The 72,089-nt window shown below is 39.3% G+C and overlaps 1 protein-coding gene and 1 pseudogene across 7 annotated transcripts; one reads left to right on the top strand and one right to left on the bottom strand.

Annotated features, from left to right (window-relative positions):
* Positions 1-17,002: 17,002 nt before the first annotated feature.
* On the bottom strand, positions 17,003-58,224 carry Mysm1 (Myb like, SWIRM and MPN domains 1). 7 transcript variants are annotated; one of them, XM_052715263.1, is made up of 21 exons: positions 58,111-58,224; positions 53,589-53,664; positions 52,168-52,247; positions 51,992-52,062; positions 49,358-49,435; positions 47,326-47,404; positions 45,089-45,187; positions 42,007-42,773; positions 38,458-38,588; positions 37,054-37,157; positions 35,743-35,820; positions 34,063-34,151; positions 30,477-30,531; positions 30,094-30,144; positions 29,064-29,138; positions 28,388-28,576; positions 26,506-26,638; positions 23,317-23,422; positions 23,084-23,141; positions 21,889-22,057; positions 17,003-20,775 (listed from the first exon to the last, which is right to left on the bottom strand). In XM_052715263.1, exons 2-20 carry the CDS (start codon positions 53,611-53,613, stop codon positions 21,899-21,901), a joined length of 2,427 nt encoding a protein of 808 aa, XP_052571223.1. In that variant the 5' UTR covers positions 53,614-53,664; positions 58,111-58,224; the 3' UTR covers positions 17,003-20,775; positions 21,889-21,898. The 7 variants fall into 7 exon arrangements, with proteins under 7 accessions (XP_052571223.1, XP_052571224.1, XP_052571219.1 ...); XM_052715264.1 differs by lacking the exon at positions 58,111-58,224 and adding an exon at positions 57,542-58,075; XM_052715259.1 differs by lacking the exon at positions 52,168-52,247 and having other exon boundaries at positions 58,111-58,221.
* On the top strand, positions 58,171-65,012 carry LOC128096993 (TIP41-like protein; annotated as a pseudogene).
* Positions 65,013-72,089: the final 7,077 nt, after the last annotated feature.

Raw genomic sequence — 72,089 nt, 5'->3', positions numbered from 1 at the left:
CTATCTATCTATCTATCTATCTATCTATCTATCTATCTATCTATCTACCTACCTACCTATCATCTATCTACCTACCTATCATTTATCAATCTATCTATCTATCTACAGTTTTTTTTTCTTGTATTAGAAAGGAACTCACTATGTAGTCCCGGCTGGCCTGTAACTTGCTATGTAGAACAGGCTGGCCTAAGCTCACAGAGACCTGCCTGCTTCCAGTAATGCTGAATTCAAAAGTGTATACTCCCACATTCATGCTGAGTCAGCACCCTAGCTACTCCCTGAACCACGTTCTCTGGGACCCCAGAACAAGTGTTGTGGGACTATATGCTGGGGCTTGAGCAGCAGAGAACCTCCTGACTGTGAGAAAACTAAACCCTGAATTATCTAGTGAGTTGAAAACTGGTAAGAATCAGCATCTATGTGGCAACGAACACAAGTTCAAGGTGTGCGCACCTGATACTAAGACGGAACACCCAGTGGCATGGTCAGCATTCACATATGACCTATGAAGGAGCATCCAGAGGTATGACCAGCATTTGTGACCGGACTGACCCATGAAGGCTGTGTTTCCAAAGTCTGTTCCATTGAACTCTAGTACAGTGAAGTAGCCTACAGAAATTTCGCTTGCATAATCAACTGGTTTGGAAAACACGTGCTGTAATGCCTTCCTTTAGACAGCCGTGGCAATGTTAGTCTAAAGGCTCAAAACAAACTCCAGCAAGAAACCCTTTAAGACATTTCCATTTCAAATGTTAACCAGCTTTTTTTTTTCACAACAAACCAGTGCAATAAGAACATTCGCAAGTAGACCACCATGTTGACTAAGAGCGCTCAGCAAGAATAGAGATGAATATGTTGACTTTGTCAGGTTGACTTTCCAGTGGGTTTTTAAAAACTTGTGTGTGCACATGTGCATGTGGTGTGCATGCATCTCTGTGCACAAGCATGTTCTCTCTCCTCCTTCATCACAATCTCTTCTTCTCTCTTCCTTCCTTCCCCTCTATGCCTCCTTTCTCTCCACTCTCTCTTACTTTCTCTTCTTTCCCCCTCTCCCCATCTTTCTTTCCCCTCTTCCCTCCCTCCTCCTCCTCTCATGCATCTCTCCTCTCTCTTCCCTCTCTCCCTCTCCATCCTCCCCTCCCACCATCACTTTCTCTCCTTTATCTCACATCTTCCTCTCTCTCCTCTCTAACTCTTCACTCTCCCCTACCTCTCCCCTCTCTTCCGCTCTCATGTTTTCACCTCACTCCTCACTTTCTGTCCCTCTGTACTCCCTTTTCTTTCCCCTCTCTCACACACACTCCTACCTCTCCTCAGTCCTCCCTTTCCCCCTTTCCCTCCCACTCTCTTCTCCAGCCTCTCACTCCTCTTCAGCTCTCACTGTGTTCTCTATTATCTTCCTATACCCTTGTCCTCACCCCCTCTCTCTCTTCTCCCTCTCCTTTCTGTTTCAGCTCTCTCACTTAGATCTTACTCTTCCATTTCTCTTCTCCTGTTTGTCTCCTCTCCTTTCTTTCCTGTCCTCCCTTTCTCCCCTCTCTCTTTCTGTCTCCTACATCTCTCTCTCTCTTGTTTCTCCTCGCTCACTGCTATCTCTTCTCTCTCTTCTCTCCTTCATTTGTCACTCTTTCTCTCTCCCCCTCTCTCTAACGTGCATTAGCAACATAGCAGGAGGATGTACTTGCACAGGTCTGCAAATACCTGAAGTAGAACAGCAGGTCACGTTTATAGAATAGTGCAGTTCCTTGTGATACACAAATACACAATGCAAATAGATGTTATGGTACAGCAGCAATAATGAGAAAGAAAGAGAGAAGGGAGAGAGGAAAGAGAGAACACGAGTATGAAGAAGGTCACGGAGGAGAGAGAAAAAGAGAAAGGGAACACAGAGAGGGGATCATGAGAGGAGAGTAATGTGGGAGTGTGGGATAGAGACAGGAGGTGGGGAGAGAGGTGTAAATGGATTTTTCTTTGGGCCACCAGCTCACAAGAAATGACACGGAGACTTATTATTAATTATGAAAGCTCTACCTATAGCTTAGGCTTGTCCTATTGGCTCTTATAACTTAAAATAATCCATTTCTAGTCATCTACATGTTGCCACATGACTCATGGCTTTTACTTCTCCTCCTGCCTGTCTTCTCCCTCTGCCTCCACTGGTGACTCCTCCTTTCTTCTCCTCCATGCGCTCTGTCCCCAGAAGTCCCGCCTAACCTCTTCCTGCCTAGTTAATGGCCATTCCGCTCTTTATTAAACCAATCACAGTGACACATCTTCACACAGTGTAAAGGAATATTCCACAACAGAGAGGAGTGAAAGAGAGGAGATGGAGGAGAGGGGAAAGAAAGAAGGGGAGAGAGACAAATGAGACAGAGAAGAGACAGGGAGAGAAAGAGAGGAAAGAGGGAGGAGAGATGAAGTCAAGAAAGAGAAGAGAGGAGTGAGGAAGAAGAGGAAGGAGGCAAAGAGACAAGAGAGATGAGACAGAGGGAGAGGAGTGAGAGAGGAAAGAGAGGAGAGACTAACGAGGGGTGAGGGGGCATGTTGAGGGAGGTGAGACAGAGGGGGAGAAAGTGGAGAGGAGAGACATCAGGGAGAAAGAGACAGATGAGAGGGGGAGGGATAGACAGTTATGAGAGAGATGATGGGGAGAAGTGAGAGAGATGAGGGAAGAGAGGGAGGGAGATGAAGGAGAGAAAGAGATGATAGAGGTAAGTGTGGGGGGAGAGGAGAGAAAGAAAGGATAGAGGGCAAAGACCTAGAGGAGAGAGGGTAGAGCTAGAAGAGAAAGATGGAGAGAGGTGCTTCCAGCGTTCTAAACTGTAGGGGCACAGAATCTGGGTACAGAACTCTGTAGGTACACAGAATCTACTCTAAGTAGAATGAGTAAGAGTCCTGCTGTGTAGCTGGAGTTTTCTCCAGTCCTGCCCAGCACCACGGACCCCACAACCACTTATAAAATAATCACTCAGAAACTTACATTAATTAAACTGCTGGGCCATTAGTTCAGGCCTACCACTGACTAGCTCTTATATTTAAACTCAGCCCATTTCTGTTAATCTATATGTCACCACATGTTCCATGGCTTTACCTGTTGTCTTTACATGTTGCTCCCCGGATGGCAGGCTGGAGTCTCCCCTTGGCTTCTACCTCTCAGCCTCTCTTCTCTGTTTGTCCTGCCTATCCTATACTTACTGCCTGGCTATTGGCCAATTAGTGTTTTATTTATCAATCAATCATAGCAACATATATTCACAACATACAGGACATCCCACAGCACTGCTACAGTATCACATGTATGTTCAGACCTGTACAAGTGCAGCCATCTACTTTTTTGTTAGTGCACATCACTTTGTTCTGCAGTAGTAAGTGTATTTTTTAGCAGAGATTCCATTCTGTAGTGCTTTTCTCACAGGGCAATGTATGGTGCTCACCCAGGACATGAATGTGTGGTGATACAGTAGGATGTCCTTGTGTGCTCCTGTCTAGGACTTCCATGAGTCCTGATGTACTACGTCTGTGAATTTCTGCTGTATTCTTACATTCGTGTACTTTTCTCTAATACCCCTGTGTGTGGTATGATGCATTAGTGTACAGATGCTCTTGTTGCTGTACTGTTACTTCCATTGTGTCATGTACTCCTCTATCCCCATGCATCACTCTACTCCTAAAAATGTGTGTGCTGCTCTTCAGGCATGTTCTGGGCTCTGTAAGTATATCCCAACTTTTTTGTTGTTAAAGCACACCTGTATATAGCTAAAGCAGTAGTACATCAGTGTTTGGAAAGATGCCATTGTGTAGTGCATTAGAATTGGATGTTTATGCAGTGACCTACAAGCACATTTATGTGCAGTGATGTGCAAGATGTCCTTGTGTGCTCTTGTCTAGTGGTTCCATGAGTACTGATATAGTCATCAATGAATCTTGTTGTAGTATTATATTCATGTGCATTTATGTTACAGTATATTTGTGTGCAACCGTACTAAGACATCTATGTGTGTGAGTTTACAAGAAAAAGCATTATCAGTTCTGTACTATTCAACCCATGTGTGTTACTTTACATGTATTTCCATGTGTGCAGCTGTACTGGGAGACATAAATAGGTCACTTGTTCACAGACATTCATGTGTTCATGCACTAGTAAATACGTGGACACACCAATCTAGAACATCAGTGTCCATGGCTCTTCTGCACTAATACTTCAATGTTCATGTGAACCTCTATAATGATATTATCATGTGCACTGCCTTCTAGTAAGTCTATGATCATGTTAGTTGCAACTGATCTGTGTGTGGTACATTAGTAGTACAACTGTTTTGCTGCTGCATCATTACTTCTATTTGCGCTATGCCCATTCTGGTACTGTACTCCTGAAAACAGATGTGCTGCTGTCCTACTTAAGGCATGCTCTGGGCTTCACAAGTACATCCATCTGCTTTGCAGTAAATGCACATCAGTTTACATTGCAGTCGCAGTACACAAATTTGGGCAAAGGTTCCATTGTGTGGTGCTTTAGCATTAGGTGTGTGTGGACTACTCTACTTGTACGTTCATGTCCGTGATTCATTAATATCATGTGCTCCTGTCTAGTACTTCCTTGAGTACCGATGTACTAATCCACGAATCCTGCTGTAGTATTGTATTCTTATGTGTGAATTCAGACATCCATGTGTGCTTCTTTGCAAGAACATGTGTGATCAGTGAATCCATGTGCAAGCCTTGGCTTGTATTTCCATGTGTGCTGCTGTACTAATATAGGCACATGGATAGCAGTTCACAGACATCCATGTGTTCTGATGTGCCAGTAAAGACATGCACATACTGATACTGGGCCATCAGTGTGCACTAGCACTCCAATGTCCAGGTAAACTGTGATAATAATATCCTCATGTGCACTGCTTTCTATTAAATCTGTGATCACTACTGCCACAGAAACCCTCTCTGCGGTGCATTAGTGGTACAACCGTTCCTGCTGTTGCACTGTTGCTTCCATTTGCATGCCCCCCCATCTCTCTCTCTCCTTCTTTCTCCCCCCTCTAGGTTCTCTACAATTCTCTCCTCCTCTCTCTACTTTCTCTCTCTTCTGTCTCTATTCTCTCACTTCTCTCTCTCTGTCTCTTCTTTTTCTCTTGCTCTCTCTCCACCATTCTTTCCCTGACCCAACTCTTTGCCTTTCAATCAGTTCAAATACCACGCAGACCAAATGTATCATAAATAAGCCTCGTCTGAGGGGCACCGGCCAGAGCTTTCCCCTGGAGTGTTGGCAAAGGCCCGCTAGTCATCGGCCTGCAGTGGGAAGTTGCAGTTCTGCACAGAGTCATCCTAGGTGGTCCTTCTGGGGGACTTCAGGTGCTTCTCTGTTGCATATTTGTTGGGGTTCACTCTGGAAGCTGCTTTTTTTTTCCAGATCTTCTATTATTTGATGCTTTTCTGATTCAGTATTTAAAATAAAAGTGAGGTAAGATATTCATTTTAAAATAAACAAACAATGCTGCATTAAAGTACTAGACAATTTGGTGAAGTTTGAAAGAAAGGCAAAATTAGGAATGTATATCTTCAACTTTTATGGTTAAAAGTCACTTTATAAAAGAGAATAAAAAGAAAAAAATTTCCTGTCAAATACAGACCATCTGTTTTTCAAAATAAAGAGTGCCACCCTGAGCAGGTCAGGAAAACTGAAGAGAAGGTATGGGCTGGTGAACCGCTAGACAGACGCACAGGCACACACGGGACGTTATCTGAGAGGCAAAGCTTAACTCTTCACTTTATTTTTTCTCTCTGCTCCTACTCAGTTCTTTCTCTGTTCTGTTCTTCTACCCTGTTGTTTTCCTTCTCCTCCTCCTCCTCCTCCTCCTCCTCCTCCTCCCCCAGTTGTCCTTCTTCTGTCTCTTCCTTGACGTTTTCCTTCTACTTCTCTTATTTTTATCTTATCCCTTTTATACTTCCTAAGACAAAAACAATCTGCACAAGAAAAGATTACCTCACAACCATAAGTTACATATTTTCCAAAAACAAATTAAAATCTGTAAACAGGAAAAACCACATTATGATCACAGTTTACATGTTTTTCTTAGAAATCCACAAGTAGTTAAGCATTTTTTCTTTGTATTGATTTTCCCACCATAACATCTTCACCCCAAAGCAATGATTCTTTTATAACTCATTAACAAAATTTTAAGCAAGCCAAATATATCTCAGTCAGTTTCTTTTGTACTGGCAAGCAGCTGTTTGCGGTTACAAAGAAAGGATCAATCACTTTATTATTTATCACAAAAAGTAATCTTATAAAAGATCTTAAATGAATCACACTCTAAACTTTTATATATATAAAACAGTCATTTCTACTTTAAGTCCTCAGAGTACACACCCACTCATCAACAATTTTTCATTAAATCATACCAGGAAGCTGAGGGCAAAATGGATACAAGAAATTAATCATTGCCTTTGATCACCAACCCATCTTTAGCAAGAAAGGTGTTGCAGGATATTTGATCACATTGTCAACCCCGAGACTGTGTTATTTACTGGAAAAAAAACCTGTTTCTAGTTGTGCTGTGGTTCAGCCCTAGCATACACCTTTAATCTAAGAGATTTCTGCTTGAATATTGTAAATCAATTAAATAAAGTCAACCATACGTTAGGCAGAACAAGCAACCAGTTGACAGGAAGTTGCTGTGGGATGGTCTGTATGTCAAATGTGTTGCTGATTGGTCAATGAATAAATCACTGATTGGCAGTGGCCAGGCAGGAAGTATAGGCGGGACTAACAGAGGAAAATTGAGAGAACAGGAAGCTGGAAAGAGAGACACTGCCAGCCGCCACGATGACAAACAGCATGTGAAGATGCCGGTAAGCCACGAGCCATGTGGCAAGGTATAGATTTATGGAAATGGATTAATTTAAGCTGTAAGAAGAGTTAGCAAGAAGCCTGCCATGGCCATACAGTTTGAAACCAATATAAGTCTCTGTGTTTACTTGGTCGGGTTTGAGTGGCTGTGGGACTGGCGGGTGTCAGAGATTTGTCTGGACTGTGGGCCAGGCAGGAAAACTCTAGCTACAGGAAGTGAACATAAAAAAACCATAGAGAGTAAGGGGAAGTCAGAAGAATGGATAGAGAGATTCACTGGAAGTAGGAGGGAGGGACATTCAGTTTTAGGAGCTTTGTTTGAGATAGCTTAAGAAAAAGCTCTTTCTGGGATGTCGGCAGAGGAGGAAGATGAGCTGGGTGCTTTCTCTGCCTCTCTGAGCTAGCATGTTTTTACCATAGCATCTGGCTCCTGAGTCTTTATTGATAAAAACTGAACAATTGGAATTTAGTTAAAAAGAACAAAAAGCATGTCAGCTAGTAATAGCCAGGCTGACATTATTCTTGTTCCTTGGCCTCAATGAGTAACCTTAGCTCAAGTAACAAAAGTGTGACTTTCTAAACTTTAAATTGTTCCCCAAGACTTTCTACAACAAAGCCTTTAACAAAAACATCTTAACCCAACTTTACTAAACCTGAGCCTGGATCCACAGGACATCTGGAAAGAGCTGCATGTTGCAGCACTCATCTGTAGTTAGTGCCAGGGAAGCAAAGACAGCTGCATCCCTGGGGCTTGATGACCAGTCAGTCTAGCTGAATTGGCAAGTGCCAGGTTCAGAGATTCTATCTCAGAAAAAAAAAAAAAGGTGATGAGTAACTGAGGAAGACATTTAATTTGACCTCTGATCTACATACACTCATGCACACGCACACACACTTCCATGATTCCATTACCATTTTGTTACTTCAGCATGTGTTTCCAATATCATTTCTATATTAACATACTAGATTTCAGATCTGAGATAATTCATTTTATCTTTCTTTGGTCTTATAAGATGTATTTATTGTATATGCTTGCAAATGATTGCTGTGGAATATTATTTTAACTGGGTAAAGGTGTAAAGGTGTGCTTCATTTGTTTCTGCTGCCTTTGTTAATGATGAAAAGAGTTGTTACATTTGTTTGATTAAATTCACCTGGGATCAGGAGGCTGACTCAGCAACTAGCTGACAGGAAGTGGTAGGGAAGAATTAAGTGTATCAAGCGTTCTTTATTGGGGGCTGAGAAGAAGGACAACCCTTTTTCGGGGGGGATTCAAGCAAGGAGAGAAAAGTTAGCTTCTTGCTATTCAGTCTCTCTGAGCTAGCAGGATTTCACCTCAACCTTTGAATCCTGAGTTCCATATAAGGTTAGAGATTTAGATAAAGTTTCCTTTAGCAGTCGTGGTAGAGCTGGTGCCTGAGGGAACAGAATTCCCGCCTGGCTGTGCCTGTGCAGTCATACCACTGCTGGTACCTGCAGAGTTGCAACTGCCAGCTGGGACAGCAGTTGCCTAATGTGCAGCCACTGTATTGAATGCAAAACATTTGGTGTTCCAACATATGGTGTGACCACATGGAAGGAGGGGTCGTGCCAGTGGTTCTGCTGCATTTGCTATCTGGGCCTCTCCACATGAGCAGTTGACTACCACTTGCCTGGAGAAGTCAACAGAACTGGTGAGAATCCTGGGTAATCCTTTAGGGGAGTAGGAGAGAATTAAATAATATTGAGAAGAATTTTTTTTTCTCCACATTAAGAATGGGAAACATAACAGTGCAGGGTGCTAGAACCCTATATACTGCTACTTTAGAAGGATTGAAGTTATAAGCAGAATATGGAAAGATAAATGATTTAGCTGACACCAATATAATGCTGATAATAAGTACTATCAGTATGGTAATTAATATCTTATCAATAATAGTCATTGTGGGTTTTTTTGTGCTAAATATGACAAGTTGTTTAGTGGGATGCAGGCCTTGGAAAGATATACTAATGAAAAAAAGAAAAATGCTCAGACACAGAGGAATTTAGAGCAGAACTTACCACACCATTGCATTGTGAAACTGGAGAGGAATGGCCTAAGATTATTATAATACCAACTTTAATACATCCAGTTACTGTTCAACAATGACCACCAGATGATATGTATCCCCAATGCTATGTAGAAGTTAATTGGAATCCTCTAGATATGTTACACTTAAAGATTTAAGGAAGCAGTCATTTCATATGGCATGCATTCACCATTTGTAAAACAGATAGGAAATTCATGGGCAACTAGGAACAAACTATTCCACAAGCCTGGGAGGATTAAAGTACAGCAGTATTGGAAACTGGTCCTCAGTTACAATGGAGAATCAGGTGGAGTGAGGAACATCGGGCCCTGGAACAACGAGGTAGGGCTAGAGATCATGAGATTTCCCAAAACCAAATTATTGGCAAGGGTCAGTATGCTGATTTATAAAGACAGTTGGATGATAACACCCTGACTCTATGCCATATAGCAGCTTTGAATGCTTGGGAGAGGGTTAAAGGATCAGAAAAGAGGACTGAGTCATTTACTTAAATTATACCTGAAAGAAGCCTTCACTGATTTTTTTTTTTTACAAAGATTGACTACAGTTGTAAATAGAATGATATCAGATCCAGAAGTTAGACAAATATTAATTGAATCTTTGGATTCTGAAAATGCTAATTTAGAATGCAAAAAGGAGATTAGCCTTTAAAGGCAAGATCAGCATCCATAAGACCTAACCCTTCTAATGATACTTGGATAGGAGCATTGATTTCTGAAAATATGACGAAAAATGAAAACGTTAGGTGTTTTAATTATGGAAGATAGGGGCATCTAAAAAGGTGTTCTTAGAAGCAATGCTTATTCTAGAAATAATCCAAACAGAAGGCTTCTGGAGTATGTAGAAGGTGTGGCAAAGGCCAGCATTGGAGTAATGAATGCAGATCAACAAGGGACAGGCAAGGTAACCCTCTGTCATTGAGAAAAGGCCTGCAGGGCCTCCCGCATGTCCCATTATCAAATTTGGTTCAACCATTCCCCACCAGCATTGGAAAAAACACTCCACAAAACAATTAAAAGATTTAATGCCTGTTGTTAAAACCATACTGCTCTGGATGACAGAACAGCTTTAAAAGATAAAAAAAAATTTTCGGGAGAAACCATAAATCATTATTTTGGCAAACTTCTGTAAATGATCAAAGACCAAAGCTAAAAATATGAATAAATGGCATAGAAATTGAGGGTTTGGTAGACACAGGTACAGATGTAACAATAATTGCATCAAAATCATGGCATCCAGGTTGGCCTCTTCAGGTCAATGTTCAGCTTCTAGAGATTGGCAGTTTGTCTTAAGTAAAACAAAGTGCAAGGTGGGTTGAGTGTATAGAACCAGAAGGACACATAGGAAAATTAAAACTATACGTGACTAACATAACAATGACATTATGGGGACATGATTTGTTGCAGCAATGGAAAACACAGACTAACATTCCTCCAATCTCAGAAACAAACTATAAAATAAGGAATGCTTCTGAGAGAAATGTTAAATAATATTGTCAAAGATGGTCACAGACTGTTCAAGTTGTACATAAGCAGGGCACAACAGCTGTTGGTCTTTCAAAGGTACCAACATCCCTAACTTTAAAATGGTTAACTGGCAAACCTGTGTGGGTGGAACAATGGCATTTGACATCAGAAAAATTACAAGCACTAGAACAGCTGGTACATGAGCAGTTGAAGAATTGACCAGTCCTTGGAATTCTCCTATTTTTGTCATTAAAAAACAAATCAGGAAAATGGAGAATGTTAACAGATTTAAGAGCCATAAATAAAGTGATTCAGCCAATGGGCTGTCTACAGTCTGGAATTCCCCTGTCTTCTTTATTAATTAATGGATGGTCTATTATAGTGATTGATTTAAAAGATTGCTTTTTCACTATACCTATACAAAAACAAGATAGAGAAAATTTTCCCTTCACAGTGTCTACTTATAATCCCCAGGCTGTTAAAAGTTGCCACTGGAAGATTCTTCCACAAGGAATGTTAAACAGCTGAATCTCATCAAGGCATTTCCTCCACTGAGGCTCCTTCCTCTGTGACTCTAGCTTGTGTCAAGTTGACACACAAAATCATCCAGTGTGGACTTTGGATTAGGAAAGCATTTTGAATGCTTTTTAAGTGGGGCTTAAAGGGCCATACCAGGAGAAGCATGGGAGACAATGGTGCTGAGTGTGATTTAAACTGTGGGGGCCTGGCTCAAGAGGTTTCAGAGAAAAAAATTAGTATGTGGCCTGGAGACCATTCTTGTGATATTTTGTTGAAGAATGTGGCTGCTTTCTGCCCTTGTTCAGAAAATCTGCCTAAGACTAAATTCTTTTGAAGAGTTAACAGCTTTGGCAGAGATTTCCAGACAGCCTAGTATTGACTATGCTGCTTGGTTATTAGTGGTCATGCTTATGTAGACTTATAATGTGAAGGAGCAAGCTGAGCAAGGAAAAATACAAAATGTTTGAGGAAAAAAGGAGTACCAGGAAGTGTAATGGAGCTAAGAATAGTGCTCAAGGAAATAAAAAGTTTAAATTAAAAACCTGCTGAGAAATGGCATAAAGGGAGTGGTGACCTCAGGGCAAGATCCCACCCAGTTAAGCCTCCAAGTTGTGAAAAGGAACTAAAGAAAAGTTTAGGGCCAGGTGTGGTGGTTCATACCTTTAGTCCACGCACTTGGAAGGCAGAGGCAAGTGGATCTCTGAGTTGGAGGCCAGGCTGGTCAACAAAGTCAGTTCTAGGACAGCCAAGGTTAGGCAGTAAAGGAAATCATCAACAGGGGCCCATATTTCAGCGCCAGCAATCAACAGAACTTGGCAGCTTTGGCTATGTGGCTCTAGCTTTAGAGTCAAGGATACAAAAAAGGGAATCTCCCTTATGGAATCACCCTCCCCAGATAAGCTGTGAAGGTGAAGCCTGGATTTTATTCGAGGCCACAAGATGTTGGAGATGCCAGAGCTGTAAGATACCAGCCAAAGAGAGCTGAAGACTGGATGTAGAACCAGTCCAAGAGAAAGAAGTATATTGCAGTCAACAAAGTTGAAAGGAGTTGGATATCTATCTGAAGCGTGCTTTGACATCAGGCATGGAGATACAGAGTTTGGAGGTTGCTGAGCTGGTTTGTAGCCTTGCTTTGGCCCAGTACTTCCTCACTATGCTCCCTTTCTTCCCTTTCAGAGTGGTAATGTGTATCTTGTGCCATCATATGTTGGGAATATGTGATATGCTTTTTTGTTTTGATTTTACAGTGGGTTACAGTTAAGAGATTGCCACGAATCTCCAAAGAGATTTTGGACTTTTAAATAGGGTTGAAACTGCTAGACTATGAGGACTTTTGAAGTTGGATTGAATGAATTTTGCATTATGATATGGCTACACGCCTATGGGGGCCAGGGAGTGGAATGTGGTGGTTAAAATCCTCCCCCTGTAAATGCTATATAAGATGCTGTATTTCTTAATCCACTTGCATGGCATAAGACATCAGCTCATTCAAGACCTTCATGTCTTTATTCTCATCTCCTGTCTTCCCCCTCAACACTTCACAGTTCTGGAGCCCTCCTCCTGTGGGTTCCAGTCAGAAAGTTAAGATGTTAAGAGTTGTCAAAAATGTAGTCAGATAAATAGAATAAAAGTGAGCCCCAGACATCCAGGCAGAGATGGGATATATCAGACAAAAATCATTAAAAATCAGTAAGAAAAGGCTTATTCAATAAATAATACAATACAATTTGCTACACATGGGGCAAAAAATTATACACAAGGGGCTGGAGAGATGGCTTAGTACAGTATCTTGTGGTGGTATTGTGTTCCCCAAAATATTGTGCACACTAATAAACTTATCTGGGGTCACAGAACAACCACAATATTAAACATACAGGATAGGCAGTGGTAGCACACGCCTTTAATCCTAGCATTTCAGAGGCAGAAATCCCTCTGGATCTCTGTGAGTTCAAGGCCACATAGGATACAGCCAAGCATGGTGGCTCACACCTTTAATCCCAGAAAGTGAGCCTTTAATCCCAGGGAGTGATGGCAGAAGCAGAAAGATATATAAGGCGTGAAGACCAGAAACTAGAAGCATTTGGCTGGTTAAGCTTTCAGGCTTTCGAGCAGCAGTTCAGCTAAGATTCATTCTGGATGAGGACTCAGAGGCTTCCAGTCTGAGGAAAACAGGATCAGCTGAGGAATTGGCAAGGTGAGGTAGCTATGGCTTGTTCTGCTTCTCTGATCTTCCAGCATTCACCCCAATAACTGGCCTCAGGTTTGATTTTATTAATAAGACCTTCTAAGATTCCTGCTACAGCTGGCGCCCAACGTTCGTGGTACGAATTCACGAAAAAGCCGCTTGTCTGTAGCCTTGTGGAACCCAGCTCAGGCCCGAGCTACACTTTGCCGGTTGTGGTGGCACACTGGTTGGATTTAATGAAAGAGGCAGAGGCAGGAGGATCCCGAGTTTGAGGCCAGCATAGGAGGCTTGCTAAGGAGAAGCTATGGCCCGGGCCCAGACACAAAGGGTGGCAGTGGGACCATGGAGGCAGCGGCTGCTGCTCTGAGTTTCTGGCTGCTTCTCATCATGTTGGTGACTGTGGTGATGCTGCTACTTGGGATGAAGGGTTTACCGCTGCTTGTTCAGTGAATTACCTGGACCATTGTGTTACAAGAAAGCATTGCAAAGGTCAGTTTGGAAAAGTTTGGCAAGACAAATGGTGGGGAGAAATTGCTGTGAAGATTTTCTCTTGGTTCCGAGAGATAGACATTTATCAGACTGTGATTGCTCCAAACCACAGAGGAAGCCAAAAAAAAAAAAAAAAGTCTGCGGGGAACCATGACCATGCCTAACAGTGACTTTGAAATTTTCAAAAAATATGACAGGATCCCACAATGATGATTCCACATGGACTGTGATAAAACCATTAAGCTGATTAACACCACGGAAAGATCCACTTTGGACTAAAAACTGGTCAGGACAATTTCGAGATGACTAGCTCAGATGATCCAGCCTGACAGACTACTCGAACAAGGACTTGTGACAAGCCCTGAATTTTCCCATTCTGCAGAGACTGGACAAATGATACAGGACTTGACAATTAACCCAAAAATTTTCTTTTCAGGATCCCCTAAAGATGTCTTCACCTCCAGAAAGCAGGAAGTAATTTTAAGAAAACTATGCCCATATTCCCAAGAGGTGGGGTGGGTGTTTTTGGGTCATTTAGTAAGTTATAGATATTGTCATTGTTTACAATGGTTGGTTACAGTTATTGATTGTTAATGGTCAGAAAAAAAGCTGAACAAGATTAGATTCAGAGGTTTTGTTTAAAAAAAAAAGAAAAAGAAAAAGGAAAAAGAAAATATAGATATGGGGTAGATCATTGAGTCTACTCTGAGAAAAAAAGATAAATAATAAGATAAATGGGTAGATAATTGAATCTACTCTAAAAAGAAAAAGGGGAAGATATAAAAATGACAAAAGGTAGATTATTGAATCTATTATAAAAAGAAAAAAGAGAATATGGATATAAGATAAAAAAAGGTCAATTATTCAATATACTTTTAAAAAGGAACTTCTTGTTTTAAATAGGATAAATAATGAAATTTTTTTGTCTGAGTTTATCAAATGTTACTGGACTGGACATTGTTAATAAAAATAATGGAATTTTTATCTGAATCTGTCAATTGTTAATGGACTCGTTAATGTAATTCTTGACTGGATATATTGTATATACTTATTGGATAGTTTTTCTTGTATTAGTTATAATCATTTTTTTAAAATTTTAGACAAAATTTCCTAACAGTATCTGTTAGGAAATCATAAATAACTGAGGTTAGATCTTCAGCACTCACTCAAAAAAGCTGGGCATGATTTAGCACACCTGTAACCCTAGCCCTGTGGAGACTCACTGGGCAGCCAGTCTTGGCAATCAGTGAGAGAAGAATCCAGGAAGACTACCAACTTCAACCTCTTGCCTACAAACATAATTTGCATGGACATCTGAACACACACACACACACACACATACCACTGTATACACATATGCAAAGTTTAAGAACTATACACAATACCTTTTTAAAGAAATATTAGAATATATATTTATGACCTTACTATAGAACTGGATCTTCCCTACAATTCAGAAGTCAAAGCAAATAATGATAATATTTTAAACCACCTCAAAAATGAGAAGCTATACACTATTAGAACCAGTCTCATCATCTGAACTGGGACGGAATTGTTTCAGATTTTGACTTTACTTATTTACATATTCACTAAATCCTTTGCGCCCTAATATGCCTTGTAGAGTAATAGGCAAACTTATGGTAACCAAGCATTCTATTTGAGTACATCATTCTGAAAATGCAAGATTCTGAACAAATGTGTACCTGGTGTAAGCCTGTGTTTAAATTAGCATTCTGTGGGAAGATAAACTTGAGGTTCAGTGATGCAGAAAACCATTCAAACACAAATAGAACTGAGACAATGCTGGCCTCCAAAGTCATGGCCAAAATCAGAAAGTTAAAGTAAATGCTTAATTAATAAGAATCCCTAACTACTATATGGAGGAATGAACTTCCAATGAAATAAATGCTTTATGGAATTAAAACTCAGGATTTCATTATATCTTGTAAATAAATCATTACTTTTCTTGAGTACTTGACTTTAAATTACTATAAAAAAATAAAAATTTCTCCAAGATATCAAAAAAATTAAAAGGGATGAAGGTCTTGGCAATCTCTCTGGTAAGTAGCCATAGTAGTTCACCTGTATCAGAAACACACCTGTAGCAGACATGAGGGACAGTCTGATGCTCCACTGTATACTACCAGATCCAGCGGACAGACCACAGCATGGAATGCCAAGCTCCTACAGAAAGAATGGGCAGATCTTACAACATCTCACTCACCTGGAAAGCTACTGAGCTAGCTGCATCCCTAAGCTAGTGTTTTTAATGAGGATAGTATAGAAATTAAAGCCTTACATAAAATGTGTAATTTCTTACATGCTAGGGGGGAAAAACAAAGTTCAAAACCAGTTAAACCAATATTTACATAATTTTTAAGATGAAATTTTTACTTTCTACTTCCTTAAATTTTTAAAAAATATTTTTGTGTGTGTGTGTGTGTGTGTGTGTGTGTGTGTGTGTGTGTGTGAGCATTTGACATGGGGTATGTGTGGAGGTCAGAGGGCAACCAGCAGGAGTTGGTTCCTTCCACCACATGGCTCTTGGGAACAGAACTCGGGTCATCATCAGATGCCTTTACCTACTACTTCACTGGTTTCTACTTTATTATTTTCTGTAACTTAAAATTAAGTGGGCTAGTTGTATTTTTCATAATTGCCATCTTCACATACCCTACTCTTTGATCAAAATATTTTCAAGTTTTCTTACCTCCACAGCTGTGCTGAGGTCACTTCTAACTGCACCATCTTTTCCTAAACATCACATAATCAAATCCTGTCAGACATTTCTTCCAAAGGCACTGATCTCACATTCCTGGTCCAGAGACTTCTTGCCACTATTCTCTACTTGGAAACTGTCTATAGGTATTTTATAGTCAATTGTAGCTTGTTTTGTATTTCCCACCAATAAGGTGATAGGGTTCTTGTAGAAAGAAGGTAAGATTTACTAATCTTTGTCTCTGACTGTGTAAGAAATGCTCAACAAACCCTGGCTGAATTAATGTGGCTGTGGGGTTTGAATGTTCGTGAAAGGCCCCCACAGGCTCATACATTTGAATACATGGTGTCCATTGGTGGAACTGTTTGGGAAGGACTAGGTGAAACTTTGTGGGAGGAGGTGATACCGAGGAACAGGCTTTAAGGTTTCCAGAGCCCATGCCATTCCCCTCTCTCTCTCTGCCTTCTGTTTGGGGATAAGATAATGTAAGCTCTCAGCTCCTGCTCCAATGCCATGCCTGCTGCTATACTCCCTGACATGATGGTCACGAACCCTCTAGAACCTTCTAGAAGCGCGAACCCTAAATTAAATGCTTCCTTTTGTAAGTTGCCTTTGTTATGGTTTTTGTCACAGCAATGAAGGTAACTAAGACAGTGCCTTCTTTTTGTAATTCAATACATATATTGCTAATAGTTTACAAAGACACAAGAGTTTACAAAAGACACCTGTTTTATTTTCAAATTTTTATTTACATCAATGTGGTAGCATGTTTCTCCTTAGCTTTCATTGTGAGATAATATCTTAATCAAAGCTTAAAATTAGGTTATTTTTAATATGTCACAAGTAAGTATAGAAAGATGAGTTCACATTTTGGGGAAAATCTTTCATAATTCTACAAACACTGATATTTACAATATTCTTAATGTAGGTATATACAATGTAGCATAACATTTAAATGTACAAATAGTTTTAAATCATTATATTGTAGGACACTGTAAAATGCAAACTAGTGAAAAAATTCACAAAAACTGCTAATATTGTAGGAAAAGAGTGACAAGTTTATAAACTGTCATGCAGTATCTTATATATAACGTAACTCTGCAAGTCAACTCCACTCTACACATTTAAAGGCAAATGACTCATCTGCATAAACCATGCTAAAATCTAACCACAATTTTAGAATCCATATGCTAAAGCAGACAATTTTTTCTTTGTTTTGTTTTTTTTTTAAAGATAGGGTCTTACTATTCAGTCCTGTTCCCAGAACTCATTATGTAGACGAGGCTGGCCTCAAACTCAGAGATCCATTTGCCTCTACTTCTGAGTTCTGGAATTAAAGGTGTGTGCCACCACACAGGCTCAATTCTATAACATATGAAACAGGAACATGAACTGTGAGAACACTTAATGAATTCCTGGAAAGCTACTAGGAAATCTCAGAGAAAACAAACCAGGCATTTTCCCTGGGACTCATGAGTTATGACAGAAACACCAAAGGAGGGGAATAAAAGTCGCCCAGGTGCTGGGATTTAATTTCACCTTTAAAGTTTAGTTTCCTTGAGAACCCTTTAATTGAATGCTTTTATTTTTTTGTGATCTAGTGGGGGCACTAAGGGAATGAGGTAGCTTAGAAGAAATACCAGAAAGCAAAATTTCAGGAAATGAAAGCATGAATAAAACCATTTGAGAAAAGGTCAGGAAATAATAACCTAAATACAGTACATTATTCTCCTGTGATTTTTTTTCTGGGCATATTACAAAATATATGAAGTCATAAGAGCATTATTAAAGAATAGGAAAGTGGAGATGCAGATCAAATTTCTTTGTTAAATTTGTTAATGCTGATAAGAGGACATGTTTATCAAAACATGTGCTTTTCTTTGTGCTTCTGTGAAAGTACTCTTTCTTCATGCCATACCATGTGGCACCAGATTAAGTCTCCTGGTGGTAGAGGTGAGAGAAGAAAAAAGAAAATTTGGTTGACCAGCTCTACTACTGATAAGAAACTCACATGAGATGTCTGCTGATGACATACAAGTGTGTGGGACAAGCAGGAGGTCAATTAGGTGGCTTTTGCTGGCACAGGACAGAGCAGCACTCTTGGGCATACTGGTTCTATCAGCTTCTCCATTGCACTCAAACACAGCAATATATACGGTAAAAAGCATAAAATCTAAAAAGCATGACAGCTTGGACTGGCATGCTGAGGCTGACATTTTCTTTGTTCTGAAAACTGAAGAGGCTGAATGTGCTTGCAGTCTGCCTGTCACAGACTTCACTTACTCCTCAGCCTGGAAGGAGGAACATTCTGGGGAGAAGCCTGAACCAGTACTAAACAACTGCAGGGAAATCTGACTGGGTCTGTTTATCACTTCCAGCAAATGATATAAAGATCTTATACCTATGAGCTATGAGGATGGATGAATAAAAGGGCCTGAGATGAAAGGGAAGAAAGAAAGGGACCTCACCTTGTGAGGCAGGGCACAAACTGTCAAAAGTAGGAACCAGAATAAAAAACGTCCATCTATCTACTGACGTCTAACTACTGTCTCCCCACCCTCACTCCCCCAGTCTCTAGCCCTCTCTCCCAAGAATGAACGGTGCTAAGCAATACGCTGAGTTCTGGCTAGGATGGGAAAGAACGCAGTTCAGATGGATAGGCCCATGAGAGTGGAAACTGCAGTGCTACTGGGCTGAGTGACAACAGATAACCTAGAGGCAGTGGGAAGAGGACAGAGAACACTAATTGCATTTTTCCAGCACCTTCTGAATACAGACAGGGCAAACCATGCATAAGGCACAGTGTCTCAGACTCCCAGAGCATGTAACAAACATTTCACTTAATTTTATTAGTAAAAATAATCCAAGTTTTAGATTAAAGGAATATTTTAATCCAAAATATGAATACTGTCATTTTACACAGACACAATTATAAAATATAAATTTAAGTTTTTTATGGAAGGGGTCTAAGTGTGCAAAAGTGCTCATGAGCTGTGAGCACGGGGTCAAACCAACTCTAGAAATGGGAGCTCCAGGCCATTTAAAAGGACTGGAGAAGAACGGTTCAAGGTTAAATGATGGCCTGATTTTGCTTTCTTGAGTATTATTTTTGAAGAACACTAAGTCTAATATAGGAGAAGTACCATTATTAAATTTCCTTATAAAATCAGAACAGGAAACAAATTAAAATCATTATTTTACAGTTGTATTCTCCAAAAAGACAGAACTTGGGATGAAGGGTCTCAGGTGTCTCCGGTCCTCCACTTCTACCCACACTGTTTCCTAAAGGGCTTTTCTTTAGGAGCCTGCTTCATCAACTTCTGTGTTACATGCCCCCTTGGTTCCAGACTCATCTGTGCTTCTTTAAAGCCTTGGCTCTAACTATTCTCAGGAGGTCAAGGTTGGCAAGGTCAGCATAGGAGTCATCTGCAGTTGCCAAAGCATGTAGACACTATGACAAGAGAAAAGAAAGCCACATGGAGAACAGACAGGAAACAACAGGAGACACATGATAAATCAGAATGTTCTAAATTCATGCTGTTAACACTGGTCAGGAAAGCCGGGCGGTGGTAGCACACACCTTTAATCCCAGCACTAGGGAGGCAGAGGCAGGTGGATCTCTGTGAGTTCAAGGCCAGCCTCTGTGAGTTCCAGGACAGCCAAGGCTATACAAACACTGTCTTGAAAAACCACCCCCAACCCTCCAAAAAAAACCTAAAAACAAACAACCAAAACCACAACTGGTAAAGAATTTAATTCCTGTGTGAAGTACTTTCTTAACAGTAGGTTTGAGATATCTGTGCTTTGTATATACTTCTTTGTATTTAAAAGTATTTCATAAGATAAATTATAAATGTATTCTATAGACAGAAAAATAGACCCTCAATAGTTGCTTAAAACTTTGTGTTCTCAGGGCCCTACACTCTGTCAATGGCCATCTTTTAAGTCCTTATAATGTAGCTCAGGGGAGTACCTATGATTAACCACAGGCATGTGGAAAAACCCAGATTTGACAAAGAACTTCTAACAACTCAACAACATTCTAGGGCAACACCAATCAAGAAAGTTAATCAACATCTGCTCCTAGGTCCGTTCCAACAGCCTATGAAAAAGCAGGTAAGGAGGAAGGGAAGCACGAAAGAGTGAGGGGCTGCCGACTTTTGTCACCTTCTGGGCTTGAAGAGACACCAAGTCATAAAATTCAGCTCTCTCAATTTCAACGGAGACACCTGGATTTCAGACATGTGACTGTGACCAGGTCACATACCAAAGCTGGCTCAAATTACGTTGAGAGCTCAGGATTCCTGATTTTTTGCTTTGGGAGTTTGTATATTTCCAGACATCAAGATGATTTTACAAAGTATGTTTCATTGTTCATATTAAATGTACACAGGGAAATGGAAAAACTACTAGTTTTCTTTAAAAAATACACATTAATTTTGGAACTGTACAATCTTAAAATGAAGTTCCAAAGAAGCAGCAACCTAAAAAAAAAAAAAAAAAAGATAAAATCAGAGCTGGAATAACAGTGGGAGGCCCACACAGCCCCAATCAGTTTCAGGCCACCTAAGACTGTGAGGCCACTCCATCCAGTGCTGCCCTCTTCTCTGCTACAACTGCAACAACAACAAAGAAGGAAAAGTCTTACTCAACTCAGTTTCAAGGTAACAAAACCGTCACCATTAAGAAGGCCAGGACGGTGGGCAAACAGCAGTTCTCCAGCTAACGGAAATACACTAGCTGGTCCTCTCCATGAAAGTGTACTAGCCTCCATTTCTTATTCAGGAAGTACGAAACTGGCTTAAATATGTAAAATGCTAGATGGCATCTCTTTGTTTCTAAAACTCCAACATCTGATTTAAGCTTTATTGTGATTTGTTTCTTTCTCTTGACAGCAGGGAAAAAGCTAGGCGGAGGGTTACATTGCCAAGTCCAGGTCAATGACATTTTATCACACTACTGTAATTAGAGTTGGCGCTACTGATTTCACTTGTGCAATCATCTAAAATGTTGAAATCACTGAGAAGGCTGACTATCTGTACAGAGCTACACACTAAAACTAAAGCAAATAACAGGACTGAAAACTGGTTCTTCTCCCCTTTGTTTTCTTGTCTGAATGTTTAAGATCCTCTCCTTGTGCCTGTGTTGGCACTCTACAGCATGCTGTTAGATCTAGTAGTCAGAAGTTCTCAACCACATTAACTCACACTACACGGAAGCTGCGACATCCAAAAAACAAACACAAATCTCACCACCAAAGCACATGGGAAGAAAATAAGTATTTCTAATGAGATAAGATGCCAAAATGACAAAGAAAATATTTCAAAGAAGAAGGAAAACATAGACACAGTCTACTGATCACGCTGGATACACAGTAAAGCCGATCACTGCTCAAGCTTTCATAGTCTATTACATTGCTTAACACAGACAAGAACTCTTGATTACCACTCTATGAGAACAAGTCTATCTTTCTTCCTTTTCCATTATGTATGTGGGAAAGTTTAGAATTTTATGTATTAAAAGAAAAAAGTTATATTGCTTAAAAAAAATCTCAGTTATTTACAGTAGTATGCCAAGATTAAAACAGAACGTCTTACTTTTAAATAATTACAAGAACAACTCCTTTGTGCTGTTCTCTTCAGCCGGTCCATTTTCTTCCTTGCTTTTGTAATTGGAAAGGAACAAATTTTCTATTTGAGTCAAGAATTCCTCAGCGACGAAGCAGTTGGCTACTTTGCTTAGTGTTTTCCTTAGACACTCCAAAAGCTAGTTGAAAGGAAAAGTTTTATATTTAAATACTTAAGTATTAAGAGGGCTTGCATAACTGTCACAATTTCGTCTCAAACCTCAGATTTCTTAATTCTCAAAGGAGAGACACTGTTCTCAACAATCTCAGCCTGGAACACTGGAGTCACTGCTGAAGGTTAAGTTTAGTCCCTTACAACTCCACAGGACACAAACATGTGCAAGCAATGCTCTCTACTTGAGACAAATCTAGGAATTTTACCCCTTGAACAGTTACATTTACAGAGCCATCTCTAAAGACTCAGAAACAGCAAGAACAAGGAAGCACATAAGACTGTGGGTCTAGGGATGAAGCACAGTGTCTGGTGACCACATGCACAGCTCAGAATTGAGCCCCAGCACCAAAACCAAGCAGAGAAAAGAGACAGAGAAAGGGAACGAAAAAAGAACTAAGTATATAGTTCTTCACCAGTTTTATTGGAGATGCACACATTGGTCTTTAACAGTATATAGGAAAATGTAGCAAAAAGAACTTAATATATTTACTTTTTCAGAATATCCCCAAATGGCTAAAACAAAACTAGAGTGTTGACAATCTATTCATCTTACCAGGAATATGTGTATGTGTGTACATGGGGGGTGGGCTGCTTGGGGGGTAGAGTGGGTGGGGAACCTAATCCTTATTTTCCAAGGACAAAGTTAGAGCAAAATGATTACTTAAATTAGATTTATACTGTATTTTTTAAAAATGGCCAGGTGTTATGGTTAAATGGGAAACATGGTACTTACGAATTTTAAAGAAAGATCAAAGGTTCTTCATTGTACACAATAGTAACCCCACTAAGAAATGTATCAGTCAACAATGACAAATGCATTCTAAAATAGTATTATTTCTATGTATAAGCTCAGCCAATAAAACACATTAATTTTACAAAGTAAATCAATAAAGGAAACAGAAAATGTATCCACTGAACGGTGAAAAACACACCAAGAACACCAGCTTTGGAATCTGAGTAATGAAAGCAATTAAAACTGAAGGCAGCTTACTTTCTGCAAACAAGTTAGGTCCGAATCCCGGCGGAAGATTCTATCCATGGGGACACTGCTGTAGGAAGACATGTGAAAAGAAACCGATGAGACGAACACACAACTGGTTGTGTAGTAAACTGTCACTGATGCCAGATATCAGGATTCTGTATTAAATCTAGGCTTTGCTTTCTCTGATTCAATTTAATGAGAAAGACTGTAAATGTGGGGCCATCACAAACCAAGGCACATACCTATGAGAAAGCCTGTATTTTTCAATTATCCATCTTGTCTTTTCAAACACTAATTCCCATTGTGGTTCTTCTAACATCTGTTGGACTTCAAATTTGTAAGGTAAACCTAGAGAAGTGTAAAGAGGCACATTTTCATCAACTATTTCTCCAATCTCCTTTTCCAACAGCTCTGTGAAAAGCACCATCCAAGGCAGGATGGCATCTCACTTATCATTCTAAGCGGAAAAGGGCAGAATCAGCAACAAACTAGACTGTTCTTGGCAAAGCAAGGCATAGTACCTTCCTAGGATACAAGTCATCAAGCCCATGGCAACGTGGCCTCAGCAGGCGGCATTCCTGTTAAAGCTGAGGAAACTACCAGGACTTCAGACTGCAGTTCTCCCCAGTGGCTGTCTCCTGCCTCTGCTAGTCTCTTCACAAACATGTGCTGTCTATACTTAGCTAACTACTTAAGGGGGTGTCTTCTACAACTCTCAGGAGTTCGCTCTGGTAACTCAGTTGCCTCACCTCCATCACGTTCACACAAGTTTGCCAGGACCAGGCTGTGTGTCTCTCCTCCGGGTCACTAAAGGATAGCAATTGGGCTTAACTGATCTGCTTCCCATCTTTTAGCAACCATCTTCCTTCATAGCCTTGAGTTACATCCTAAATAAAATACTACTGTGTTGTGTATTTTGCCTACTATTTTGGTTGCTTAAAAAAACTCCTTATTACTTCATTTTGGCCAGAAACAGAATTACTTAAGTTTGAAATTATTAAATTCTAGTGAATTAAATTGTGAATAGTCACATGTACCAAGTATCAACTAACTGTATTAGATATGATTGGAATAGAGGCTCATGACAAACCCAGAAGATTGAGATCTGACTTAAAATGAAGACAAGTTTTTTTGTGATGCTTTCTGGTTACGGTGAAGAATTTTATGTGTATTATGTGCTGTACTCAGAAGGGCATTCTGGACTACTACTGATATTATTCATTCAATAAAAATTCATAGTGTTGATTAGCTGGAACTAAGGATATAAAAATAATAAATAAATTGCATTAAAAGCCAAAGTGGCCATTAAGCAGAAAAAGTACTGCAGATTTATAAAAAAACAAACAGTCAACAGTGCTGAGAAGATTTTTACCAAGGATAGAGCATCAAAGAAAGATGATTAAGAATAAAGAGAAATTAATTATTAAGCAAACATTCATTTAGAATCCACTTTATGCCAGGCTCCATGCTGGAAGCTGGAGAGAAAAATGAGTACAGTATGACGTGTCAAAGATGTCATGATTCAACAAGGAAGGGACTGTTGCAAATGTAGTTCACACAGAACTACACCCAGAGAAAAATCTGAGTCTCCAACCACTTCCTTACAAAGTTCCCTCCCTGCCTTGCTTAGTCTGCTGTGGAAGAGCCACAAGGAGACACACAACCCAGAGAAACCAAGTGGGGTAGTTGGCTATGTCAAACTAATTCTTTCTTGAGACAGATGTGCTGCGAGCCGCAGAACTATGAAGCAGGAACTCAGCTAGCACTGACAAGGCTGACCCATTAGAGCCAGGGGCTCTGGTGGAGGTTGAAGCCAAAACTCAAAAGTTTGGTGATACTGGTTTTTGAATGTATTAGCTGTTTCCTGCAGTGAATTTCTTGTGTGCTATTGTAGCCTTCTCATTTGATTCTTTTCCCAAGAACTTCTAATAGTGTGATTGATAATTTATTGGCCACAATTTCCCCTATACATGTCGGGTATTTGGACAACATCCCCCAGCTATGTGTGAAAAATAGTCACACAGTCAAAACCTGTTTCCCCCAACTAGGTCTTTGTTCCTTTCTCCAAAGTAAACTTAGAGGTCTGTCTTCCTGCAATTATCTTCATTGGCAGGCATTTGGTCAGTGTTAAGTGTCTAGGCAAAAATATCTCATTTGAGACATTCTCGGACATCCAAGGACATAGTATTATAACATGTATGAATTTGTTGATTCACAGGCTTTAGATAGATATGGAACAAGCATGCCCTGGGCTCACCCTGCCAACAGATAGGAAAAGTGCTGCCCCAAGCTAACCTCGCACTAACAAAATCTTAACTCCTTTTCCTGCCACCTTGTTTTGTTAATTAGCTTATTATCTAACTACACTTAGGAATTTAGTATTACACATGGATTCCCGTTTTTCCTTCTTAGATTTCCCTAATTGACTTAAGGTCTCTCTCCCTCTCATTTGACCCTGTTCCCTCTCAGAGTTCACTGAGGCTTTCACAAGTCACCCCCTCCTTGAGTCGTGAAGAAAGCCTGACAGTCACTGCCTGGTGTAAACTCTTACCTTGTTTTATGACCCTGAAAGAATTCAAGCCTTGTCACCTTGCTTTGGCCAGAGAATTGCTGAGTGCATGAGTGTATGTGTATAAAAACTGGAAACTTCAGAGACTTGGGGGAGAACTAAGACAGAACAAAGAGAAGAGCAGAAAAAGGTACAGACAATCAGGCAAGAGCGAAGCAGGAGAGCTGAAAAGAAGAGTACAGGGAGAGCTCAGAGCAACAAAGTGAATGGACTCAAAGAGCACGGTGTGCGTAGGTTCTTTTGATAGCTCTAAGATTAGATTCCCAGCTGGTGGTTAAGATTCTTCCATGGACCCTGGGAGAGAGTTATTTGGGGCTGGACCTCTCTCGTTACGGATGGGACTGAGGAGATCTGAAGTCAGCTTGTCTTTGGGAACCCTGATACCCAGGAGGTAATGGGAAGCTGGGTTATGGTTTTGTTTTTTCTTTATTTGTATACCACAGCAGAGAAAGCAAGATTGCATTTATGAAAATACTTTTCTGAGAACTATGTTTTGTGTTCTGCAATGTCTCCAGTGCCTAGTATATACACTACATATACATGCAATGTTTCCAGTGCCCAGTATATACACACGTCCTGTGCATGCAATGTTCACAGTACTTAGCATGCACACTGCCTGTGCAACACAATGTCTCCAGCACTTAGCAGATACACTGCCTGCTCTAACATTTCTCCACATTTTCATCTTTTTATCTAAGGTCATGCTAACTCCAGAATGAAAGGAAAGAGGTTGGTTTAACTAGGTGGCATGCAATGAGTCCTTGGTTGATAAACACACTTTCTCATCAAATAGTTTTACACAGTTCTAAGTTCTTTGATTTGAGGATAGGGATAGTAAGAAGTTATTATTGCTGAAACTTACGATAGGCCCCATCAGGGCTAACTTCTTCACTTATAACCAAGCAGGTAATCTGGGAATATGGTAAAGGATTACTTCGATTATATGGACTAACAATCATTCCAATGAACTTTGCTCCTCCTCTGGAGAAATAACTCTACAATGAAAAGAAAAGTTTAATTAATTTCAACTATCAAGGCTCTAATTGATAGTTAACTGGAGAAAAGATAACAAAAAAGAGCCCTATCCAAACAGCAGCAACTGAATGAAATGCCTTATGTATTCGTTTCAGGCCCAAACTGTTCACCTTCATCAGAGATGATCTTTGAAAAAACATACAGCATGGCTAGGGAGAAGACTTGGTATGTAAGAGAAGTTGTGCAAGCAGGACGAGCAGGTTTCCCCCATTCAGAATCCACATAAGCCTGTTGTAATCAGTTATATGCACCTGTAAATTGTAGTCTAAGTGCTGGGGAAGGGGATGGAAAGACAGGAGGACTGCTGGGTACCAGTCTAGCTACAGGTTCCTGGGTACCAGTCTAGCTACAGGTTCCTGGGTGCCAGTCTAGCTACAGGTTCCGGGAGAAATCCCATCTCAAGGGAATAAAATGGAAAGTGACAGAAGAGGACACCAAATGTTCTCCTCTGGCTCATGTGCAAATACATCAGTGTGCACCTCACCTCACAAACAAACATACAAAATTAAAAACAAAAAGACAACAGAAGTGCCACATATATTAGTTGGGTGTGGTGGTACACATCTATCTCAGTATTCAAGAGGCTGAGACAGGAGTATGGAGAATTACCACAAGTTCCAGGCCAATCTGGGCCCACGGAGTAAGAGTCTTTGTCCAACAAAGCCCATACCACAAATGTGTTTACATACATGCCAAATCATTTGACTATAATTCTTATTAACAAGGCAATAATAAATAGCTACCTACATAGAAAATACACATTAAACGTAACAGTGAGTAAAAATACAACTTGTTTTTTACAAAGAGATATATCAATCCTTCCAACTATTACAGTTATAACAAGTCTTGTCTGTAGCTAGAGTTTTCCTGCCTGGCCCACAGTCAGGACAAATCTCTCTCACCCGCCAGTCCCACAGCCGTCAGACCCAACCAAGTAAACACAGAGACTTATATTGGTTACAAACTGTATGGCCGTGGCAGGCTTCTTGCTAACTGTTCTTACAGCTTAAATCAATCCATTTCTATTAATCTATACCTTGCCAGGTGGCTCGTGGCTTACCGGCATCTTCACATGCTGTTTGTCATCATGGCGGCTGGCAGTGTCTCTGACTCAGCCTTCCACTTCCTAGCTTTATTCTCCTCCTTGTCCCGCCTACACTTCCTGCCTGGCCACTGGCCAATCAGTGTTTTATTTATTGACCAATCAGAGCAACACATTTGCCATACAGAACATCCCACAGCAGTTGTCCTACTTCTTTCTGGCAGTTTTTTCTTTTCTTTTTTTTTTTTTTTAAAGATTTATTTATTTATTTATTATGTATGACTGCAGGCCAGAAGAGGGCACCAGATCTTATTACAGATGGTTGTGAGCCACCATGTGGTTGCTGGGAATTGAACTCAGGACCTCTGGAAGAGCAGTCAGTGCTCTTAACCTCTGAGCCATCTCTCCAGCCCCTTTCTGGCAGTTTTTAAGGGCTCTAGGAGCTTGTCTATAATAAAACAAACAAAACAAAAAAAACCTGTCTATACTCAACTGTTGACTTTCCAAATACTTATTGATGTAACAGGAAAAAAAGCAAGTTATTTCAAAATTGTAGATGTAAAAACTTAGTGTAAAGCTAAAAATAACAGATGTTTTACTTCACAAAAATCAACAGGAGGATGTGTAATAATTTACAAAATGTAGGTATATAATAGTATAAACACACCTGGTATTTGGCTTGTGTGTCAATATCTCGTAAAGATGGATTAGGATCAAATGCAGGATGAGAATGGTACCACCCAATAACACTGTAGCCTCTAAGAGCCAAGGTTTCCGAGGCCTGCGTTTGTGATACAGGATCCATCTCGCATTGTAGTCCTGTACTCAGACTGTTACATGGTTCTGCTGCACACACCTGTAAATGATCATAGTGAAATCCTATCAATTCTATTCCTTGCTAAATAAACTCCAAAAGTGTAACTGTAGGCTACAAACTTAGGTAGCATTTTTCTAATCTAAAAGGCATGATAATGGTTAGTTTCCAGGTTGCACCATAACACCTACCCAAAGGCATTTTCAACAATTCCTGTTACATATGAAAATAATTTCAGCAGAATGATGTATACCAGTGTTTACCCACAAGCACTAGAATACATTACTGCCCTTAGTTGTAGCTTTTCACTGGTAAAGGTAGTGGGTAGCCAAGGCTGGCAGAATCCTCTCTCTTTTGACAGGAAGCAGATGCTCAGTAAATAGAATGCTGAGTCACTTCTGAATACGTAATTTTCTATACATGTATACTCTCACAAATACAGATAAAAATCAGTATTTTCTGGGTTCCATAAAATGTTTGGTATGGCACCAAGACTTGGTAACTTAAATGTTTGAAAAGTAAGACTTACTTCAACGGTTTTCTCAGCTTCTGAGTATCTTCCTCCTAACAGCCCAATCACCTCTGCCATAGAGACATGAGCATGCTAAAAGAAACAGGACAGACTCAGACCAAATCCACACTCGCAGTCAACAAAGAATCATAGAACAGTGTTGCAGAACAGCAACTGCACTGCTCTGAATAGAGAGGCACAGCAGGGAGCTGGCAGCTGGGCTCCAAGCATCTGGCTCAGACTTCACACCCTTTTCCTTTCGGCTACCTGGGAAGCTTTGAAGCACATAGTAGAAGACAGAACTGGAGTGGCTAGCCATTCCAGCTTTGACCTGGAAGTACCACCCACATTGAGGCTTTGGTAACTGTCACGCCTACAAGGCGGAGCTGAGACAGGACCCCTGAAGAACCGAGATCCGGATGGGCTGGCTAGCTTTCTTGGTTCCTGGATCCAGGACACTGGAGGTAGACCGAGCAGAGTTCTCCAGAGAACACCGCTGGACTGCGCTTCACCTTTCCCAGACCCTGTTACCTATCCCTTCACTTGTAAGTTACCCCACAAAAATAAACCTCCCGTTTAACTATGTGGAGTTGCCTTAATAATTCTACCAATATGGAACTTCTTCACTTAAAAAGAAAGATACCAACTGCATTCAAAGGACACAGAGTGAGTCACTCTAGAACCTTCTGTAGAAAATGACCTGAAACACACACAACTGTTAGAGGGTCTGCAGGCAGTACACCCAAGGAGCCTCCGCAGTTTAGATGTAGTGGAGTTTCAGTCATCTGGACAGCAGACATGGGATATTAGAAAATGGTCAGAGGTTACTGATGGTAGACAATCTGCAAAACTCACAGAAACTTATTTTTTTCTAAAATATAGAAAGATGCACTTGTCTAGCTTTCCTTCAAAAGAAATTAGATTCCTTATAAAGAAATAGTTAAAATCTGAAATATGTCTTCCATTTTCTCTTAGGTCTACAAAAAAATGAATAAAGGAAATACAAGAACAGAAATCAGAATAACTAAGCACAATAGGTTATCCTTACCAAATCCATTATCAAAAGTGCTTCTGAAGCTACTTTCACCTGAAATGGCTCCTGAAATAGAAAAAGAAAAGGGGGATAGCATAAATACTGAGATTTTTGTTCTCCCCAGTTGGAATATCCACCCTTTTCTGCTTACCCACCCCACCAAGTTCTCATCATTTATCAAAGTTCAGGACAAATGAGACTTAAAAACAACTAAGCTTCAAAGCCCTAGCAGGAAACTGCTCTTCCCTCTCATTTTCTGCCTGACTCATTCACCCGATCCTTACTATACCCTGCCATGTCCAATTCATTCATACACATGCCTCACACACACAGATAAAGAGTAAGTAATTCCTGTCCAAAGAGGGCATTATTTGTGATTACTCATTGATAACAAGTACCTGCTTTTCTTCACTGAAAAAATTACAAGGTATCAGTTGGAAGGGATCAAGTGAGCTGAAAAAGAAAAAAAAAATCACTAATTTGAAAAATTAGCAATAATATAAACCCAAACTTTTGCCTGTATGAAAAAATATTAGAGTAGGAGAATCCCTTATAAGGAGCTACACATTCTTTTAGATCTGACAGAGCAGGAAGTCTGGGACAAAGTAGTTTTGTTGTTTTATTTTCTTTTAGCAACTGAAGGAGCTGGTGAGCAGACACAGCTCTTCAACTGAAAGGAGATATCAAAAGTTCAGGGAAACAACTATTTCCCCAACATGAGACCTGACAGAAGCTCAAGTAATAAGTTTCTCAAAACAGCTTGCCAGGCTAAGTGTTGTGATGTAGCCTTGAATCCCACTACTCATGAGGCAAGGGCCAGCCTGTTCTACATAGTGAGCTCTAGGCCAACCAGGGATCTATACTGAGACTCTGTCTCAAAGGAAACACATGGATACCAACACTTGTCAGCATCATAGTAGGTCACTATAGTGGGGATTGAAGAAAGAGCTGTTAAATTAAGGAATAACAAGTCTATCAAACAGATTAAAGCAAACAGAAAGGCCTATGATATTACTTCAAAATGTAAAGAGATAGAAAGGGAAATCTAAGCAAGGCCAGATGCAAAAGTGTGTGCAAACCAGAAAAAAGACTAAGAAAGCTTTTGACCACTAAAAATTGAGTTATGAAGAAAATAGCAGAACAATTTTTTAATTTAGTATTATTTTTAGATTTATAAAATTTTACTTTATATGTATCAGTGTTTTGCCTGAATGTAGATATGTATATGCATGCTGGTACCCACAACGGTCCAAAGAGGATGTCAGATCCCTCAGAACTAGAGTTATAGATGTTTGTGAGCCACCATGTTGGTGCTGGGAACTGAACCTAGGTCCTCTGCAAGAGTAAATGCTCCTAATCACTGAGCTGTATCTCCAGGTATCGGAAGAATGTTTATACAAAGAAAAACAATCAGAAATGTTTCTATTAAGACAACTTGGAAAGAGTAGCATATGGAATTCCCATCTGACAAGAGTGTGTAAAGGTATTTTGTTTTATTAGTCTTGTACCCCAGGGCCCAAAACATGTAGGAATTTTAAAAACGGACAAAAGATAAAAGAAGATCTTTAAATTAAATGAATAAGAAGGAAGGTGGGTGAGTTGGGACATGTTTGTAATCCCAGCACTTGGGAGGTAGAAGCAGGAGGACCCATGGTTAAGGTCATCCTCAGCTACACCTCGAGTTTGGGGCCACTCTGGGACATATCAGACTGTATCAAAACAAACAAAACAAAATGAACCCCCCAAAAACTAAATGTTTAAGTGCTGGAGAAATGGCTTGAAAATTAAGAGCACTGGCTGCTCTTGAGGAGAAGAAGATTTGGGCTGGAGAGATGGCTCAGAGGTTAAGAGTACTGGCTACTCTTCCGGAGGTCCTGAGTTCAATTCCAAGCAACCACATGGTAACTCACAACCATCTATAATGAGGTCTGGTGCCCTCTTCTGGCCTTCAGGCATACATGCAGGCAGAACACTGTATACATGAAAAAACAACAACAACAAAAAACCAGAAGATGAAGGTTTGATTTCCAATGCTGACAAGGTAGCTCACAACCAACTGTTGTTGACTCCAGTTCCAGGGGATCCAACCCACTCTTTCTAGTTTCCAAGGCTATCAGGCATGCACCTACATATGTGTAGGTAAAACAGCAATACACATAAAAAGCAAATAAATAAATAATAACAATGCAGACAGAGACAGATTGGAAATGTGGAAATGATGATGAAGAGAGAATAGTCTGAAGAATGTGTGTGAACTTAACCTGTACAAACAGGAGCAGGTTGATGTTTCTTGAAGGGTTGCTGAGGATGGCTACAGACACTTAATGGACAAACCACAAACAGTAGATATTGGAAACAGAGGTATTAGATACTGAATACAGATAAAATTCTAGAAAAGCAAAGAGATGATCAATATTAATGGATTCATGAAAAATATGTGTCACAATAAGTAAAGTGTACTGTCAGTTTTGGTGGGAATGATTTGGTCCAAACTAGACACTACCATTTTAAAATCTGAGTTTTAAGCGAGATATCTATGACTTGCATGTAAGTAAGATAAAAGCATATGGGTTAACTGTGTTAAAGTATATCAGATGACTGAATAATGATTTCCGAGGCTTATTCCAGTAGACCTTTTTATTTGGTAATGAATAGTAGAAAAAGTAACTTTACTGCAATGCTGATGAATCAATGCTAACCGTACAAAGATGAGAAAAGTGTGGGTGGATTTAAAAGGTTCCTGGCAAGACAAAACAGCTTAAATCACAATAAAGCTAAATTTCATACGCAGACTCAGAAAATAAAATGTATGAATACTGGAAGGAGTCTGGGCTTATTAATGATTTTTAACTTAGTCCACTTGCCCTACAGGGTAAGGTTAAATTTACATTTTGGAAAAGAAACAGACAATGTGCTGAGTTACACTCTCAGGTCTAAGGATTCCTGGTCTTAAATCAGTTTCTACACTAGGCAGCATGAACAAATACTACATGGCCACTTCTTTGTCACTCAGTTTTCTTAAGGGTAAAATGGGCATGATGCTCACACTGCAAAGGGTTGTCAAGGGATTAGGTGTGTGCACATAAAAGAAAAAAAAAAGTACTTAAAACACAGCAAGCAATGTTAGCTGTTTTAATTAGTTTCTAAGTAAGGAACCAAGTCCTGACAAGGAAATACAACTGCAACAGTATTCCTTAATATATTGCTTTGGAAAGTGATAGGCTAAAGTCTACTTAATGGGGCTGCAGAAACTAAGACGCCTAGAAAAATCAAGGAATTCAATGTACTCAAACATTTTACAAATTAAAATTTTCAGATTATATCACATTAAAAACAACAAACTTCACAACAACTTGTAAAAATTCAGCAAGAAAAAGGGATTGTTTGACCATGTCTAGGGTTGAAGGACTCCTTTTATATACAGGTCCCCTAGGTAATCCCCAAAACTCGATGAGCCAGAACTCTGAAATGCCGGTCCAAAGTTCTCAAACTGATAATCGGTGAAATAAAGTAATTTAAAAAACAATTCCAAAATGTGATCAGTAATTTTTCAATTAAAAATGGTAAAGGGCTAAGGTGATGGATTAGTGGTTAAGTGCTCACCTTGAAAGCATGAGAACCTGAGTTTGGAGTTTCAGGAATCCATGCAAATCCTGGGTGAGCATGGTAGCCCACCTGTAATTCCAGTCTCCAGAGCAAGCTGGCTAGCAAGACCAACCGTATCTACAAGCTTTGGGTTTGATAAAGAGACTATGCTTCAATAAATAAGGTGTGAGAATGACAGAGGACGTTCCTGACATCAACCTCAGGCCCACACATGAGTGTGCACACACACACACTCTCTCTCTTTTGCACACAGAAGGAAAAAAGAAAAGTATTCTATCTCGTATATATTATACAAAGTATCTAATGAAGCTATCAGGTATTTTTTCATATTTTCTAACCATGTGTGGTAAGTTAAGAAAATATATAACATAACACTACCTTTTTGGTAGTTTGGAAATTTTTGAAGATTTAACAGGTTTGCACTTTTCCTCTTCTCTTCTTTTTGCCAACTCCTCCGCAGACAGATGCTAAAACAAAACAGCCAATCAAAGGGTTCATCAGCTACTGATGCAGAAGAAATCAAACAGTTATGGACATGTGAGAACAAGACCAACCAAGTCAGTATGCATTGTTTCCTCGATACTAATAAATCCTGGGCAATAACTTTTAAAATTATTTAATAATTTAAAATATATGGCCTTATCAAAATGAAAATGTGTTTCTTCTCCAGACTTGCCCATTTTAATCAAGGGTATCAGTCATTAAGTTTCAAAAAACCTCCATGTCTTTATTCCTCATTTCTAGTTTCCAGGGCTCAGGTAGCTGAATTTTCTTTTATAACTTAAGACACCACCATGAAGGGTAGTTCGGTGATAAAGTATACTTTGTCTAGTATGCATGAGGTCCTGGTTTCCTCTCTGGCACCATGGAAGTGAGATGCGTCAACATCATAAAATTCTGGAGCAAAAATGTATGGCTCTATTCATTATCAGCTGAGAGACCACTGTAGAGCTCTGAAGCTTCCACACTTCAGTTTCCTCATCTTTAGAAAACAAATAATAACAGCAGCAATAACTGTCATGGTGTACTGTGAAGTTAAACATGTTAATGTTCATAATCTAGTACTTTCTACTACCACCCCTACACTCCAATTGAACAAACTATGCACCTTTCCCAGAATATTAATAATTTTCCTGTATCTGTACCTTTGCTTCTGCAACTCCCTCAGCCTAGAATGCTTCCATCTATATTTTGAGATGATTCTTCTCCTGATCCTTTGGTTCAAACTCTTTCCTCATCACACTCTTTGGGAATACCTCATATTCTTAGACCAACCTTATGGGAAGGAACCATGTATTACTTATTAATATGCCAATAAGAGTACTGGGTGTAAGGTTAGGGACAGGAGAGGGAGGAGAAGGGACAGGAGAAAGGTAACATTTATTGAGTACCTTGTCCAAGCAGGCTTACTGAATAACTAATACTAGGACCTTAATATACTTCATCTCATTTCTTTTAAAATCCTTTCAGAGAGGTACCATCCATACTTTATAAATTAAAATTTGAGATTTAGTGCAATTAAGTAGCTATTTGAGATAAGAAAGCTAATAAATATATATTTATACCTTCTTTCCACTCCACTACACTAATTACCTACAACAAATTCTACATGTAAACACGTGTGCATGTGTGTATATATATATATATACGTACAATATTTATTGCCTATGTTTCCTTTCAGGGTCCCAATTTCTATTAGCAGAAATAACATTTCAATATTTATAATTCAGTATGCATAATGTTTAGAACAGTATTTTAATTGGTTTAACAAACATCATTCAAAGGAACATTAACGTTTAATGAAATGATTAGGGCATACCAATTCCTCAGTCTGGCATTTACTCTTGATTTAGAGATGGAGATAGAGAACCAAAATTCTGAGTGCAAGTTAACTGTACCACTGATACCTCCAGTTTGGTTAATGGTAACTTTTCAATAAATAATTAACATGGGAATGAGCACACACACTTCAATAATGAAATTAGTGTAATATACAGGAATTAAAATCATGACACAAACAAGTTTTCAAGGATAAACCACAAATAAGGTCAAAATTACCTCAAATGTTTGCCCTTCTAAGTCTTTTGCATCACACCAGTTTCCCCATGGGTCTCGGACCCTACGTCTCCTTGTACGCTACATTAAGAAAAAAATAAAGGTAAAATGTAACAAAATTAACCTGGCAAAATCCTTAACACATGAACACACAAAACTTAATAACTATCTAAAACTCTATTACTTAAGTATTTTAATGTCTGTTCATCAACTCACTAACTGTATTCTATCGATCATGTGTAACAGTCAGCTATTTCTCTGCTTAAAGATACTCAATTGACTTCTCGTGGCCACTAGCAGCAGCTAGCAAGGTAGGAGCTAGGTGGCAGCATCAAGGTACCACTTTAAAAAACATAGCACTGATGATTTTCTGCATTTTACTCGATTTCTTTTTATTTTCCTTTCTATTACCATTTAGGAGCTAAAATACCATGATAAAAATACTGCTAAGACTAGAAAGAAGCACCAAGAAAATGAACTTGTTTCCAATTATCTGTGGTAGAGAAGAAAACACAGGAAAGAGTATAGGGAAAGTAGAAGCAAAATGATTATCCCAGGTTTAGAAAGGCCATTGCCAAATTAATACAAACAAAAAAACTCCAAAAACGACTCAACTAGTTCTGCAAACATCATATCTGAGGTGCTTAAAATGAACCAGCTGCCAAAGAGAGGTGTGTAACTTGTATGATCTCCAAAGAGCCACTTGAAAACAGTCTTTCTGAAGACAGCAAATTGAGGTATATCCAAGACTTATTTTACCTGTCACCAACTTAATGTGAAACTAATGAGATCTTTTCTACCATCCTCAACCTTCTGAATGCTGAGGTTAAATGCACACGCCACCACCCTCAGCTGGTTTGTGTATTGCTGTTTTTTTTTTTAATGTTTTCTTAATGTTTATGGGTGTTTTACCTACATGTATGTCTGTGCACTACATGCATGCTAGATGCCCAGGAGGCCAGTAGAGGGTGAAGATCCTCTGGAACTGGAGTTACAAATGCTTGTGGTCTGCATGAGGTACATGCTGAGAACTGAACTGGGGTCCTCTGCAAGAGCAGCAAGTACTCTTTAACCACTGAGCCATCTTTCTAGCACCCAACATGTTAAATTTACAAATCAAAACCAAGTAGCCCAAGGCCACTTTAGTAAGGATGTTTCTATAGACTCTGACAGTGAACTTGAAGGGTTTTCCAGTTTGTTTGGTTTTTGTCTCATATACAAAAGAAGCCAGAAAATTAAATGGCCAAGGTGAAACACAAGAGAAAACATGTTCTTCCACTCAGTGGCCATTTGTTTAGTAAAACAGCTACTTACCATAGACTGCAGGCGCCAGGCAAGCTGGTATGCTGCTTCTGCATCTTTCGCATCACTCACTCGTACTTTATCAACTGGGTGTGGTCTGTTATATATTGCCTGTTCTGTTGGAATTTAGGAAAGATAAAACGCATCTATTATTCTGTGAAATCTGTTAAATAGGAAGATATACTATGCTGACTACAGCTGAGCTCCCATGATTCTTATCTCACAATCGTACATTTGATATGTCACTTAGTTCTCAAATGAATAATGCTGTTCATAAAATGGCAGCCCAGTAAAAGCAATTAATTATTAAGAACTAAGTAATCTGTATAACTTCTGGTGAAATGAGTGCTGAGCCCACTTTGCTGACTTTGGCAGTTTAATACAGAAAACATACGTCATCTCTGTGGCTGCGGCTAAAATAGATGAAGTTCCCAAATAGCTGGTCTCTACACAGAGCATGTGGAAGACAAATGTGTTCTCAATACACAAAAATGAAATCATCTATCAGAGGCTTTCGGGTTAGCTCTCTTGCTCACCTCCAAAACCAGGGTTGGTAAGGTTCTGGTTCTTTATCACTACCTGCACCCATCACCACTAGCTTTTTCAGAGCTCTGTCACGTGAATTCAGTGATCAGGAAGAATTCATTCTGACATATGTATACTCATCAACTTAAATCAGAAAAAAACCAAGAGTGAAAGAGTTTCACTAATTAAAAAAATTGTGTGTGTGTATACATGTGCACACGTGTGCAGGTGCGTACACATCAAGGTCATAAGACAACTTATGGGAGTTGGTTCTCTCCTACCAAGGAGATCTCTGTGATCAAACTCACGGCTCAGGCTTAGGGGCAAATGGCACTGAGCCACCTCACCAGCCTTGTTAAAATACTTTTGTGCTTTTATTATAATTAAATATACAAGTTCATAAGTTACTGCCTTCATTTCAGCATTGCTAGAAAGCATCTCTAGCAGGAATACAGTATAGGGTGAGTGAGTAACACTTCAAATTTCAAATTTTGTTGGATCTTAGAATATGTGCAGAAAAATGCTCCCAACATCTAAACTTTTTTAACAGCCATGCTGGTCTCAACCTGTATCTTTTTAAAGTAAATAGGCTATTCTTAGATTCTCATAAATTATTTACTTTTACTTGACAAAGAACTCTTTGTTAAATTATTACTATTATGTAGATAAAATATTTTCCTTTAAAATTGTATTTTCAAAGGGAAACAGTTTAATTAGCAGAAATCTGTTTAATATCAAGTCTTAATGATACACTTATTTCATAATATTACACTCTTTCTCTGAATTCCATATACTTAAATCCACTTGAATTTGAACCATCATAAAAATTAATGGGTGCTATAAGGATAAAAAAATGCCAAGTAAAAGATGTTGTTGGGTTTTTATTTTTACCACATCCAAAATTGATTGCTCCTATCAACTCGAGGTATGTATGAATCCGTCCAATACAATTAACATCCCCACAGTTCTTCAGGCCAGGACGTACTGAGGTCTTATTTAAGTATTTCGGTTTGCATATTTCCCTAATTAAGAGATGGAAGTACAATTATTCTGGATGAATAGAAACATTTAAAAAGGGATTTCTGGGGAAAACTTTTAATATATGAAATATCTTAAAATTTTATCTTCACTCAATGCCTAATTGTGTAACAAATAAATACCCAAGTGTCCTTTTTTTCACAAGTAAAATATCTTTAAATGATGCAACAACTTACAAGTACCTGTAAGTGTAATAGTGTTACAAATATTCTTCCCCAATACTAAGCCCCATAGATCCCAGGTGTCCCCCAACCTTGAAATTAGCAACTTATTTTGTACAGAAGCAAATTCACTTCTACATCTGTGAATAAAAAGAGCACTTTGGGAATTAAAGAAATTTAGTACTAAGACATTCCCCCTACTTTTTATTTTTTATAGTACTGGCCTCATGCTGCTAGGCAACTGTTCTAACACTGAGTTATACTCTCCATCCCAAGGCTTTCCCAATGCTGTTAATTATTAACTCTCTCAAAAAGTTTTAAATATTGTATATTCATTTTTAATTATAAGCACTTAGTCTCAAAAGAAAACAGATATAAGTATTCTAGGGATTTCCAAAGGAATTAAAAAACTCCCAATGAAATTAAAAATTCATATAATAATCATGTATTTGTTTAATGCACTATGCTAGAAAACACAATATAAATTTAACAGAAAGAGACCTTCACAAGAATAGAAATCAATTACTGAGTATGCCAAATGCTGTAATGTTAGGTACACATAATTCTAAGAGAAAGGTTTTCCCAACCCCATCTTAGAAGGGAGCAAGCAGGCTGGCCAGAATCACTACAGCACCTACCTACTTGAGGAAGCGATAGGATTAAGATGCAGACACGGACCCTGATGCTAAGTGACAACACAGACAGTACTCAGTCACATTTTATTCAGTAAGGACTTGTGTCCAATGTCTAGACACTGTTCTAGGAACAAGGGTCTGAGGTGAGTAATATAAAGTTCCTATTTTCAAAGATCTTAAATTCCAATGGAGACTATCAATACATAAAGGAATAATACATATTATGTTATCAAACAACAGCGCTAAAAAGAAAAAGAAGCCTATGTAGATGGATGGATACAGGGCAACAAACAGGCACAGTCTACTTTAGATAGGGTGCTTAGGGAAGACCTCCCTAAATAGACAAAATTTAAGTCCATAAATCTATGAAGTCCATAGAACGTGAAAGTAATTGTGATGGAGGAGAATACTGTAACTTCTACAAAAAAACTGAAATTCCAGTGTTCCATGAAAGGAAAGCAAACAAACTAAACAAGTATGACAAGAAAGTAGGAAAAAGTAGAGCTACTAAAAAGTGACAGGAACCTAAAAACTGGCTTAGTCTCCATCCGTCTTCTCCAATCAAAAGGCTTTGCAAGAAGCTCAACAGCCTTGTTCACTGCTCAGACAGTAAATGTTTCTTTAGTCTTCTTCCCCTAACAACTGAAATGCCTACAGTATTCTAAGCACTGTCTAGGCAGTGGGCTGAAGACAACTGAACTGTCTTCCCACTGCCTACACTCCTGAGGGATGAGGGGAGAAGACAATTGACAAAACTGTAGCCTTTTCCGTGGCAGTAAGCTGCAGGACAAAAATAAACAAGGTGCCAGAACAAGGAGGAGCCGCACACACCTCCCCTTCCCTGAGCAGACCTAAGGAGTCAAGAGCCAGCACCGTAAGCTCTGAAGGTAAAGGAGCTGTGGCCGCAGTTACAGCTTTTTAAACACTGAATCAACACAGAAGCTGAAATCGCTTCACCCTAAGTGCGATCTCATCCTCTGGGAACCTTATTTTTCTCATTTGGAAAGACTGTCAAGAGAATTGAAGACGATTTCAGTATAATGCATGGCATGTGGTAGAATAATGGTGTTAAGAGTTGGTTAACACTTTAATAAAAACTTACCCTAAATAAAACCAACTGCACTTGCTCTCATGGAAAAGAAAGTTCAGCTAGGTCTCTTTATTTTCAAAACTTTACCTTTCCTTTTTTAAAGTATTACCTGTGTTCTGTTTTGTACTTCATGCCTTTCTCTTTAAAAATAGTTCTTAAACAGTAATCCAAATAGGCTTTGTGTAGGAAACTACTGCCATGTAATTTATACTACCTATGTAATTTATCCTAATTTAAAATCCAAAATTTAACATAACAAAATTTGTTTAAACTAACATTAAGTATGAACTAGTCGTGACATTTCTGAGGTAGAAATTGCTTTGAAGGCCTTCAATTTTGGCTATCCTTTTATTTCCCAAACTAAACCCAAGTATGAACAGAGATCTAATTTAATTAGCATTTAAAAACTGTCAACTAGGCAATGTGGATTAACAGAACGAGTAAGTTGGACTGATACCTTTCATGGGTCAGTGGCTGGTTGAAAGATCAAAGGCAGGCACCCTAAACCTCTATCTGAGAATTGTGCTAATCTGTTTCAAACAGCGAAGATCCCATTTGCCTACTTCACAGGACTGTTGTGAAGACTCAGATGAGAAGATACAGGGCAGCTTTCTGTAAACCACAAAGCACTACGTAAATGTCAATTGTTTCTCCTAAGTATCCCTTACTCTCAGGACATCCTTAGCCACGTTGGTTCTTTAGCGCTCTTATCAGTGCAAAAACGCTTTGTTTAGAACATGGCTGCTGTCTTTAAAAGCCAAGTAAGTTCATGTTACCTGAGTGAAAAGAGAGCTATTTATTTAACATGTCAATTTTCAGGAACATTTCTAGGTTCTAGCAGAAAGTCACTTCAACAGGACAGGAAAACCCTTGACAGAAGAGAAAATAAAGGACAACACAGAGTCCCCACCCAAAGGGTTGAGAAGTGCTCTAAAACATTAATAGCAACTATGGATGCCCAAGGCTTATTAATAAGCTTCCATGAACAAGTGCAGTTACTTTCAGCATATTTAGGTTAATGAGGACTGTGATCTTTTGGTTTAATAACTGAGTTCATTCCACATTCATAGTTGCAAGCATTGAAAAGCTATTTCTGAGAACAGTCTGCAATACAGCCATGTTTACTGACACTCCTGTCTCTAGGTTTGTCCTCCCTTTACACTCAAAGCCATGGGAAAACTGGAAATTCTCTCCTTTTCCAGACAGTAGTGTTTTATAGTTGTAGCTTCCCAACACTGCCCCAAGAAACTGTCCCCCGCCATCCAGCAATGGTCACTCCCTTCTTCCCAGGCTCATACACAACACAAAGACAGATATGTATTATGATACATATCATACTATGACCATGCTTACTAAAGTTTTAAAGAGGTTCACTATGAGAAACTTTAAATCTTGACTACTGAAGGAAGACATGCGAAAGCTCTTTGGATCTCTAGCAAATCCTCAATTCTGCATAGGTCTAATCAATATACTTTAGTGTATCAAGTTTTTAGAACATGTGCAATGTAATTCTTACCACTGATCCAAAATGTAGTTTCTAATTTTCAAATAGCGTTCTGGTGTTTTAGTTTGGCGCCCCTCAAAAAACTCAGGAATTGCTTGCTTTTCTTCTTCTTGAATGATATTTCTATCTATTTCCACTTCTTGCTCTGGTGGCTTAAGCTCTTCTCCCTCATGGCTTTCCTCCACCATTTGGAAAGGAGGCAAAAGCATTTCATTTCCACTTGAATCCTGCTGACTCTCACAGGATTCTGGAGAAGGGGAATGCTTGGATTCATCTGCTATTTCTTTTCCATCTTGCACATCATACTCTTCAGCCAGTTTATTGTACCTCTCCCTTAAGTCAACTGAGTTTTTGCCATCATTGTTCTGTCTCATAGCCCACGATGTAATTGCTGAGCTTGAACATTCTTCTACTTCACTTTGCTTCACGTTCTGAAGATTCTCCCCAGAAGAAGCAGCAGCAGCAGCAGCTAGTAAGCCTTCTGAGCATATGAATTCTCCTTGGTTGGCTTTACAAGTTTTACTATTAGGAATGTCTATAGTAAGATAGTTGCCAGAACTCTTTTGTGGTGTTTGAGAAGTCAACTCATCCAGTTCATCTGTGATGTCTACATCTTCATCATCAGATAACTTTTCAATTTTTACAGCATTCAAGTTAGGATCAGCACGCCCCCTTAAACAAGATGCTGACCACACCTTTGTCCTTTCATCTTTTTTTTTGACCTGAAGATCACTGCTGCTCTTCTGAGTTGGTGTTTCTTTCTCCATACTCCACTTTACCTTATTAAGAATCAAAATAGCATCCACATAATATTAAGATTTGAAGTTTATTCACCTTTACACAAAAAATTAGATGAAATATTTTTAAACTAAGTACATGTTAACAGCCATCATATCTTTACTTGCTTTTTAAATATCCTACAGAACTTGTACATAGTTAGAAGAGCCATTCTGAAGCTGTGGAGCTTCACAATGAATTTTACACTTTCACTATTGACTATATTTCTATGCACTTACCACCACCAAAAATGAAAACTCCTTGACAAAGTTAGAACTAGAAAAAAAAAAATTTTTTTGTTTTTGTTTTTCAAGACAGGGTTTCTCTGTGTAGCTCTAGCTGTCCTGGAACTCGATCTGTAGACCAGGCTAGCATTAAATTCAGAACTCAAGAGAAGTCAGAGTTCTGCCTGTTTCTGCCTCCTGAGTGCTGGGATTAAAGGTGTATGCCACCACTGTCTGGTAGCAATTAACTTTATATCCTCTTTCATACATTATATCCATCACCCGCACTCAGTCCATACTCATCCCCTAATATTTAGCCTTCCTTGTGCTCTTTTCAACATGTTATACTGCACGCATGCATACATTTGCTAACATATATACATATATTACTGACTAGATCCCACATATGAGAGAATACCCAGTTTTTGTCTTTCTGAGATAGTATGGTTTTACTTAATACTACATATACATTCTAAGTCTATCCATCTTCCTATGAATTTTATAATTTCGTTTTTCTTTAAAGCTGGATACTATTCTATTGCGCGCGCGCACACACACACACACACACACACACACACACACACACACACACACATCCCAAGTTCCATTATTCAATCATCTGGTGATAGACAACTGGGATGATTGCAATTTTTTGCTATATTGAAGAAAGCACACCTAGTAGAGCACATTGTTTACTTTAGAAAAAAAATCTCATTTAAGGCATTTCCAAATATCACATAATTATGCTCCCAGATCTCAAATAAACACAGTTATAAATTCTAAATATCAAAACAATACAACTGGGGCTGGAGAGAAGGCTCGGCAGTTAAAGAGTACTGGCTGCTTTTCTAGAGGACCCAGGATTGCTTTCCAGAACCCATATGGAAGCTCACAGCTATCCTGTAACTCCAGTTAGAGAATCCAATGCCCTCCCTCTTCTGGCCTCCGCGGGCACTGTAGACACTGTGGTCTACACACATACATGTAAGCAAAATACCCGTACATATAAAATAAAGTATCCTAATTTTTTTTAAATGTACACAGCTAAATACAGAACAAATTATTTGAAAAATTAAGGAACTAGATCATAACTGCTTTCTGAACAAGTTATTAAGATTTTCAGACAGTTCTTGTAACAACAAGAACTAAAACAATCTGTTTTTAGACAGATTTCATAACTCTGTGTTAACATTTATACCCCTTAAACTCTAAACATTTCCACAGGTTTCTTCTACAGCACAAATATTTATAGAAGAATAGGTATTTTCTAGAAGAAGTGTTAGGTTGCTAACCACTGCCTCTTAGGAATACGATTGGCTTTAAAGACTGGAAGGAAAACTACTCTCCTGTTTAACACAGCAACATTCAGAACACTGAAGAGGTGCTGGAGCATGACAATATGCACCATCAGCTACAATGTGCTCAGCTTCATTCTTAGTCACCCATCATGAGCTGCAGCTAGGACATGGCTGCTCCAAACTTTTTAAAAATTAAAAAACAAAAAGCAAATAAACAAACCAACAATCCACTGGGCCAGACAGAGGACTTACTGGGTAAGCCAAGCTTGACAAAGTGAGTTCAATCACTAGTACCCACATGGTGAAAGACGAGAACCTATTCCCAAGTTGTCCTCTGACCTCCACACTCCTGCCATGGCACAAATGCACGGTCACATACACACATAAAATAAACATAATCCATTTTTTAAAGATCCAAAACTCTTACATGTTGTAAGTATAAACTACTTTAGCTATAAAAAGTATTAACAATAAGACTACTTAGATGGAGGTGATGATGCATGCCTACATCTCAGCATTCAGGATGACTGTCATATTGTTCTAGGCCAGCTGGGGCTACATAGTAAGATCCTGTATCAAAAACAACAAAAAACAAACAAACAAGCAAAACCCAAAAAAACCCCAAACCCAAACAATCCAGGCTATACTTACTGTCTATATTGAGCAAACAAAACCCAAAAAAACCCCAAACCAAAACAATCCAGACTATACTTACTGTCTATATTGAGTATTTGTTCTTACTAACTTCATCCAAAACTTTATTATTATTATTTAGGATATCTGTAGTCTGCTTACCTTATTTTTAAAGTACTGTCTGGCGTAACTCTTCACTTGTAAAACTGTGCGACTTTCAACTAGTGTTGCGATTTTGGTCCACCTTCGGCCAAATTTAGCCTGTTATCAAAATGGAAACAAACTTGCTTTGGAGTCCATACTCAGTAATATTTCAAACAGTAGCCACAAAATGAAACCCGATTTATTAGACTATGCTCTTAAAAATCAAAGCCCATGTTTCTTTGACTCTAGAGTTCCGAAAACTAAACAAAATGACTTACAACAGCCCAAAAGAGAGGTAGGTGACATTTTAAAATTTTTTCTTACAAAATCAACTGGACACATTCTACACTAATTGCAACTTTTAAATTCAGACTTTATACTCTACAATACCTTTTAAGTATCCTAGAGCAAACATTCTATACTGGGTATACAGTAAAATGAGGGTACACAGTGCAATGACTTTCAAAATTCAATGACAGATGAAGTAGACCAAGGACTCCCTTCTGGAGCCAAAGGCTATGCCACACCCTGGGCGTTCCCATGGAGATTTCATGTGCAAAAGAGAAAATACACAATTCTAGACATACGGTGGACATTTAGACACCAAGTCTAAACCTTATTTAGCACATAAATCTTCACTAACACAAGATATTTCCCACAGTAGATCAACACCTGCCTTTTTTAGAATTCTTAAAACCATGAAAAGCAAAACAAAAACAAAACAAAAAACAACTAAATACAACCTAGAAAAACCTCCTCAGACTCATCTACATATCTTGTGGATGTAGCCATATCTTGTGGTAGTAAAATATCTTTAAAGATCTGACCCAGATGGTAGAGCTTCATTTATGCACTTATTTCTGTTATCCAGATGGGCAATATGTTAAAACTCAAAGTACTTCTGAGAAAACTGTTATAACTTATTTAAGAGTAACACCTAGCTTGTATTAACTAACTGAAGAATAAGTTCTTTTTACTGTAGAATGAAGGCCAATGACTTGGTATCATGAAACACATTTAGAGACAGGAGGGACCTCGATAAATTGAGATCTTTTGGGACAACAGGGTTTGAACACTAAGAAAATGAAAGACGAACTAGCAAGAGGAACATAGAAAATATCTACCAGTTTCAAAGTGCAGTAAAGATATAGCCCCACACTAAAGAAACAGAAAGAATAAAATCTTCCTTCACCATCAGCACCACCACATTCCCTCACAAGTCTGAAACTGTATCAATGAGTAAAAGTGGGCAACATAACAGTTGTCCAATAAATCAAAGCATTTTCTTCTGTAGGAAATCATTGTTTAAATTATCTTACTGTGTACAAATTTCTATGCATTTATATAAATAACTTCTCATCTGCTTACATATGGACCAAACACTCCTAGAAGGATATACAGAGAAGAGCTAACTGATTACCTCGGAAACGAGAGCGAGACTTATTACCCAATAACTTTAGGTTAAGTGTGAGTTCTGAACACACAAATGGGTCCCTATAACCATCACTAATGCCAACAATAAAAACAAAAGCAGAATCTTAAGTTCACAAACTATGAACTTGCAAATATGAGCATATGCATATTTAGTCTTTGATAAAGAGCAAACATCAAAGTTATCCATCCTAAATAAATTGTTAATTAGATTGTCAGACAACAGGAAAAAAGCCAACATAACTATCATTGTATAGGAAAGAGGAAGAAAACCTCCCGATGAGTTTATGTATTTGTATTAAAACACTGTAATACACAGCTGCCATGCTACTGACTAGAAAAATACCAACATATTTTACTTCTCATAATTTGTATGTAAATAATTCATTTATTCAAATGTTCTATACATATCATATACTACCTATATAATTTACATACAATCTCAAAATCAAATTTAGTATAATTGAGCCACATGTACGCTAAATGAAAATATACAACCTACTCTTGATACTTTAAAAATTAATGGTTATTTTATTAAACATTTCGTCATGTTATGACGTATTTTTAGTATTTGAATCACACACATACTTTTTATTCTTTATAACTTATACTTTTAAAAAGATTTCAGTGATACATTCATACATAAAAATGTTTCTGGTCTTCAAATATTATGTTCTAAAAAATGTGGATTATGCACAATGCTAAATAGTTGAATGAAAAAGAAAGACTTCAGCTATCTCCTATTGCAAATACACAAAGTTTTTTTTTTTTTAAATTTTGCTTCTAGAATAGTTTTACCTTAAGTTAAAATATTCTCTACTTACCAGTCCTTGTTCAAACAGTTCTTTTTCCTGTACTGTCCACTTTACTGAATAACTGGCTTGTTTTGTAGGAGAATGTACTCTGAAAGAAAAAAGAGGAATTGAAAAAAAAAAAAATCTGAAATGGAACATTCTGTATTTATGCAGCTAAAGGTTATAGACAAGTAGTTCTCAACCTTCCTAATGCTGCAATCCTTTAATACAGTTGCTCATGTTGTGGTGACTCCCCCCAACCATAAAACTATTTTCATTGCTATTCTGTTATGAAGCGTAACAATATGTGTTTTCTGTTGGTCGTAGGTGATCCTTGTGAAAGGGCTGTTGGAACCTCCAATGGGCTGCAACCCACAGGTTGAGAACCACTGTTACAGTCACTTGGCTAAAACCAAGACTTCTAGTCTACTAGAAAAGGAGGGGAAGGAGGCAGCTACTGCAGCTGGTCCCTGGACAGTAGTTTACCTGTTCCTTATCTCTACCAGAATGAGACTGAAATAATATATATAAACACACACACACACACACACACACACACACACACACACACACACACACACGAACAATATAATCCTTGCATCTGAGTGAGGACAGCACTAAAAGACATCAAAGGAAGTCTCTCTGGTTAACAAGTAGGCCTCCTCAGACTGAAAACGGAGAGCAGCCATTAATATATTCCCAAAGCCTAAGATTTTAAATCATAAAAATATGGCATCACATTTATTGCTTTTAAATTCTGTATCACATGAAATTAAAGCATACTAAGGAAGTTCTCCAATTTCATCAAGCACCCAATCCTCTCACTAACTTCACTTTATGTAGCAAAATATAAAAGCCAAAGTCTGTCAGTGCTCAAACTTATGTTTATAAATAATGACCATTTTTCCGATTAAAAAGAATCTAGAATCTAGATCTAGAATCCTTTGAGACAGGATGTTGCTATATAGTCTTAGTTGGCTTAGAACTCACTATGTTCAAGCTGGTCTTGAACTTGTGGATTCTGATTCTGCCTTCCAACTACTGGGATTATAGGCATGAACCAGTATGCTCAGCCCAATTTTACTAGGTAATTTTCAGAAGTCACAGATGTAAATGAAATTGTATGTAACAAATTTAAAATTATCAGACAGAACAGAAATCAAGTCAATTAGTAATGTATCTTTATGATAGAACGAACTGTTGATAGACATTTAAAAAAAAAAAAATTCTGGCAAATAAATGATGGCATAAAAGTATGTATTCTAGCCGGGCGGTGGTGGCGCACGCCTTTAATCCCAGCACTCGGGAGGCAGAGCCAGGCGGATCTCTGTGAGTTCGAGGCCAGCCTGGTCTCCAAAGCGAGTTCCAGGAAAGGCGCAAAGCTACACAGAGAAACCCTGTCTCGAAAAAAAAAAAAAAAAAAGTATGTATTCTAACATCTGTGCCAAAAACATCTTTAAAAGAAAAATCCTGTCCTTTGAATCAAGAAGGCTTTCCCATTGACTATATCTAACTGTTAAGAATTTTCTTGTAATTTTTAAGTGATCTAAAAAGGTTTTAAAGGGGCTGTAGAGATGGCTCAGTAGTTAACAGTATTCAATTGCTTACCCTCCTACCAGGCTACACTTGCCTGTAACTCCAGCTCCAATGGACCTGACACCTCTGCTTTCCACGGCACCTGCACGCACACACCCATAACCACGCAGGGACACAAGTGAACACACGTAATTAAAAGTAAAAAGGATTTTTATTTTTAAAAAGGCTTTAAAAATAGAAAATAAGCCGGGCGGTGGTGGCGCACGCCTTTAATCCCAGCACTCGGGAGGCAGAGCCAGGCGGATCTCTTTGAGTTCAAGGCCAGCCTGGGCTACCAAGTGAGTCCCAGGAAAGGCGCAAAGCTACACAGAGAAACCCTGTCTCGAAAAACCAAAAAAAAAAAAGAAAATAATACATGATTTTTGCTGTTTTCTGCAGACTGCACAAGAAAAAAAAATAGGAAGCTTGTGAAGAAGTTCCTAAATCTTCAATTCAAAACTTTTAACAGTACTATAACTGATTTTACCTGTTTGTGCATTTTTTATCATCTTCCTTTTGATTAACCCGGAATTTTCCTGGAAGTGATTTATTAGACAAATAATACCTATGTAATTATTAAGGAAACCTTATATTAAAGTCATAATTCTTATATATCAAGTAGGCAGACTGGTGAACACATTCAGATGTAATCAAAACCTATTCTTCTTGAAGCTTGCCTAGTGCTGTGAGTCCATGCTTTACATGTTACCTGTAGGAATGATCACATATCAAAACACAAAACACAATGCCTGCACCACAGCAATGCTGGTTTCCCTTCTCTTCTCTACCACAAGTGGCTAAGAAAAGTAGCTCTATTTTTTTCTTTTCTAAAATATGAATAGTAAAATAGATGAATTTGTTGTGCTGGCTAATTTGGGAATCATTGTTTCCATATTTTTAAAAGTCACAGTAAAGAGTTCAGGATTCATCTACACGCTAATACAAACATCAATTTTGCCAAGAAACGGCCCCCTCAGCATTGCTGGAACTAGCTGCTAGAGTCTCCTGGCAATTGGACTAGGACTCATCCTGAGTACACAAACTGGCTTTTTTAGAGCCCATTCCCTATGGTGCCATGCCTTACTCAGTCTTGATGCAGGGGTGAGGGGCTTGGGCCTGCCCCAACTTTGTATGTCAGCCTATGTTGATTACCCAAGGGAGGCCTTACCCGCTATGAGGAGTGGGTAGGGGTGGGATAGGGGAAGGTGGGAGGGAGTGGGAGAAGGGGAGGAAGGGGGAACAGTGGGCAATATCTAAAATGAAAAAAACTTTAAATAAACAAGTAAACCTTAACAACAACAACAACAAAAACTGTTCTCTAAGTCTGCACTATTCTTTATTTAGCAAATATCAATTACATGTCATGTTAGGCTATGTACTAGAGATTCTCCTTATCCTCTAAAATATATTAAGAGTCTAAATGCTTATGTTTAACTCTTGTTTCTACATCAGGAAGTAAACAAGTGACTACTTGAGTGTTCGATAATCTAGAATTGCACTGTTCAATATTGTGGCTACTAGTCAAATGTGTGGATCAATCATCTGGAATACAACTAGCATTAACTGAGATATAATGCTAAAATAAAATGTATCATGGATTCCAAAAACTTAGTATGAAATATTAATGATGTTTTCATTTGGGAATGGGGACATGGCTCAATCAGTGTCTGCTATATGATCATAAGTATCTAACAAGGATCCCTAGGATCCACGGAAAAAGCTAGGTGCAGTCGTTTTGTGCACATACAATCCCAGTACTAGGAGGCAGACACGGGTGGATCCCTAGAGCCTCTGACAAGCTAGCTAGTCACATCAGTGAGCTTCAGGTTCATAGGAATCCTCGCCTCAAAAAATAATTTGGAGAGTGAATAAAGAAAACACCTGAAGTCAACCTCTGGGCTGTGCACATACATGCACATACAAACATGTGTCTGTGCGCGTGCGTGTGCATGCACACACACACATCACACACAAAAAAAACAATGTTTTCATATAAGCTAATATTTTTAAAAAGATATGTTTTTAAAAATTCTATGATATAAAAATTCATTTATTTTATTTTAAATGAGGCTACTAGGAAATTGGAGATTATATGTGCTGCTCATTTAAAAAAAGTAATCTAGGCAATATCTGGGGAGAGTTACAGAGTAAGGGGCTAACCAACGGCAATTAAAGATAAAGAAAACATTCTTAAATTAACAGAAGCAGTTGGGAATAAAACAACAGAAACTCTGGATTAAGCAGTGGACAGAGAGGGCTGGAGAGATGGTTCAGCAATTAAAGAACACCAACTGCTATTCCAGAAGACCGGAGTTCAATTCCAGCACCCTGTGGCAGCTCTCAACTCTAACTCCAGTTCTAGGAGATCTGGTCACCTTATGGTCTCCACAGGCACAAGGAACACAAGAGGTTCACAGACATACATGTAAACAAAAAGACACACATAAATAATGACAACAACAATAATAGTGGACAGATATCCATAAAATGCATATGGAAAAGTTAAAAATAAGCCACTATTCATTAGTAATATTTAAAAGCCAGAAAATCAGAAATTACTGATTTACTGAAATTACTGATGTCCTCTCATTTGCCATAAGAAAACTGAGTCTAAAGAAGTTAAACTGAAGTCAATCAGGATAAGCAGTCAGCTCCTGAGCCATAGATAAAGACCTACAACCTCTGGGGTGGGGGATCAATTATACTTTGTGTTTTTCATTTAAAATTCCTCTCATATAACATCTGTAAACTGCAGAGTACAATGTGAAAATTTGCACATGTTCTAATTGTGTGCCTCACACAGATAAGTATCTCTGAGTTTTAGCTTTTATTACTTTGAAAATGGAAGCTTAGAATTAAGGTTCTGGCTTAAATATTTTACCATTTCTATGCAATATGTACACTCTACATGCAGACGTGGCTGACAACAAAAACACTGTGTCAGTCTCAGATGCAGCAGTAAAAGATGCTCCCTTTTGCATCGATAAGTGACATGAAATTACACAACTGAAGTCTGTGGCCAAACAGTCATCTAGTAATTACAGAGGCTTCTTCTGTAATGTTTGCACTCATGCATTTTTAACCCTGAAACCTTTACTCTTCTCATAACGATGAAGGATACTCTTCTTCCAACAGCATTTTCTCAATGACGGCTCTGTTCTCATCACTGATGGTGCTATCCAGAGTCCAAGGCTATTTAAAAGAAACAATGGAATGTATAACTATATATTTCATTACTTAAAAAGTTATCTTATTTCGTTGAGTGAAATAATATAAATGATAACAGCTACAACTCACTGAATGAGCACACAGCCACATTTTGACTTCCACAATCACTCTGAGACAGGCATACATAGTCCACAGAGGCATCTGCAGCACTGGTGGCATTTTAAGTGGAAGAGAAGAAACCTCACATTAAAGCCTGTTGGATTCCAAGGCTCATACCCTTACTTGTAAGCAGTAATAATGGCTGCCATGCACAAAAGAACTCCTAGGCTTCAGGCATTTTGCTGAACACTTAATCTGTTTCCCAAACTCAATTCTGTTTTTCCTAAGCCACACCCTGAGTAAGTGATCATACTCATTTCAATTCTCAAAGTTACAAAATTTTTAACTCCTATCCCTTCTTTAAGCTCCAGACCATTATGGTCACTACCCACACAAGATCTCCCTTTGAATGTCTAACTGGCTTCTCAAATGAAACATATTCCAAACAGAATTCAGTATCACCTGTCTTCACCTGCCTTTCCAACTTTGCAAAGAGCACTGTCAACCACTTAAAGAGCTAGGAGTCATTATGGATTCTTCCCTTTCTCTTCCATTCCCACACGCAATCTACTAAACAGCTCTACCTTTAAACTCTAATTTAAACTTGTCTAATTACACCTCCTCTGGAACATACAAGACCAAGCCACTATCTAAAAGCTTGCCTGGATTATTGCAAGCAGTTCCTAATCAGTCCCTCTGCTTCTACTCTTGCTTCCCCCTAGTCTTTCCTTTACCACAGCATCCAAAGCATATTTGACAAAAATGAATCCACTAGTCTGTACTGAAAGTTATAGAAATGTTTTAATGATGTCTTGGCTAAACAAAATTTAAACCCATAAGCATAAGTAAGTGCTTTTGCACTCACTATTCCTTCTGCCTGGCATGTTAGTTTTTTGTAATTCATTTATCCATTTGTTACATTTCAACTTAAATGTCACCTCCTTGGTCCTTTATTGACTTTTCCTCAAGTATTTTCCCACCCTACTAACCTCAGTCAACAGTGCTTATTTCTTTCACAGTCTACATGGTTTGTCTGCCTATTTATTGCCAGACTCCCATTTTGTCTATAGACTCCATGAGAGCAAAGTCACAGCTATCTTGACGACAATTTGAGTGTTAACCCATCCTACTGTCTGGTATGGTGAGTATGCAGTTACTGCTAAATGAAGCCGTGAGCTCTGTGATTATGCCCATCTTTCACTTGAGGAAATCAAAGTTGACAAATGTGAGGAATGGTAAAGATCTACACCTAAATCAAACTCGATCTAAATTTCTAAATTTCTCAAGAGATCATTTGTTTTAATAGTTGAAAAAAAGTTCCTCTACTGTTAAACGAAGTGTTTCCATATACTACCTCTGCGATTGTGGAGAATCAGACTTAGCTAAAAAAGGAAAAGAGGCACTCTGGGCAACGAGCAGCAGTGTGAAGTCAGCTGACTTAGCGTACTTACAAGACAGCCATTCTCCCTTCTCCATGTCGAATCAAGATAGTGATCGTGAAAAACTGATGCTGTATTTTCCTCATTTCTGTAGTAATACAAAAATTAATAGAAGAGTGATATTATGTTCATTTACGGCTATAACTCACACAGCACAGGGGCCAGCCAGTTGTTGATGCTAAGCAAATGCCTTCTCTCCTTAACAAAGACTGAACACTACAACGTACCTGCTTTGCCTTGTAAGCCTGTGAGGGGAAAACTAGGATGCAGCACAACAGCCAACGTGCTGAGGCCAACAGCTACCATTTGAGTTTTGGTTGATCGAGTGTACGTATGCACACACAAACTATAGCTAAATCTTTGAGAAATATCAAAGCCACAAACCTCACCACCCTCAAAATGAAGAAAAAACAAAATAAAACTAGATGTACGAAGCAAAATAAAAAGTACTGAAGGAATTTAGTAACAACTTAATTTTAAAAGTAATTTGATTTGGAAGTTTCTGGATCCATGAGAGATCAAAGTTTACTAATTCTGTCATTTTTTTCCATTGAAATAATAAGTACAATATATGTTTCACTTGCAAGACTGAACAGTCAGGTTTTGGAGGGTCTCAAGGTACGATACAATCAAATTCAAACACACCAAAGGCAAACATTAAATTTATGTTTCCTAGTGAAGTTACTGACTTTTCCTGACCTAACCTAGTGCTAAGACACTTACTCTATGAACTGAAAGCATTCTCTCAACTGTTGATAGTGAACAGCTTTAAACTCATGTCAACCGTGAGTCCAAGGAGACTAATAAAGGCTTCTATGACTGTGTCCGCAGAAGAAAACCTTTGTACAAACAACTAGGTCTGCCAAGAGTGCAAGAGGTGGGCCTATCATTTCCAGTTGACTGCAGAAATCTTTTCACAATATACCACAGTGAGGATTAACAACACAACACTGTGATATATGCATCTGAACACCTATCTGAATCTCCTTTACATGAGTAAGCTTAAAACAACCTTTCCTCCCAAGTCTGCCAGGCTTCCAGTTTCCTCTCTTGCCCCCGAAACCTCAATCTCCCTAGCGGTCCAAGCCAGAAATCTAAGTTTGCTCCTTTTTCTTTACAACCCAATCCAGTCTGCCCCCTTTCTTTCACTGTTTCCACTCTCTGTTCCACAGGCCCACAGTTTCACACCTTAAGAGCCTTACTAGGTCATTGCACAAGAAAAAGCTGGCAAGCCATCAGGATCATCTTCCTTCACCCTTGTCCATTTATCTCCATCAAACACACACATAAGGTTTATGGTCTGTTCTACTTTTATGACAGCAGGGACTTCGTTTTCACATTGCTATGTATACCCAGGGGGTGACATACAGAATGTAATCAACAGTTGAATGAATGAGTAAACAAGGCAGGTAGGTAATGGACTAGAGGTCTGTAATAGTTAAGGAATGAATACTTTACCACAAAACTATGGTAGTACTTAACTGTAATCCCAGAACTTAGGAGGTAGAGGCAGGAGGAACAGGAGTCAGTCCAATACAAAGCAAGGCCAGCCTGAGCTATATGAGAATCTGTCTCAAACAAAACAAGATGACACAATAAAAAAAAATAAACAAACAAAAAACCTTTACCTTAAAACCAATTGGAAACTGAAGGTAATAACATAATCAAATTTGGATGTACCAAAGACTTAACTTTAGGGGAGAAAGGGGACCAAGAAAAATAGTGGAAGAGGAAATAATTATAAAAATACCACAGAAACACAGCAACGAAAAAGCAGTATGAGCAAGAAAAGTGTTGTTTGAGAGGATACTTAACTACCAATGGGTCTTTAATAACTGACCTGACCAGATGGGGAGTCGAACACGGGGTGACAGAAAAGGGAGGAAGTTCAGCTCTGTGCCTTGACAGTGACTAGATGCTGCTGCCATGTATTGAACAGGGACCGCTGAGAGACAGACCTTAAAGAGGGGAGTCAATAAAGTGATGCTGAGGTATTTGTAAGACACACACATGCTAGTGGCTTCCAATTAGAGTCCTGATCTGAAGCTCAGAGGGAGAGGTGGCTCAGTAAAGGATTAGGGAAAGCAAGTATTAGGTGGAATTTAAGGAACTGTATCTTTCTTTCTATATCAGAATGGCAGAGAGCAAATCAACTTAAAAGAAATTAAGTCAGGAGAGATGCCAGGCTCAGAGATACCACTAGGTATGGCAGAGAGCACAAGACTTATGGAAAAACACCTTTCAACAACAAGGTCTCTAAAAGCATACAGAAGAGGAAGATGAAAAGAAATAATAGTTGAAGGAAAACCAAAATGCAATGTTTCATTTTTGTACCTAGCTTTCAGTATGCGTTTAAAAGCATTATGTTTCAAATTAATCCTCAAGAGCTCCTTAAATGCTATTGTCCCCTGTAATACCACACCTTAAGGGGCACCAGTCACACTCAATTCAAGATCATTCTAACTCCAGCATTATAGGGCACCATTCCGTCAATAATGCTCCTTAAGCAGTGGCTGACATCAGGAACCTTCATAACCCTGCATGCATGGTGAATGAGGGGAAAAAAAAAGGAAGGACATGACTGCTCCTAGGTATGGTGGAGGAGAAAGTTTATTGTAGATAAAAGGGAGAGCATGGGCAGAGGTTGAAACATTTGGCAGAGTCAGAGTGAACTTGACCCCAAGTGGAACCATGTGTGGAGACAAAGAGAAGGGAGAGGAGCCGCCAACCAAGAGAGTAAAGGGTAGACCAAAAGGACCAAGTAACCAAAATGGCTGGATTATAAAGGGAAGAGCTGGGGGAAGAGAAGTCCAGTCCTAGGGCTGGAGAAGTTTAGGGTAGGGCCCAGGGTATGCCAGCCATAACTTGTAACAGGTAAGGACTGAGGGATGCTAGGAGAACCTGGCAGAGTTCTGGGTTTTTGGGTTTTTTGTTTGTTTGTTTTTTCCTTTTTTCGAGACAGAGTTTCATTGTGTAACAGTCCTGGCTGTCCTGGAACACACTCTGTAGACCAGGCTGGCCTCGAACTCACAGAGATCCACCTGCCTCTGCCTCCTGGGTGCTGGGATTAAAGGCATGTACCACCACTGCCCAGCTAATGTCAATGGGCACCTCAGCCATTTGTCCTGGGTTTGAGACCTAACACATAAGGTTAACATTACAAATGCCACCAGTAGACTCTTGTCAAGAAAATGGTACAACAAGAAAAAGGGAGAAAAACTAAACACAGCCAGAAAAGTTAAGATAAACCTATGAAAATGGCATAGAGCCAATGCTCTCAGGTAATGCTGCCTGAATCGTTCCTTCATGAATTCCAAACAACTGTCCTTGCCCACTTGGCTCACTGACTTAACAAGCCTTACTGACTTACTTAAAAACCTCAAACTCACAAGCACTTGTTTAAGACTGAATAAGTACACCAATGTAAAGAACTGTTGTTATCTCGGGCTACCCGCAATAGCTTTTGAACTGTTCTGCTGAAGAACTTCAGAGAAAAAAAAATCAAATGAACTTAACTACCCCTCACGTTATTACCACCGTTGTAAGAATTCATAAACGTTCCTTATTATGGTACCTCATGGGGAGGAGGACTGGTACTCTATATACAGTCGAGCAGCTCTCCTGTCAGACGAATTTTATGAGACTGCCACTATACAGGCCCCAAATAAGCCAATATTAGTAATAGCACACAGTTCAACAGTGTTCTAATGAAGTTGCTGACAAGTTACAAGTAATGTAACTGGCTGCATTTACAGCTCAGGTCGTCTGGCTTCTACCTGAGTTGCCACTTTGGCTCCCATTACTTAAAAGGAGGGATAATTCTTACTGCTAAAGCAAGGTGTCAAAGCAGGTTCAGTTTAAAATCACACTGCCCGTCCTACAGGCACTGGTATTTAACAACATCGCTCACTGGATCTTCACTGTATTATCCCTAAAACAGTAAAGAACAATGTCGAGCATCTTACACAGGCTAAAGCATCTTTCACAATTACTTCATCGAGGCTCACAACAGATTCTTGGTTTCCAAGCAAGCGAGCAGAGGCTCAAATGCCTTGACCACGGTCACAATGACAGTGAACAGGAAGAGAAATGCAGAAGGAAAACCTGAATTGTCCCGCTATAAAATCTGGACACCCCCCCCCCCCGAATTAAGCTGCCGTTCCGCAAGTTTTCACAACTTTTCTCTGCGAAGAAGGAAATCAAACGCCTTGACCAAGGTCGCTTGCGGACGCAGAACCAAGTGTCTATGAAGTCAGGTCCTGGGGACTAGACGCCCGTGTTCCAGTTGCAGTGAGGGGCCCGAGACAGAGCGCATGCAGGAAGGAATCCGAATGGGAACACGTCCACCGCATTCCGGGAAGCAGAGAAAAACAGTCTGGTCCCGGCGCTCAGGCCACGCCCCGACCCGCAGACCCTGCCGACTTCCGGCCAGGGGCAGCCCGAGTCCCGACGCCGTCCACGCGGACCCGGAGACCGTATCCACCGGCCCTCGCCTAGCACCGCCCGGCCCGCAGGACCCCGCTCCGCGCCTCACCCCGGCTGTGCAGCCGCCACCACATCTCCTTCCACATCCACATCCGCCTCCTCCACCTCCATGACTGCATCTGACCCGGGCGTATTCGCGAGATCCCGCGAGATGCAGCGAGCCGGCGCCGGGGGCGGGGCCTGCAGTGTTGCGCGCGCGGCTAGAGAGGCGGGGTTTCCGGGGAAAGCCGCTGGCCGGAGAGACCCGGGGGGATTTACTGTGAAAAACTCCCCCCCCCCCCGCCCCCCGGCCGACACCCTTCCACCCTCAGTTCCCGTCCAGGTCCCTGGACACTGGGGTATCTCACTTCTCTCACGTGTTATTTGAGATTACTCACAGCAGGTATCTTTCCATTCGGACGAGAGACCCTGCTTTGTGCGTGTGGCAGCGATTGCCTCTGGTTCTATTTACACACACACACTCGTATTCACTCGCCCCCCACAGTGAATTCTTAAAATCACCCAGTGGGATAGGTGCAGGTTTTATGGGTTTTATGTCACCGATAAAGAAACAGGCTCAGAAAGTTGACGTGATTGTCCAAGCATAGAGCTAGGAAGACTAGCCTCGTGAACTCTGTCCTCAGAGTGCTCACCGTATACAAATCATTGCTGGGAAGCAAAGAACTTAAGGTTTCCCAAGAAATTCGATACCACCTCTATGTATTTCTCTGCCTTAGAATCTTGCATATAGTTAGAATCCTTGGTTCACGGTTTTCTCCGCTATTGGACTGTGACTTCCTTAAGGACAAAGCCTGTCTGGTAGTCCTTACACTGTCAGCATTCAGCATGGTGTCTCACACATAGTAGGAACTTAATAAATGCTGAGCGAGTCGATAAAGTAGGCTATTTCACACCTCAGTCTGAGAGTATGGTGGCAAGAGATGGGGAAAGAAGTGTGTAAAACGAGTGCCCGGTGCTCAGGAACCGAACAGTGTGAGGTTTAACCTCAAGACAACCTGGAGCTATATTTTTTGTAGTTTTGTTTTGTTTGTTTACCTGTTATCAAAGGACTTATCCAGTAACCAATGCTAACAGCTCACCTGGCACAGAATAGGCATTTAGAGATGTCTACTGAATTTAACTTGGGAAATGCAAAATGAAGACATTAGTCTCTAACTCAAGTTAAAAAGAACCAAGAAAAAAAATATCAGCGAATATTGCAGTACCTACTACTCAGGCAGGATCAGGAATGGTGCCTATTTTCATTGCACCGTGTGAGAAGCTGAGGAAGCCTTGACTGAATGTGTACAGAGTGATTGAAATCCCAAGTGAATGTGTATTGTTATGTGTACAGCCATATCAAGTACCCAGTGCCTCAGAACCATGGAGCAGCCATCCCAGTAGGGGTCAGGTTCAGAATGGCAAAGCTTTCCTGTGGTCCAGGTATGAGTGTCTATGAACAATTGACCACAGTGGGCAAAAACTAGCAAGTGTAGCTTCTTCCTCCTGGGTGTTTACAGCCTGAGACTGCTTCCCTGCAGAGACCTCATAGAGACTAGCTTACTCATGCCCCTGTGCTGTACATAATAATGGTGCTGAGATTCTGCACTGTGGTCTCTGTGTTGTGGGTGAAGTTTGTGTCAGGCCATCAGAGTGTGCTCAGCCTACCTGACCCCAGCTTTTTTGTGTATATGTCTGTTATTTCTTTAGTTCCTGTCTTGTCTTCATTCCCTCATCACACCAGCCAAGTTTCAAGGACCACACCCATGCAAGACAGCAAGACTGCAGCACAGACCAGAAATCCTCATCATTCATGGGGAAGACAATATGAAGGATATGGCCTAGGTAGTAAAGCCCAATAGCTGTGGGTCAATAGGCATTTGCTTTGACGCTGCCCAGCAAACAAACACAAAACCTGAAAGGATAAACTGTTTCCAGGTAGCTTAACTGCATTATCACCTTCAAACACTATGCAGAAGTAAAGGAATAAAAAGTATTTAGTCATATCAAGGTAAAGTTACAATGTCTGGCATCCAATAGCTAGACATTCAAAGTAAGAAAATAAAAGTCATAGAAAGGAAATGGTGATCCATTGAAATCCATTTGGTTCTGACACAGATGTTAAGGGAGTTGCTATTCGTAGGACATTTCCATGTGAGCGTCCCTATGCTAGAACTGACATGTGAGAATCCCTAAGCCAGAACATTAAAACACTGATTATAAGTATACTCTGTGTTTAAAAGGTAGAGACATAGCAAATATAAAAAGGATGACATTGATCTTTGGAAATGGAAAGTATATTTCCAGAGATGAAGAACACATTTTATGGGACTAATGGAAGAGCAGATATTTCTAAAGAAAGAATCAGTGAACTTGACCATATAACAAAATAAACCATCCAAATGAAATACACAGAGTGACAGAAATAAAAAAATAAAAATGGGCAAGGAATCACTGAGCTGTCCAATGAGCAACTTTGAACATCTTGCTATATAAGTAATTAGAATCTCTGGAAAAGCGATCAGTAAAACATTTAAGAAGATAATGACTGAAGGTATTTCCTATTTTGAGGAATATAATTAATAGATTCAGGGAAACTCCACAAGCAAATGATACTGTACTAAGGTCAGTTGTAATAAAATTACTCAAAACTAGTAGACAAAGACTAGTCAACCTAAAGATCTATTTCTAGTAAACCACCTTTCCAAAAATGAGAACTAGTCTTTTGTTTTGTTTTGTTTTGTTTTGAGGTAAAGCTTGCTTTGTAGCTCAGACTTGCCATGAACTCAGAATTCTCTTGCCTTTGTCACCAGAGTGCATGCATTATAGGCATGCACCACGGTCCCCAACAAAAATTTTCGGAACATATACAAAATATGGAAGATCAAAAATTATTAAGCAACATCCTTCAAGAAGAAGGAAGTTATATGAGATAAAACTGGGACTACATAAAAAAACGAGGAACACAGGATACATATGTAAGACTCTGTGTATGTGCTGGGGAGCTATATAAATGCTTATATCTTTGTATGTACACATGTCAGCATAAGTGTACGCACTTTACAGTGGCCAGAAGTAAATGTCAAATATCTTTCTCTATCAGTTTCTACCTGTGTTTTGATACAGAATCTCTCACTGAACCTGTAGCTCACCCATCCAGCAAGACTAGCTGGCCAGCAAGTTAATGTCTCTGCTTCCCCAAGCTAGGCACATTCCACAAAACTCCACTTTTCACCTGGGGATCTGAACTCAGGTCCTCAAATTGAGCAGCAGGCCCTTTACTGCCTGAGTCATCTCTATAGCTCCATAAGCAAACTTTTCCTTAGTATTTAAATCTAAGATTATTAACTGTTAAAAAAGTAGGCCAGGCGTGGTAATATATTCCAGTGTTACAGAGATGGAGGTGGGAGGATAAAGGTCAGTCTGGTCTAGTAATAGAAGTGATGATGATGGTGGTGGTGGTGGTGGCGGCGGCGGCGGCGGCAATGATGATGGTGATGACAACTAATGAAGTATGAGATTCATGAAATATATGACATCAATGTATAAAGTTGAGGGAGAACATTATCAATTTGACCACATCTGGAATCAACTAAAACCTGAGCAGTTGGCCATGCCTGTGAGGGGTTTACTTAATTGGATTATCTGAGATAGGAAGACCTCCCCTAAATCTGGGCCACACTTTCTGGTGGCAGTCCACACAAAAGGACATGGAAAAAGAAAGCTTTTGCTTTTTGCGCTCACTCTGGCTGGCTATCCTGCTGCTGAAGCATTCCTCCACTAGTACTAGAATCTAGTTCTTCAGGATTCCAACATAGACTGAAGACCACCCACTCCCTAGGAATCCTCTGGAACTGCAGCACCAGATTGGGACTGCTGAGACAGGCAGTCTCACAGACTGAACAATCACCAAGTTTTGGACCTTCCATTAAGAGACAGCCATGGTCGGACTACCCAGACCATAGCCTGAAGGTTTATTAGAATACACACACACACACACACACACACACACACACACACACACACACACACACACACAATCAGTTTTATTCATTTAGAGAACCCTGACTAATACCCAGCCTCCATTTAGGAATGAGGAAAAAAATCCTGAGAGTTACTGTTACAGGGCTAACAAGTTCCAGAGCTGACACTCCAGCTCCAGCCTTTCCCAGGCTGCTTGCTGTGTTATATGTCCATAGTACAGTAGAAAGAGGAGATATTTTGCAATACTATGTCACTTGATATTTTGCCATTTGATTTAAATAACAAGTGGATGAATTTTCTAATTTGAGGTATTTAAATCTAGAAATTAATAAAGAGTATATTTTGAGGATTGGAATCTTATGATGAGTATGCACATCTTTTTATGTAAGCACCAATGTCCTGCTTCCTTTGTGGGTTCTAAAACAATGTTATCGGGGACACCAACCTATAAACCTTCATGGATTTTGCTAGAGGAATGTTTAATCAATAAAGTCCCCATTTCATTTTTCAAGCTATAGTACTTTTGACCCCATTGGACAGACAGCTTGTTTATGTCTTGTTTCAACCTACTTCTAGTGAATGAAAAAAAGATAGCTGTGTTTGTATTGAAAAGCAAAGTATAATTGCAACTTTAATTCATAGATTCTGGCATGTTAGCATTTATGCTAATTGGTTTGTATTTTAAAGTGCTTTAAAAACAGAAAGTGTCATACAATTGCTCTAATATTATTTCCTTATGAGTGGAACTGTCTGCTAGATGATTGCCAGAGATTTAAAAGAGTTCCTATCTTAAAAATGCAATAGCTTAAGAGCAGAGAGGAAGCTCACTTTATCTATAGAGGTGATAAAATAGATGAATGCAGACAAAGAGTTATGGACTACACTTGGCAAGCATTAGATATGGCTTCAGTTTTTCCAGGAAATTAAGCTGCATTTTCTTTTCTTTCCCCCTCTCCAATTCCCTGAAATCACATAAGGTAGCTACTGAAAATGCTGTTTTCAATATGTTGTGAGGAATGTTTGCCATTGTTCTTCTTACATTTTAATTATAATAATGATACATCCATCTGACATTAGTTGGAAGAGAATAAAAGGAGCCAGCATTAATGAGTTCCTACTGCGTGCCAAGCGTTTTACATTCATTTCTTTACAGCCAGACAACATTTCTCTGAGGCAGGAATTATTTCTTTACAGATGTGTTAACTGAAGCTCAGAACAGTTAAGCAATTTACCCAAAGAAAGGAAACTTATTATCTTTTCATTACATCATAGAGTCTTGAGAACCAATAGCATCATTCTGACTTAAACCTTTTCTTCTCTGCAATCCCCAGCGTCAGGAATAGCTCCAGGTGAATGGGCGCAGACAGACTTGGGTCACGTGACAATTTTGAGCCCAAGAGGATTCAGTTCCATTAGGACCACATGCACTAAGGAGGAATGATGATCCTTAAACCGAAAAGAGGCTGTATATTTAGAGAAGAGAGAAAGGATACTGGGCAGGCATAAAACAAATGCTCACTGTGCTGTTCGATACTATAATTTCTCCCTGTTCCTCTGTCGACACATGACCCATGTTTGTGTCACATCAGGAAAGCAGCTCAGTCTCTACGTGTTTCTGTTTCTTCATCTCTAAAATGAAAATGATTAAATGATTTTTTTTAAAAAGTGTCTCGGTCACAGTGCGGCCGGCACTTGCTCCGAGTGGCCCTGCCGCTCCAGCTCTGCCATGATGATCCACGGCTTCCAGAGCAGGCACCAGGACCCACATCATGAAGTCTGCGGATGTGGAGAAGTTAGCTGATGAATTGCATATGCCATCTCTTATTGGTGAAATTATTAAGGCAACTCCACGTAGTTAAAAGGGAGATTTATTTTTGGTTGTGAGCCTAGCCTTTAACGGCTGAGCGATGGCACATGCTTGTAATCCCAGCACTCGGGAGGTAGAGCCAGGCGGATCTCTGTGAGTTAGAGGCCAGCTTGGTCTACAGAGCGAGATCCAGGAAAGGAGCAAAGCTACACAGAGAAACCCTGTCTCGAAAAACCAAAAAAAAAAAAAAAAAAAAAAGGAAAAGAAAAAGGGAGGTTTATTTTGTAGCGCAGTCTGGCTGTGTTTGTTCTCTGGAGAACTCTGCACAGTCTACCTCCAGCATCCAGGGTCCAGGAACCAAGAAAGCCAGCGCATTCTCGGATCTCCGGTCTTCAGGGTCCTCTCTCAGCCCCGCCTTGTAGGCGTGACAGTTACCGAAGCCCCTATGGGGGTTGGAACTTCCAGATCAAAGCTGGAATGGCTACCCACTACAATCCCTCCCTGAAACGATGTCTGGAGAAAACGTTCTAAGGATCCAGCATGGCTCTGGCTTTGGAATTGAGTTCAATGCTACAGATGCACTCAGATGTGTAAACAACTACCAAGGAATGCTTAAAGATGCCTGTGCTGAAGAGTAGCAGGAAAGTAGGATGGAGGGTGAACACTCCAAAGAAGTTATTAAACCATATGATTGGACCTATACAACAGATTATAAAGGAATGTTACTTGGAGAATCTCTTAAGTTAAAGGTTGTCCCTACAACAGATCATATAGATACAGGGAAATTGAAAGCCAGAGAACAGATTAAATTTTTTGAAGAAGTTCTCCTGTTTGAAGATGAATTACATGATCATGGAGTTTCCAGTCTGCGTGTGAAAATCAGAGTAATGCCTTCCAGCTTTTTTCTGCTATTGCGGTTTTTCTTGAGAATTCATGGGTTGCTTATCAGAATGAATGACACAAGGCTTTACCATGAGACTGACAAGACCTACATGTTACGAGAATATACATCATGAGAGAGCAAATTTGCTAATTTAATGCATATTCCACCTTCCCTCTTCATGGAATCTAACAAAATATCACAGTATTTACCAATCAAGGAGGCAATTTGTGAGAAGCTAATATTTCCAGAAAGAATTGATCCTAACCGCGAGGACTCACAAAACACACCCTCGGAATAGAATGTGACACAGCATACTCTCCATTTGGAACCTGACAGACACCTTGGCTATCTGTTGGGATACTTTTATTATGATAATTAATTTCCTTGCTTATGCTCAGATTTTCTGTAGCCTTAAAGGAAAATAAAAGATCGTTGCAGGCAGGTTCCACTCAACTTCCATTTACACTGTCTATCTTCAAATTCCTACAGGAAATATATGCTTTGGAGCTAAATTTGGATTCCTAAATTATCACAGATTGTGACCTCAGCAGCAGTGATGTGTATGTGTCTCAGGAGGGATCATGATCTGCATCCATCATGAGGCATTGTTTTCTCCTGTGAAGAGACTGAATTGTAAATTCCATCACTGAATCCTGATGCCTGTGACTTTTGATAAGATTCTGACTGCATGTTGATGTACTGTATTGGCTCTTGGCTTTGGACTTTCTGGTGTTTATTCGCACTTCTGGAGAGTTGTGACGTGTCACCTAGAAAATTAATCTTGTATTATTTATTAGTTTGAGTTTCTGGGCAACATCATATTGTGTGTGTTTGTACACACATGTATTTTTAAAACTTTTCATTTAAATGTCTTTGTCTCTGAGTAGTATTAGATTACTTATTTTGATAATTCATTGTTAAAATTGTGGAGAATTAAAAGAATTGACTTTAAAAAAACAAAAACAAACAAACAAAAAAGTGGGTGGTGGGAAAGATGAGTGCACTTCTGAAGATTTTATTAGTGTGCTCTGATGAGGAATACCAAAAAATGTGTCTTTGGCCGTTCTAAATATGACATATACCATTTTATATTTATTTGTCCAAGTGTCTTTTGTAAGAGGAGAATAAATAATAAGGAATTATGGCTCCAAAAAAAAAAGTGTCTCCCAGAGGTAACATCATTTGATAATTTACTCATCTCTTAGATACTTACTGAATATTGTTATCAGTGAGCAGTGAGGAATGTTGAGGTTTACATAGGTTTGTTATATAGTTGCTTATTAGTTATCCATGGACCAAAATCAAAATGTTCTGCCTGGACTCTATACCCAGTCTCTCATTCCCTGTGCCTATTCTCTTGGAGTTTAGGATTCCTTCCTGTGTGCCCCATCTTTTTCTTACGCTGTGTGTAAAGTGTCACTGTTTTATTGGTTGACTTATTTGTCTGTCCCATTATTGTAAACATCATAAAACTGGAAGGCAGTCTTGTTTTCTTTGAATCTACATTATCTAGCACAATGTCTGTTATATAGTGGGCACATATAAATTTTGTCACATTACTCAACAGGGAAGATTAAGGCCTATTTTTAAAAACTAAAATTAAAATATTAGTTTATATTAAGTGTATGTGTGTGTGTGTGTGTGTGTGTGTGTGTGTGTGTGTGTGTTTGTGACATGCACATGCTCCCTTGTGGTGGTTAGAGGACAACTTGGGAAAGCAGTTTTTTTTTTTTTTCACCGTGTGGGTCCTGTGGATTGAATGATGCTCAGCAAGATGAGAAGCAATTGCTTTTACACACTAAGCCATCTCTCTAGTCCCCTAGAAATGTATTTTATAATCAATAAAAGATGGAGAATTGACACCTTAGGATGGCCACTAGAAAAAAATAGACAATAACCGATATTTGATAGGATATAGAGACATTGGAGCACTTGTGAACTGTTGCTGGGACTATGAAGTGATGGCACCATTACAGAAAGCAGTATGACTGACCTTCAAGAAAATTAGAAACAAATTACTATATGATCCAGCAATTCAACTTCTGAATATAAATATTCAAAAACTTGAAAGCAGAAATTTCAGATATTTTCACAGCATCATTATTCATAATATTCAAGAAATAGAGGCAATCCAAACGTCCACTAATGAGTACACAGAAAAGGGAACTGTGGAATACAGATGCAATACAGTATTACTCAGTGTTAAAGGGGAAGACTCTCTAGTGCTGTCCTTTTGTAACTGGCTTATCTCATTATGTTCAATGGGGTAAGTTCATTATGTAAAGTGAAACAAACCAGTTAAGGTATTGTGAGAGTCTACCCCTGTGGGTTTCTAGTGCTCTCACATTCCGAGAGAAAGAAAGATTGTGATTCTGAGAGGTCGAGGGCGAGAGAAATGCAGAGCTAGTGTTTTGTGAATATAAACCTTCAGCATTATAAGATGAAGAGAATTCTGTAGATGGGTGGTTGCAATGACTCTTGTCAGGAATGTACTGAATGTTACTCAACATGTGCTTATAACTGGTATAGACAATAAACTTTATGTTATATTTTGCCAGAATTTTAAACAGTCAAAATGAAAATGGCATCCCAGAGCTGAAAAGAGAAGTGGACACACATCCATCCCTAACCCAGACGCTATTTCCAATTGATAACTACTTGCAAATGAAATATAGTTTCTTCCAAGGGAGTCTCACTGGGGAAACAAACTATTCTGAAGGGTAAGCTGCATGTCTAGCAGTAGATGGCCAACAGAAAATGAATTCAACAGCATCTTTGTAGGTTCCTTGTTTTAAAATATCTTATTATTTTTTATTTTATCTCTGTATTTTTTCTTCTCTGTTTTTACCCTACAGGTCCTTTGCACATATATTATAGTTTCCAGTTTAGTGTTTCTATGGCATTCCTGAGTGTGTGAATGAGTGGATCTCTGTTTCTTGTCCTTTTTCATGGACTCTTTTGTTTATTTGTTTTGTCCAATTCCAATGTGTTAGTTTTAATTTTATCTTATTATATTTTATACCATTTAATTGTTATCTTTTAGAAGCCTGTTTATTTTCTAGTGAGCAACAGAGAGGAGGTGGATCTGGATGTGAAGGGAGTCAGCGAGGAGCTGGGAGGAGTAGAAGAAGGGAAAACTAATCAGGATACATCATGTGAGGAAAAAATATTTTCAATAAAAGAGAAAAAGAAAAAATAAAGGGAGGCAAAAAGTAAACATCTATGTTTAGGTAAAGAACTCATTCTGTGCTATGTTAAAGGACTCTTTCATATCAATGTGAGTTTGTGCTGGCTTCCATTTCTGTATTGTACATCTGACAGACTGCCTGTGTACAAAACCTAGCTTAATGTCCTTTGCTTGTCTAAGAAGCACCCTTTCTATATGAAAGATCAGCTACTGTTGCCCCCTTTGGCCTTCCTCTTTCCTCCCTCTCTTATAACCCTACACACTGTATGCCTGTGTCAGAGTACTTTCCACTGAACCCTGTGATCAGCTGCGCTCATGAACTTGGGAGTTCTTTCAGGAGAAGCATGATATTTAAAGTCTCCATCCCTGGTCCTTAGTAGATCATCAGTGTCTGAGCAACCAATGCATCCCATCTTCTCTACATTATGAAGTGCATTATTAATGTCAGGCCTTTCGATAATCAACATTCTGAAGCCCAAATGGTACCTGGAGGGCAGGGCCCCAAATACCCACAGAAGGAAATGATGCAATAACTTGGTCTAAAATTGACTTTCCCCTATATTTCATTCTTTTCAGCCTGCCATCCTAAAGTTTGAGATCATTTCTTAAGTACATGACTGCCTTCAAGTTCTGCCTTGGCTCTGCTTTCCTGGAGTAGCACGAGCTAAGACCCTGATTAGACCTTTAGGCTTTGAATGGTGCATATGGAATTTTCAAGAGGGAGATAGTGACGGGGCATTCTAGGCAAAGAGCAAGGCATGAGCAATAACAAGGAATGAGCAGTTCAAGACGTGTTTAAGGGTTGTCAGGAGTCAGCGGGAGCCTGTGGGATAAAGAGGGCTTGTGAAGGAGAAGATTGTCAGAAGATTCCTCGACTGAGCACTACCTGCCAGATATACTGAGTTGAGAATATTGGAAAATAATTATCTAAAGTTTTATTTAGTGTTTGATTTTTCGTCTCTGGGAACCAATGGTTCAAGAACTGTATGAGAAATTTGAGTTGTGTAGTCAGGGAAAAATTGAATATTTAGGTAAAATATCAAATTTTGGAGAATGAAATTGGTCATAGTGTATATATTACCTTCACATGAGTAAAATGAATTTGTGCCTCGATTATTGTGCTTGAGATTTTTCAAGAAGGAAAGAAAATGAATCAAATAGTATCTATTATTAGCAATAAAACACAATAAAATGGAAAGCTGTACATAAGTTCAAGTTTAAAGAGGGTCAGGTTTGATTAGGGGAGACCCCTGAAATCCTGGCTACAAACATTTTTTTTAAAAAGCCCTAAAATAGCCGGGCGGTGGTGGCGCACGCCTTTAATCCCAGCACTCGGGAGGCAGAGGCAGGCGGATCTCTGTGAGTTCGAGGCCAGCCTGGTCTCCAAAGCGAGTACCAGGAAAGGCGCAAAGCTACACAGAGAAACCCTGTCTCGAAAAACCAAAAAAAAAAAAAAAAAAAAAAAAAAGCCCTAAAATAACTACAAGACAGGTAATGTACATTTTACCTACTCAAACATAAAACAAAAAATCATCTTTGGCTGGCTTGTGTACAACACACAGTCCATACTTGTGTTATTGTAGATATGTATGTTACTTTTCAAAGTTTGTGCATTTTCAGTGCAAGGGGACCAGACACCAATGAAAACAGGTGACCCAGGTGATCCAGCCTCTCATGGTGCCTCGTTGCAGTTTCCTCAGAGTTCGACATCCAGAACAGCTTCAAGGCTGCTGGCAGAGATGGTCCAGCCTCACAGACTATTCTAGCCAGGACTGCAGATAAGCCTTCTGCTTTCCCATTGCATACAGACTGGACAACAAATGTTACTACTAGCTCTCCCAGGACTTGACCATTACCCTAATCTTCTCAGGGTCCCTCCAATGATACCTTCATCCCCAGACAACAGGAAGCAGTCTAGAGAACATGACACCCATATTCCCAAGAGGTGGAGTGTGGGCGAGTTTTGATCATTCAGTGGATGGATGTTTGTCATCATTTAGGGGGGTTGGTTACAAATTGTTACTGGTCATGGTCAGCGCAAAAGCTAAACAAAGGAGATTAGATTCAAGGACCTCTTTCTGAAGGGACAAAGGGGGATATAGTATAGAAATGATAGGATAAAAGGGCAGATTATTGAATCTACTTTTAAACTAAAAAATCAACTACTAATCTTAAATATTTTACATTGGTATGGATTTTTGTATATTGATATAAATTTAAGGTTATTTTTGTTATAGTGCATTATATATTTCTATTTCTTCTTTAAGGTATTGTACCTATGCATTTCATTTATAAATGTAATGTAAAATTCTAGTCCTTAAAAGCTATTTAGGATAATAAAGAAATACAGGTTAATAATTATCTGTAACATCAAACTTACAGTTATGTTAGGTATATTTTTAAGGTCATAGGAGATATATTTTAGATAGATAGGTGATCTTCAAACACTTCAAAGACCTACAAAGTATGGCATTTAAAATGTTTTAGAATATATAGATTTTTCACAGTGAGACACATCTGCTCAACCAGCAGCATTGAAGAAAAAAAAAAGAAAATGGGTACAGACAGCCACGGAAAAAAGTAAATAGTTTATAAATAAGAAAAAATGAATAAGCCATGTAGAGATGGGAAATACACAGGGAGTCTCAACCAGCAACGTTAAAGCTGTTTTGGATGCAGAATTCTGAGGAGACTTTAATAGAGTCACTCTGAGAGGCTGGATCACCTGGGCCATCCATTTTCGTTGGTGTCTGGTCCCCTTGCTCTGAAAACACATAAACTTTTAGAAGGTAACATACCTATCGGTATTAGTAAAGTATAGACTGTAGGTTGTACACAAGTTAGCCAAAGATGATTTTTTGTTTTATGTTTGAGCAGGTAAAATATATGTTATGTGTTTGGTAATTTTTTTAGGTTTATTTCTTTATGTCTGTAGTCAGATTTTTCAGGGGGTCTTCCTCAATCAAGCCTGATCATCTTTAACCTGGAATGAATCCACAGCCTCTCATTCCCTGTGGAAGTAAAAGCATAACCTCTCTCCCAAAGCAACACAACTTTTGTCTTCTATTTTGAAGTCAAGATATTCTTAAAATATATAGGTTGGTTTAATCAAGCAGGTTCCATAATCCAATGTTTCTTAGTAGTTATTGCGCTCTCATTAGTGGTCAAAAAATTTAAAGACAACACAATAGCACACAGGATCCAGACTCTCTGTATATTTTCCATCTTTACCTGTTTTTTTTTCCTTTTATATTACTTTACTCCCTTTTAAGGACTTTATTATTTAAAATTATATATTTTTATGACTGTCTATACCCTTTTTCTTTTCTCTCCCAAGCCCTTGTACATTTTTATACACACTGTAAGCCATTTAGAGGTATTTTTTCTTCTGGATCTGTCTTTACTGAGTATCTGCAATCTTTCCTGTCTACATGAGCAAAACCCCAAACCCGCCATGCAGCACACTGGTAGAGCTCATGCTGGCAGCTCAAGGCCACAGGCAGCAGCTGGGAGATGCCTCTCTGTACCACTCCATGTGAGAGACTCCAGGAACCCACCATTTGGCTTACTTATCTCATGGCCTGCTGGCAGTGGCCAGGAGATGCGTCTCTGTACTATGGCCAGCATGAGAGACATGAGCCACTTTTGGCTCCATTTTTGTGTGGTTAGAACCTTTTTAAAGCTTTTTCAGGTCTTATGTGGATGTATGTGTTAGACATCTGGATTCCATTTGTAGGTGGAGTTTTTCATCGGGACAGCGATCAGCTCTGTTCTGCCAGTCACTTCCCAAATTGCCACTCAGAGACTTATTATTAATTATAAATGCTCAGACAATAGCTCAGGCTTGTTTTTTGGATTAAAGTAGATTCAATAATCTACCCTTTTTATCTCATCATTTCTATATCAGACAGGGATCTATTTCATGCAACTGTGACTCTTTCTAGTACTTTATGCAATTTTTGGTACACAGCTTGTCATGTGTTATGGTGGTTTGAATGAGAATGACCCCCATAGGCTCAGATACTTGCATGCTTAGTCTGCAGCTGGTGAACTGTTAGAGAAGGATTAGAACAATTAGGAAGTGTGGCCTTGTTGGAGAAAGTGTGCCACTGGGGATGGGCTGTGAGGTTTCAAAAACCCATGTGAGGCCCATTATCTGATGCCTATGGATCAGGATGTAGAGCTCTC

Source organism: Peromyscus californicus, unplaced genomic scaffold (genome assembly GCF_007827085.1).
Source record: "Peromyscus californicus insignis strain IS unplaced genomic scaffold, ASM782708v3 Scaffold_5__1_contigs__length_169319896, whole genome shotgun sequence".
NCBI classification, from domain to species: domain Eukaryota; kingdom Metazoa; phylum Chordata; class Mammalia; order Rodentia; family Cricetidae; genus Peromyscus; species Peromyscus californicus.
Note: the sequence above shows the minus strand (reverse complement) of the source record. Positions and strands in the feature narration are given on the sequence as shown.

What these genes read in the sequence shown, in the direction of transcription:
- Mysm1 (XM_052715259.1), bottom strand. Translation starts at nt 58,172, where the DNA reads ATGGAGGTGGAGGAGGCGGATGTGGATGTGGAAGGAGATGTGGTGGCG. An exon ending in AACTGTTTGAACAAGGACTG is followed by an intron (nt 45,188 to 47,325) that starts GTAAGTAGAGAA and finishes TTTTGATAACAG; the next exon opens with GCTAAATTTGGCCGAAGGTG. An exon ending in TAGAAGGGCAAACATTTGAG is followed by an intron (nt 34,152 to 35,742) that starts GTAATTTTGACC and finishes GTTTTGTTTTAG; the next exon opens with CATCTGTCTGCGGAGGAGTT.